A 60,948-nucleotide genomic window follows, 5' to 3' on the forward strand; every position below is an offset into this window, starting at 1 on the left:
CCACCAACTGAAGAATAGATTAAGAAAATGTGTAGCCGGGCGGTGGTGGTGTACACCTTTAATCCCAGCACCCGGGAGGCAGAGCCAGGTGGATCTCTGTGAGTTCGAGGCCAGCCTGGGCTACCAAGTGAGTTCCAGGAAAGGCGCAAAGCTACACAGAGAAACCCTGTCTCGAAAAACCAAAAAAAAAAAAAAAAAAAAAAAAAAAAAAAAAGATAAAGAAAATGTGGTACATATACACAATGGAGTACTACTTAGCAGAGAAAAATGAGAGCATGAAATTTGCAGGCAAATGGATGGAACTAGAAAATATCATCCTGAGTGAGGTAACCCAAACCCAGAAGGACAAACATGGTATGTACTCACTCATAAGTGGATTCTAGATATAAAAAAAAGAACAATTAGACTACAACCCACAGAACCAGGGAGGCTACATAGCAGGGGGGACCCTAGGAAGACTATGGCTTATAATAAGTTTTGGTTTTACTCAATTACTGGGCAAGCCTCAGTGAAACATTTCATTATTAGGATAAGAATTTGTACTATATCAAGCAGATAATAGAAAAACAAATAAATAAAAGTGAGAAAAGAAAAAAAAATTACCTTTTGAAGTTCAATCCCCAGATTCACAATGGATAAAATGAAAATGTACCTTCCTGAACTTTATTCCCAGAGTCCTGGGTGCTGTAGGCATGAATGAACCTCAGACTCTCAGGTGATTCTGGTGCTAACTCGCTCTTTGCCCACTGCTGTAAAAACACCATCGGTGCTGGCTACATTTATGCCCACTTGACACAAGCTATAGTCGTCTGAGAGGGGAAACCTCGAGAGAGGAAATGACTCCGTAAGATCTGACTGTGGGCCAGCCTGTAGAGCATTTGCTCAATTAGTGATTGATGGGGGAGGGCCCAGCTCAGGGTGGGTAAGGCCACCCTTGGGCTGGTGGTCCTGGGTTCTATAAGAAAGCAGGCTGAGCAAGCCTTGCAGAGCAAGCCAGTAAGCAGCACTCCTCCACGGCCTCTGTATCAGCTCCTGTCTCCGGGTTCCTGCCTTGTTTGAGTTCCTGTCCTGACTTCCTTCAATGATGGACTACAATGTGGATGTGTAATCCCAATAAACCCTGTCTTCCCCAAGTTTCTTTTTGGTCATGGTGTTTCATTGCAGCAATAAAAACCCTAAGACACCATTCTTATCCTTGAGGTCCCAGAAAAATCTGAATTGCAATCAAGTGTTTATTTCTGCCACGTTCACCGTGGCAACTGCTTCAGAAATATGCCCTTCTTTCCAAAGGTGAGTAAATTGTCCCAACTAACTTATACTTAAGCATGAATGAGGTTTAAAATGTATTTCAAAGACTTGTGTGTATATCAACGCTTGTGTGTTTAAAAATCTCTTAAGGTAAACGTTTAAATGCCCCATTACACTTTCTTTTGGAGGAATGAATCTGGTTCACTTTCTAGCCAAATCTGATTGCTGGATGACCATTTCCGTCATCTGCTTTATAGAAAGAACTCCTGTAATTTATTCTGGATTCATCCCGGTCTCGGTGAATCATACCCACAGGGAGAATCCTTTATATCATCACTACTCTAAACACACGTTTCAGTGATCATCTACCATCCCGGTCTGGGACTAGCTGCCAGTTTACTTTTGTATCTCATTTTACCCACCACGTCTAGCAAACTGCAGGTGCTCTTGAAAGAGGGGAATGACCTGGTGAATGTCAAGAGCCTAAAAAGGAGTTTTTAAAAATCAGCGCTTCCGAAACAAAACACGCAAATGCGAAGAGCTGACTGGTAGGCGGTCCTGGTGAAGAAGATATGAGGACAACCTGAACCATCACAAAATCCTCCTGAAGGGATTACCTGTCCCATTTTCTCAAGAGGCTCTTCAACCTTCTCAACTTCCCGCCCACTCTCCTCTGCTGGAGACAGGTCATGCAGGTATCCCAACAATGGGGCACTGATTGGCCAGAGATGATTTCATTGTTAGGGAACATCCGGGCCCCTTTCCCTCCCTGCAACACCTCCCCGGTGCCCTACGCGCCAGTTTTCCACTCCCGCGTGCGCCCCACCCGTGGCCGAAACAAAACAACGCCTCTCTCCAGGCCCCCCTTCTCGACCCTCTCCGTGCTCTCTCCCTTCAAGTCTCTACGCCGGAGAGAAGAGTCTATCGCTTCCAATGAGAACCTAGGGGCACTTTTCTAGCCAATCAGGAGCCGGCTCTCTCTACTCCGGGTGGGACCAACCTCCACCTATTAGCGGACTGCCCGTTGGTTCTTTTATGGAGTTCGTTTTCCGCGAGGCTTAGAGGTCACAGAACTGCAGGGTCCGCAGACTTGGGGCTTGGCCGCTTCCGAAGACTAGCCAATCGCTTTTAGGATAGTTTTGCGCGTTCATTTAAAAAAAGCCGGAGTGTCGGACCTGGAAAATTGGCCTCGTGACGGACAAGCAGAGAAAGCCAATGACCGGAGGGTCAGGCCTCCATCCGGACCAATCAGATAAGGGAACCGGTCTCCAAGTGGGCGTAATTTGACAGACGGAGGGCTCTACCTATGGCTGCTAGGGTGGGCAGGCCGGTGACGTCGGGAGGTAGAGCAAGGCGGAGGCGGGGCTGAATAAAGTAAATGGTAATAAAGGGTTGGGCCTCACTGAGGGGCGGTGTTTGATGGATAGTTGACCTTGCCAATTAGAGGTGGGCAATGACGCCCAATGGGAAATTAAAGTCACAGAGGCGGGGCCGCGTGGGCGGGGAAAGCGAAGCTCCGAGGGTCCTGGGGGCCGGACTGGGCGGGAGAACGGAGATTGACATGCCTTTCAGCAAATCGTGAGCCGTAGCGACACGCGCGGAGTCCCAATGGGTGGCTGCGGTGGGCGGAGCCTGCGGAGGGGCGGAGAAAGGCGGCGGTGCGGGGAGGGGGTTGCAGAAGGAGCGGTGCGGCCGCTGCTCAATGGCGGAAAAGCCGCTGGTGCTCTGACCGCCTGGTGTCCCCCCCCCCCGGCAGTTGCGGGGGAGTTTCCTGCCGGCGCGGTTGGAGTCTCTGTTTCTCCGTGTCCGGTGGCTGGAAGATGCTCCAGAGAGACCAGGCTGCGGCGGAGGAGGTGGCGGCGGCCGGGTCGGCAGCGGCGCTGGGGTGGAGAGAAGGCGGCGGCGGCGGCGTGAGGGGCCGAACGGTGTAAACAGCCCGGGCGGCGGCGGTGGCCGAGCCCCCGAGGGCGAAGCGGCGTCGGAGGCAGCAGGGTCGCGTCTTGGGAGGAAGCCGGGGGCCGCGGGCGGCTGTGCGGCGGGCGAGCCCGCGAGACCTCGCCGCCTCCGTGCGCCTCAGGTAAGGCCGCTCGGCGCCCAGCGGAGCGGGGAACGGCCGTCCGTCCGGTTTGCGCTCCCGAGGGCCGGGCTAGGCCCCGGCCCGGGCCGCCGCCTCCGCTCGCACTCGAGGCTCTGGGGGCGGGGGGGAGGGGGCCGCGGCGAGCGAAGAGTTTGCCGGCTCGCACGGAAGTCTGCTGCTTCCCCTAGCGCTGGGGCGTGTAGGCAGCGCCCATGGGCGCGCGGGCCACCCCAGGCCGCGGCTCCACCAGTCCTGCACTCGGGCTTTGAAAACACCACCTTTCCGCTTTGCTCTCCGGGTCGCTTTCTGCCCTCCCCGGCGCTCGGCTTCACTTCCTTGTGAAATCTTTGGTTTTTTTTTTTTTCTGTCTGTGCCTCCTTCCTCCTAAAAAGTGCTTTAAACCGTTTCTTTTGCTGCTCCTAACCAGACTCGGGGGTCGTGCCTGTGTGTGTGGTCCTCTTCCCCACCCCCCCGCCAGCCCCCAACCCTGTCCGAGATGTTAGGGTGTCGTGCTTAACAGTGTGGACTTCTTAAATTGCTACGAACTCTCTCCCAGATCTATTGAAGGTCCATTAAGAATAGACTGACCAGTATTATTTGGCGGATCACTTTTATATACTTTTAACTTTAAAAGTCTTTTTTTGGGTAGGGGGGAGTATCATTAAGCATAGAGTGAAAATAACCCCGAAATAATTTTCCAAATGAAGGGCTTGATGAATGTTGGAACTATTTCTTCATTTTTAAAAAAGTTGCATGACCTCTAGTACCAGTTTTAGCACCCCAGGAAGCTTGCCGATCTTATTTGGCAAAAAAATGGCTCTTAAGCATTTGCTCGCAGCCCAGATTCATCAGTATTCAAGCGCTTCTAAAAACAACTTGGAAACTTAAAAACAACTACGAAACACACTCTTGATAGCACAGTTAGAGAACTTTTAAAATAGGCCCCACATGTATCACATAAAGCTGGCTGGAGCCGTGTAGGGGATTATTAGGGAATTTGAGTTGTCTTCGTGTTTTGTGGCTATTTTGGGAGAAACGTTCTTTTTCTGTTAACAAAGGTTTACAGCTACTGTGATGTGAGAATTACTGAGGCTTATTGTGGGATTAGCACAGGAACTCTTTATATCTGAGTGACTCCATGGATGGAGAAGTGGTAGATTGTGCGGTGCAAGTCACTGTATGAGAGTGTAAGTCACAGTATGTTCTGGTAGAAACATGCCATGGCCACTGAATGTTAATAGATATTATTTCATTTACTTTCTCTGTTGTGCAATCACAGGGTTCCTTTTGTAGGCTGGCTGTGAAATACAGCATCTCTAAATAAGTATGGAGGTTATTCTGATTATTATTAGAATTTTCCAAGAGTATAGACTTAAAAAAACACATACTTGCAATAATTCTTAGGTCATAGTTTTTATTTAAGACCGGGGCCTGGGGGGCTCATTATGTAACCCCAGCTAGCAGGTGTGGAAATTCACTGTGTAGACCAGACTGGCCTTGAACTCAGAGAGATACACCTGCCTCTGTCTCCCAAGTGCTGAGCTTGAAGGCCTGTACCACCACACTCAGCTAGATGGTGATTTGTTTTTCTTTAAAGAAATGCTTTTGTAGGCCTTCCAAGTGGACAGTGAGTGTGCTGTCAGAAGAGATTTAATTTTTTTCTTTCACTGTTTAGAATTTAGCTAGTGTGTCCCTCCCCCCAATTATTAAAGATTTTTTTTTTTTCCTTTGAGACTGGATCTCAAAATGTAACTCGGGCTGGCCTTGGGCTCAGTGTAACCTATGCTGGTCTCAAAGTGATCCTCCTGCTTCAGATTCTTGGAATTGCAGTGTGTCACCATCATTCTTGTCTCTTCATTTTTATATTGTTTGTATTATGAGTGTTTGCTTGCCTGTGTGTAACTGCTCCACACGGTGCACCGCCATGTGTGTGCCTGGTGTTGGTGGAGGGCAAGAGAGTGAATGGGCATGAATGAGGTCTCTTGGAGCAGGAGTCACAGGCTACTGTGACCTCCCATTTCAGTGTTGGGAACCCAACCCAGGCCCCCTGCAGGAGCAGCAAAAACCTCTCATAAAGTTCTAACACAGTTTCTGCCTGGGACCCTGTGTGTTCATGTGTCATTGTATGTTTTCACTTGTGTTTTAATGTTGGTTATCTTGTTTCTGTGAAGATTTCAGTAGTGAGAGAGCCTTTTTAGTTTCTGTGATGGTCACGTCAGTAAACACTGTTTCATGTTAGTAAGTCACATAATTACTAAATCCCCTACGATTATATCATCAAAAGGAATGGGATGGTGTCTAAATAGCTGTGCTTCTAAGAACAGTTGATTCATAAGTTGATATGGTCAGAAAAAGTAGCTCTTGAAAGTTAGAATGTTTTCTCTGGTGGATAGTTTTTAGTGGAAACCTTTGGGTTCAGCTGTAATACTGATCCACAGTCTCTTGGCAGCCTGCCATAGTATCACCTAGATATGGAGATTTACTACAGACTATCAGAGCCAAGAGTGGAAGGTCCGTGTCCCTGTACATGAGTTGGTGAATACTTATTTATAGTATATGATATTGGGAGTGAATGTTCTCTCCCTCCTGCCATTGATGTTGTAACATATGTGATCTATATTTCATGAGTATTTATGTGTTACGTGTAATCATTTTAAAGTATATTGTAACCTTACCTTGCATAGAAAGTAGGAAAATAATCCCACTGGTGGATTTTTATTCTCCTGGCACTCAGGAAGTTGAGGTGAGATGACTGCAAGTTTCAGAGGCTACAGAGCAAGGCTGCCTTAAAAAATATTAGTACCATGAGCCAGGCGGTGGTGGCGTATGACTTTAGTCCCAACACTCGGGAGGCAGAGCAGGCGGATCTCTGTGAGTTCAAGGCTACAGAGTGAGATGCAGGACAGGCACCAAAACTACACAGAGAAACCCTGTCTCGAAAAACAAAATAAAATAAAATAAAAATAAAGAAAAAGATTAGTACAGTGAATAAAATTAACTTCTTAGAAAATGTATTTTGTTTTCCACAAAATGTAATTTTGATGATTTATTGTTTTTTTTTTTCTCTAAAAGAGAAATTAGGAACAAATAATGGTATAAGAATAATAGAAGTCTTTTTGGTTTTGTGTGTGTGGGGGTGTTTTCCCAACTTCAGAATTTAATTGAGTTTATTCATGCAGTAGTTTCAGGTATGATTAATGGACAGACATTTAAAAGAATGTGATAGCTTTAGATTTCCAGTGATTCTTCCTTGTCGCTTTTTTTTTTTTTTTGGTTTTTTCGAGACAGGGTTTCTCTGTGTAGCTTTGCGCCTTTCCTGGAACTCACTCGGTAGCCCAGGCTGGCCTCGAACTCACAGAGATCCGCCTGGCTCAGCCTCCCGAGTGCTGGGATTAAAGGGGTGCGCCACCACCGCCCGGCTCCTTGTCACTATTTTTTTTCTTTTTTTTCATTTTATGAGAGAGAGAGTGCAGTAGCACACATTCTTGAGGGTGTGTGTTGCGGGGTGTGTGTGTGTGTGTGTTGCGGGGTGTGTGTGTGTGTGTGTGTGTGTGTGTGTGTGTGTGTGAGAGAGAGAGAGAGAGAGAGAGAGAGAGAGAGAGAGAGAGAGAGAGAGAGAGAGAGAGACCTCCTACTTGTCGCTTTGCAAGGTACGTGAGTGGACTTCAGACCTAGTTCTCTCCACCATGTGAGTTATAGGATCAAACTTTGTGCCAAGGCACCTTGACTCCCCCAGGCATCTCTGCAGCTCTTGTCTTTTACTTTAGTGAACTCATTTTAGAATTAGAATGACCCAGCCGGGTGGTGGCGGTGGCGGCAGCGGCGGCAGCGGCTGTGGCCGTGGCGGTGCCTGCCATTAATCCTAGCCTCTGCCCAGTAGGCAGAGGCAGGCGGATCTCTGTGAGTTCGAGGCCAGCCTGGGCTACCACGTGAGTTCCAGGAAAGGCGCAAAGCTATGCAGAGAAACCCTGTCTTGAAAAACCAAAAAAAAAAAAATCTTAAATTGACAGAACTGACCAATTTCTAGCAGTTAATTTAATGAGTACACTTGAAAAAGTTAAAGTTCCAAAAGTTCCATAATTTGTACTTTATTACCCCCTACCCCCCCACGCCCCCTTTTAGACAGGGTCTCCTTTATTGCAAGCTGGCCTCAACTCTCAGGTTGGCCTTGAACTTCTGACCCTCTGCCCCCACCTCCTGAGAGCTAGGATTGCTGGAGTGCACAGGCCTGTTCGGTTTGTGTGCATGGCACTAGAGATGGGAAGGGATTTGTGAACTCTAGGCAGGTGATGATCTTCCCAGCTTCTTACCTGTCTGTTTTTGTGGTCGTTGCTTGCTTTCAGTGTTCTCTGCTCACTGTACTAGTCTTTGGGGTAGTTTTTGGGTAATCACCCTGTTCTCGCCCCCTGATCACCCTCCCTGCCTTCCCATTTTCCTCTGCTCATCGTATGGAGCCTAGGACCTCAGAAATACTTGAAAATACTCTATCACTGACTACAACCCCAGCTTGTTTTCAAGTCTTTTTACAGGTAAAACATTGCTTATTTGAGTCAGTTCTCTATGTAGCTTGAGTTGATCAGCCCGATCTTTCCAGCAGCTGTCTCTAGTCCTCCCAGAAAGAACACCCTCTGGGTGAACACTCAGTAGTGTGATCAGGCAACTAGGTTGGTGAGGATAAAAAAAGAACCTTTTACTAACTTCCTGATGGTAACAGTTCCAAATTTGTATGTAATACTATGTTGGAGATTTAATTATTTAAATCTTAGTAACACCTAGTGTCCTAAAAAATGGGAATGTCATGATAGCTCACTTTTTGTTGTTTTGGTCGAGGTGGGATTGAACCCAGGGTCTCATACTTGCTAGACAAGCCATGTGTTACTGAGCTGCATGCCCAGCCCATACCTTTTTTTTTTTCCTTTTTCATATTTTAGAGTGCTCTATTTCCCCAGTTTAATTTTAGTAGAAACATTGTGCTTCTGAAATAAGATCGTGGGCTGGAGAGATGGTGCAGTGGTTAAGAGCACTGGCTGCTCTTCCAGAGGACCTGGGTTCAATTCCCAGCACCCACATGGCAGCACCCACAGCTGTCTGTAATCTACTTGCAGGGATCTGACACCCTCATACAGACAAATGTACACACAAGTAAATGAATAAAATATTTAAAAAATGAAATATGATCATGACATAGAACACTTCTGAAGTGAAGTTACTTTTATTAGGTAATATGTGACCATATCTACAATATGTTGGCATAACATATACCTTTTTTTGTTTGTTTTTTTCGAGACAGGGTTTCTCCATGTAGTTTTGGTGCCTGTCCTGGATCTCATTCTGCAGACCAGGCTGGCCTCCAACTCACAGAGATTCTCCTGGCTCTGCCTCCCGAGTGCTGGGATTAAAGGGGTGCGCCACTGCTGCCCTGCTCATATACCTTTTTTCTGTTTGTTTGTTGTTGGGGATTTTTTCCTTTGAGGAATCTTACTATATAGCTGCCTCCCTGGCTGCCTCTAGAACTCATGTAGACCAGGCTAGCCTCAGACTCAAAGAGAACTTCCTGTCTTTGCATCCACCTCACCTCCTAAAAGCTGGGATTAAAGGATGTGGATCACCAAACCCTGCAACAATAGCTGTTTTAAAATATTACTTTGAATAATTGAACTTCAGAAACTCAATAGTTTGGTCACTTGTAGTTCACACACTAGACTATTAATATTAAGGCTTGTGACATTTAAAGCCGTTTACCAATTTGAAGCTCTTATGACTTGCCAAATAGATTGTATGTGTATGTGTGGTACAGGGGTTGGACACTGTTCTTACACTAGTGTACTCTAAGAGGGAGCCCCGTGCTGGCCCTAAATTACTTAATACTTCAGTGTTAACTTGTTAAGACTGGAATAGATTCAATGTTTCCTTTTGGAGAATTTTGAGATGTCAGGTTTCCAGGCCAGTCTGGCTACATAGTGAGATGCTTACCAAAAAAACAAAAACAAAAGTCAAAAACCAAAAACCAAATGAACAGAAAGGAGGATCATCAAGGTTGTGGTGTTTTGCTTTACAGTAACTTCTTGAAAATTAATAACTTGACTTTAGAAACCTCGCTGCATAGAAAACTTACTTTGTATCTGTGTGCAGGATAGGACCCAGGAGCAGAGGGAGGGTCTGCTTCTTGGAAGCTGTCTACTGTTGAAGGGGCTTCTTCTAGGGATGGAGCCAATTATTAAGAGAGAAAGGGAGGACAACATCTGTCTCTAGGAGTGTTGTGACTTTTGTTTATTTAGAATGACCTTCACTTCAAAATAGATTGTTAGTGAAAAATACATTGTCTCATGGAAACAGGAAACCTTTCTTTTCTAATGAACTGAAAGGGTGCTTAAATTCTCAGATTTATGGAGTAAGATTTATAATATAAATGAAAGTGAAGCATGTGGGTAGTTTGTATTTGGTAGGTGGTGAGTACCTGAGAAGAAGCAGGATTAGCAAAGGATTCGTGGATGAATTTAAAAATCTGAAGGAGCCGTTGGGCGGTGGTGGCACACCCCCAGCACTCGGGGAGGCAGGCAGGTGTGTCTCTAAGTCCAGCCTGGTCTACAGAGCAAGTTCCAGGACAGATAGGACTACACAGAGAAACCCTGTCTCTGTCTCAAAAAAAACAATTTTTTTTCAAAGTAGTTTTAAGCTTGAGGGTACTGTCATTGGTTCTTACGTGGAATTGTATTTTATTTTCTTCATTGGGTGTGATATGCTCCAAATATTGCAAAGGGGTAGATAGTTTACTAGATGTTCCTACGCGTTGGAGAACAGGAGCTAATCTGTTACTTGCGAGTGTCTAACCCTCTGGGCAGTATAGGCCCTCCTACCCCAAATAAAACATCATCTCCGAGGTAAGGGCCTGGTGTTTCTACTCAACGTTTTACTCCTTTGTAGTCTCCTACAGATGAGAAGTAATTGAACTCCAAACGGTCCGTTGAATGTTTGGGATGCTTTCTGTTTTCATTTACTCTAGGCTAAAATCTACAGAGAAGTAAAAAGCTCACAGTGGTAATGTATTTAATATGTGGCTCTCTGTTGTCCTTGGGTTTGCTGAGTGCTTTGTGGGAGCACGGTATCTTTCAGGCTGGCATGAACAAAAGATGAAACCCCTCCCCCAGTAGATCTTATGTTCACGATAGCCGGCGACACTTGGGTTCACTGTACGGCTGAACTTCCTTTCGGGCTGGCCTCAAACACTCAGAGAGCCTTCCAGGACGTGTGTGCTTTCTGTGTGCATTTAAGAACCGCTAGAACTTACCTGCTGGTTCTGTTTGCTGTCACTGTGTTGCCTAGGCTGCCATGGAACTCCAGGGCTCAAGTGACCCCCTGCCTCAGTCTTTCAAGTCGATTGGACCACAGGTTTGTGCTCCCATGTCTTGCTGAGCTTCACTAGTCTTAAAAAAGGAAAGGAAGAGTTTTTGTATAATTGGCTGAAAATTGGAGTGTGTTAAGAAAGAGGAAATTGTACTTATGAGAGACATGAATTTCAGTTTAGAATGGGACTCGGAGAAAATCAGTACTTGACTTGGGTGTTTCCACTTACTGTCCAACTTCAGAGAGGTGAATTTCTAGGAGGGAAAGTGGGGGAAGGGGTAGGGTAGTGGGAAGAACACACTTCCAGGGGGTCTGTTATTGACAACAACGAGAGTTGGGGAGAGTCCTAGACCTAGGTAGGAGGGCCCTGCCTTGGTCTTCAGAACCAGTGGCTTGGGATTATCTGTGAACTGTGTTGTTTGTGTTGGGAAAGGACCTTGTTCTGATTCTGTTCTTAGCTGAACATAGCTGAATGGTTGATGGCTGAGCAGTCGCGTCTGGCAATACTGCCACTGAAATACTTCTACTTCTGTCTGGTTATTGGACAGTTCAGCGGAAGACTGACAGAGCCAGTTTGTCATTTGGCTGTGTGCTCAGATTGTTCTTCACTGCTCCCTGTAGTCCGTGACTCTGCTGTGTCCCGAGGGGCTTTTGCCTCCCCTGCACTGTGAATTTCTGCAGGACGCTGCCCTACTCCTGCTGCAAAGCAGGTGCTGTGTTCTGCCTGCTGTAGCCAGTTGTGTAGCCACAAAAGCTCTGTAGCCTTCCGTGTACGATACTGTTGGGGAAAGATGTTTGTCTTGAGGTTGCACAAGCCTTCCATGTTAATCTCAAAAGAGCCGAGTCTTTCTAAAGTTTGATTCATGGTGATCTTTTCGTTTATGAGCCACTGAGACTTGTGATTCTCCTTGCAGTGAATCAAGATTAGGTTTTTACTTTAATGGGAACTTACTTGTGTTTGTTTGTTTTTTGAGACAGGGTTTTTCTGTGTATCTCTGGCTGTCCTGGAACTCCATTTCTAGCCCAGGCTGGCCTTGAACTCACAGAGAGCCACCTGCCTCTGCCTCCCGAGTGCTGGGATTCAAGGTGTGCGCCACCACCGCCCAGCTATATTTATTTACAATATAAAAATGAACATTAGTTCCATGTATGACCTAAGACACCATGTTAATCCCACCCATGTCAACCTTCACATTCCTTTTTTTGGGATGATGGGGCTCGTACATGGGGTCTTGAGCTTGCACTCTAGTGCTGAGTTGCATACCCATAGCCTCTTAGAGTTTGCTTGGTTAATTTGAAATTGAATGGTTGATGAGCCTAAACTTGGGGAAACTGGCTTTCAATAGTTTAGGAATGTCTTGATCAAATTGTAAAGTGTAAGGGCAAATTTTAGCTTAATGTGTAATTGTTCTCAATTTTTCTTTATAAACAAAATCTAGTTTGTTAGGGTAGTGTAGGTTTGCAAGGGTCAATAATGACTTAGATTACTCCTTTCCAATATAGGTTTGTGTGTACTTAAGGTTATTTGCTCGTCTGCGCTTATGCTATAGTGCAGGTTTATGTGTGTGTGTGTGTGTGTGTTGTTTGTCTGTTTTGCTGATGTCTTTTATTTTTATTTATTAATTTTTTTATTTTAGGTGTGTGGGTGTTTTGCTTGTACGTATGTCTGTGTATTACATGCATGCAGTGCCTGTGGAGACCAGAAGAGAATGTTGGATCATCAGGAACTGAAGTTATGATTGTTAGCCTGTTTGTGGGTGCTGAGATTTGAACCCAGGTCCTCTATGAGAGTAACCAGTGTTCTTAACCACTGAGCCGTCTTTCCTGGTCTGCTTGATTTTTAAATACAGGGTGATCACCAAATTTAGATACACAGATGTCTATACAACAGTTTATTGATGATTTATTACAGGATATTAAAAAAATCTGTGTTCAGACAGTATGATCAATGTATAGAAATAAATTAGTGTATCATTCCAGAATTATATTGTATGGACAAATTATGGGAGTCAAGTATTATATATTTTGAATATAAAGAATTGGAGCTGACCAGAATCATATTGGCCTTGCATTTTAAAATGACTGGGAGGACTTTATAGTAAATCTCAATTTTTAAGCCCGTTTAGATTCTTACTAGACATATATGGCTGATGGCTACTATCCTGGACAGCACAGCTCGGTATTCTTGTCTATATTTGCTATATTGAGTATCTTTTGTCCCTCCCAAAATGGTGGAAATGATTATTTCAGTGTGGCTTTAATTTTGTGTTTTCCTATTAGGGAATTTGCATTTCCCCCCCTCAGGAGTAGTTAGTCAACATTCTCATATGTTTACTGGCCATAATTTCCCTTTTGTATGTTTGCTATTATCATTTGTCTAACTTTCTACATTCTTGTTTTTTTTTTCAGTGATTAAAAATGATGGTAGATATATATGAACATGTTAGTACTTTGCAAAATACAGGTGTTAGTTACTGTTCACTTTTAGAGATTAAAATTTTTAGGGATTGTGTGTCTCCATGAAGTGATGATCCTAAAGATTGTGACCTAAAGATAGTTAAAAATTCCCCAAATAGTTTAAAATACATTGAAATGAGTGCCTAGAGTGATAGTACTTGAATGTTAAAGTAATAGAATGTGGAGGGGTGGGGAGGGCAAGGTGATTTCATTATAACTAAATAGTTACTATATTTCTTTTCACTAAAGAAAGTTTGTAATTTGTTCTTCATCTTGCTTTGTCTTTCCTTGGCCCTAAAAACTTGAGGATCCATAAGAAGGGCCAGGCTGAGTGGATTCTGGTCTAGAGCCAGAACATTCTCAAAAACAGCTGTCATACTGGACTAATAGGGACTAGGAGGGGCTGCTTTATGTACATCGGGGAAAGACAGCAGGTGGTAGGGATTTATTAGTGTGCCTTCTGTGTGCAGTAAGTGGGTGCTTTAAAAGTGAATCACTAAAGGCAAGTGATGAGGGGGTGGGATAAAAAGCTTAGGATGCTTTTTTTTTAGGTACCTTGAAGGATTGGTTAGCTAAATAGAGAATTTAGTAGGACAAGTAGACTGTGAGATGGGCATATGTACAGTGTACCTGAGCTGTGTAGGACTGAGGCATGGCAGTTTATAGGCTAAGGTTCTGATTAAGCTAGACTACTGGGTATTAGTATTTAGTGGGTTTTTTCTTAAATATGAGAAGCCATCACATCTTTCTTGGGACGTTTAGAGTTATTTAAAAAAACAAAAAACTGGTGAGTGGATTAGAGAAAGGGTAGATGATGCCAGTCAGGTTAGTCTAGGGAGGAGACAGGTGTTTTAGATGCTGCTGCTGAAGACTGGAGTGGTAATATTTAACAACACTAATGGAACATGTTGTCTTCAAGAATAGTGGTTGGGTTTGTATTGGAAAAATGTTGATTTCTGCTTTGGAGCACAAGAAGTGTATTTGTCATTAATACTAGTAGGTAGATTGAAATAGCAGGTTGTTTGGGTAAGATTTTTATTTATTACACTGTAATTGAACAAGTAGCATATTCGAACTTGATGCATAAAATTTAAAAGTTCATCTGCGAAGTTAGCAATAGGTAAATCAGCGTGGTTATAGAGGGCAGTTTAGGCTGAAAATTACGTATTGTGTGTGGGCCACCTCAGTTTAACTTAGGAGACTAAATAAGTGAATAAAAATGAATGAGTGCAAGTGTTTCCAGAAGGAAGAGTTAGCAAGAGTGCTGTGCTGTGCTGTGCTGTGCTGTGCTGTGCTGTATAGTACCTGGCTTCAAGCCTCCCTCTGGGATGACACTGATAAATAGGCTAATCTAGCCAACTAGGCCATCAGTGTCTGAGTTACCTTCCTGGTAGATTGGTGATTTGGTGGCTGAAATGGCTGTTTGATTGTTGTTGTTTAGATTTTTTTTCTCATGAGGAACCTTCTTTGTACTTAGACATGTTGGACCTTGTACAGCTGTGTTCCAGGGTGAATATTTCTGTGGTATTAGGGCTGTGACTGTGTGTGCATAGTTCTTATTCTATTCCTCTTCACGCGCTCTACTAAAATGCACAGTCAGATCTATAAGTTACATTTCTCTAAATACTCACGAAACCTTTGCCTGTCTCCTCTAGTTTGCCTTCTATAATTTGGACCTGTTTGTCTGGGAGAGGGAAAATAAATGACAGAGCTAGAAGTCAAGTCCGTGCACCCCGAAGTTGTTCCACTCTCATTCCTAATGGAAGACTGTTGAGATGAGGAGGAAGAGTTATTTATTCCTGGGCTTGGTGACATTAAAAAGGCTATCTCTGTCAGTATTTAAGTCAAGCATGAAATGATGACAAAGTCCAAAGTAGTACTTGCCTTTGTTTTTATCATCCAGGTAGCTGAGGACAATGCAAGCCTGACTTTAGTTCAGCACTGCTAGCTGGAAAACCAAAAACCAACAATTCTCAGCAAGGAGAGGAATTCTTTTACTTTTAAATACTAAGCTTTTAATGTACACATGCAGGTTGCTGATAGGCAACCTTAACTACATTTTGGACTCTGCTTCAGTCTCTTTAAAATTCAAAGCCATGAAGGCAGTTAAAGAGGAAAGAAACAGGCAGCTGATAAACACAGCATACACAGATTTCAGGCATGCGTATGTGAAGTGAAATAAACCAGGCACAAAGGAGTATGTGTCTCATGGGATTTCATTTACATGAAATTCTAGAAGGAGAACTACTCTACTGACGTAGCCAATCGCTGACTGCCCTAAATCTGGGTGGGGCGGACTTGACGGGAGTGCAGGTGCTTTAGAGGGATGGGGATGCTCTCTCCTCTATTGGGTGGGAACACCGCAGGCACATTTGTAAGACCTCATCAAACTATGCATAAAATGGATGCATGTGCATATATGAAATGGATCTTACGTGTCAGAAGTCAAAGCACAACCAGGACCTTCAGCCACAGGAGCAAACTTGGTCAGCAGAGGAGTGGAACTGCACAGATTGGAGTCACGTCCAGTACTCGAGATTTTCATAGTGAGCTCCCCTCCTTAGACAGTAAAGCTGGTGAATGTTAGTAGCTCTGTTAGGCTGAGAGAATGACATGGCAAAGAGGGAAATTCAGATAAATGCAGTTGTACGCGCATTCTCCATAACGTTCTGATCAAGTCCACTCACATGTATGGTTTTCTGTGTTTCTGCCCTCCACCCCACCCCCATGGCTGGTTTCAGAAGTCATTGAAAAGATTTCAAAAATAAAGTAATTTAGAGGAATACTTAAATCCAGTGGAACCTAACTTAACACTTGAGGGTTCAATGAATGATACATGAAAGGATAGTAATTTTAAACATTAATATTTATTCATTTGTCAGTTGTATGAGGATAGTAGATGAATCGATCTGAACTTAAGTCTTGGTTGGTAGTAACAGTAGGTTGTGATTTGTACATTTTACATTAAGTACTGATTTAAGCAGTTATCCTGCAGCATTGTCTTTCAACCTACACTACAAAGTCTTCATATTTTATATTTGAGACGTGCTCCATAGCCCAGACTGGCCTGGACCTCGTAGCAGTCCTCCTGCCTCAGTACCCAAGTGCTGGGATTACATGTGGGAGTCACCATGCTTGTAGTTTTGTTCTGCCCCACCCCATGCCCCCACCCCTGCCTCATCTTTAAGACAATATGTTGTAGAATATTATTTTAAGGTGTGATACTTTTGTTTATGTTACATTTGTTTAACTCTGTGAAGCTGTGTTACTTTGCCTGTCTAAAACACCTGATGGTCTGATAAAGTGCTGATCGGCCAGTAGTGAGGCAGAAGAAAGGACAGGCGGGGCTGGCAGGCAGAAATAATATATAGTAGGAGAAATCTGGAAGGAGAAAGGAGGAGGAGCAAGAAAAGGAGAGACCAGGGGCCAGCCACCCAGTCAGCCACAGAGTAACAGAACAAAGGTACACAGAAATAGAAAAAGGTAAAAGAGGCAAAAGATAGACGGGGATAATTTAAGAAAAGTTGGGCCGGGCGGTGGTGGCGCACGCCTTTAATCCCAGCACTCGGGAGGCAGAGCCAGGCGGATCTCTGTGAGTTCGAGGCCAGCCTGGGCTACCAAGTGAGTTCCAGGAAAGGCGCAAAGCTACACAGAGAAACCCTGTCTCGAAAAACCAAAAAAAAAAAAAAAAAAAAAAAAAGAAAGAAAGAAAAGTTGGCTGTAAACAAGCCAAGCTAAGGCCAGGCATTTATAATTAGAAATAAGCCTCCATGTGTGATTTATTTGAGAGCTGAGTGGCAGGCCCCCAGAAGAGCATAAACAACACCACCACCAAACTTTTGAGGGTTTAAATAATTGGGTCAGAGTTAGAGTCATTAAGTAGTGAGCTGTTAATTGACTTGGTCTGTTTCCTGCTCAAGAGAGGAAAGGGTGGTAATCTGAAAGACAGGAACCTAATTGGGGATTTCTGCAAGTTTTGTGTAAATGAATGTTGGTGCCAAAGAATCTGGCCTTTGTGGCTTTCACAGTGAGTGATAGGGCAGACATGGATTCTTAGCTGATGGCCGCCGCCGCCGCCGCCGCCGCCGCCACCACCACCCGGCTCTTTTCCTGGATTAGTTTTCCCAAGATACATGGCCCCCCCATTCAGTATGTTGTTTTGAGGTTTTATTTCAGGAATGTTTTTTTGACTTGTGATATTTAGCATTTGCTCTGTTCCATTGCACTGGTTTCCTCGTATTTGTGAACTATCACATTCATGTTGAACCAGCCCCTTATCTGGTGTTGGAATTCCAGGAATATCTGGTTCAAACTACTGCTTCATTATCATTTCAGTACAAGATGGCACTTATTCCTAGTCCTAGGAATAAGGGAGATAATTATCCAGAGAGCTTTATATTTGAATTGAGAGGGAGAGGAGCAAGGCTAAGAGGACTTTGATTGCCTGAATTGATATCTTGCTAACTGTGCATGTTTGGCTAATTTCTTTACCTCTCTGTTGTAGGTGTAGGTGTATGCAATGTTGTCAGCATTGAGTAAATGCCTTAAGTTGTTCTGTGGTTCTGTCTGATTGAGTACAGTTCTAGAGAAGTGTTTGACAGTTGATGACTTCTTCATCTGTAAACATTTCCTTGGCCTTCAGGGGTGCCACTCTCTTGAATTCACCCCAACACTCATAGTTGCTGATTCTTAACAATCTTTACTTTCTTCTTTCCGCCTCTTGATTAGTAGATGTTGCCGTACCCTAGAGCAGTGGTTCTCAACCGTGGGTTGTGACCTCAAGGGGACATATGTCAGAGATTTACATTACAATTCATAACAGTAACAGCATTATGGTTAGGAAGTAGCAATGAAATCATTTTATGGTTGAGGGTCACCACATCATGAGGAAGGGTTGCAGCATTAGGAAGGTTGAGAGACACTGCCCCAGAGCTTGTTTCTTCAGGCTACTCGTTTTTTGGTATTACACTCAGTGGGTTTAATTACCTTTTACTTGCTTCCAAACATGTCTTCAAATCCCAGTTCCTCCTGAATATCATATTCTTATATCCGGCTGCCTGGATGAAGACTAGGCACCACCTGACATGTACATCTTTTCTATTTCAAGTTGCTGTTATGTCAAAGACTAAATCAGGATTTTTAAACTAGGGCCTATAGACCCTCACCTGTATCTGTGGATGAAAAAGGGGAAGGGTTTCATTTTCACTAATCTCTAACTGAAATTTAGTATTTTCTAAGTAGAGTGTAGGTCCAAATCTCAGTAGCATAGGACTACTTTTTGACTTGTCATTTTTAGAAAACATAACTCTATGATATTATAGTCGCTGCAACAATCTCAAAATATTGCCAGGCTCATTGCCACCATTTCAGAGTTAAGCCTGCCACTAGGTCCTGTCACTGTCACTAAACAAGACGTGTTAGTTTGGGGTCTATAGTAATCCAGATTATTACCACATGCATCTTAATGTTTCTTGACTTCTGGTCCCATGTATTGTAATACTTTAGCCTGTTTTTTTATCTGTCATTTAAATCATACAGTATATACTAAAAGTTTTAAAAATTAATTTATTTTTATGTGTGTGCATGATTTAGCTGCATGTATGTTTGTGTACCATATGTGTGCATTACTTGTGGAGGCCAAAAGAGGGTGTTGAATCCCCTAGAACTGGAGTTATGTAGCTGAAGTTTTCCTGTGTCCTGCCTGGTCTGCAGCCGCTCAGATCCAAGTAAACACACAGAGGCTTATATTAATTAAAACTGCTCGGCACAAATACACAAAAGAAAAAAATTACGTTGTTTCTGTTGACTTACACAGCTCTAATAGTCTTAAGTATTTTGATCATAGCTTCAGTGCTGTCTTTTATTAATTCTGTAATTACTGTTTATTAGTATTCTTTCTTTATATCTGTTTTGCATTAGTTTTCTTCATTTCTAAATGTTATATTATTACTGTTAGAACTGATACTCTTCTGGAGTGAGAGTTGGGGATCAATTCCCAGAGTCATATATATTATGGTCAGCTCCTGTTTTACCACTGAACTATGCCACCCAGCCTGACGGTCCATTATTCTAAGTAAAAATGTTTATGTAAACTGTTGACTGATTTTTCAGTTAAACATCATTTGATTTTCTGCTGTGAGAACTCTTTCTGTGCAATATGGATTCTGCTTTTTGTTCAGAGGACATTGTAACCCCATTTTTATCCCCAAAAGCATTTGTGAAATTTTTAAATTGTGTTTAGAAACAAAACAAAATTAGACTGGGTGTGCTGGTGCGTGCCTTTAATCCCAGTGCTCAGGAGGCAGAGGTTGTAATATGCCTTTTTTTATGTGATGATTTGCCAACCATACATTTACATATGTTTGAATTTTGAGAAAGTACTAAAATTCCCCATGAAGCCTCCTTCACTCCCCTTGAAGACAGAGTTTCAGTATATACCCCAGGCAGGCCCAGAACACCCTGTCTTTTTGCTTTGGCCTCCTGCTTGCTGAGACTACCATCAGATTGCCTCGTCTCATCTGTCTTGAAAGTAGTTTTAAACAGAAAATTGACTAAGCAGATAAATTTAAACAAGTTGATCTTCTTCTATTTGTAAGTGTTAGACTAGACGTCTGTTAAAACAGAAGTGACATTTGTTTTGGCTAAACAGTTTCTATTCTACATATGTGTTTACATAGCATTTTCATACTGAACACAACAAATACCCTTTTGGGGACGTATTACACATTTGTCAAAGATATGAGTATTAATGACCATTAAATTGCGTGCTAAAATGATGCTTTGCCAAGAGGAGAGTCTTATGTTGGTTTATGCCAGCTCGGGTGGTGGAGGCTCATGCCTGTAATCCCAGTTACTTGAAAGGCAGAGGCAGGCAGATCTTTTTGAGTTCAAGGCTATCCTAGTCTACAGAGTGAGTTTCAGGACTTCCAGGGCTACACAGAGAAACCCTGTCTCGAAAAAGAAAAAAAAAAAATCACGTTGGGGATTGAACACAGGCTCTTGCATGCTACGCATGTTCTCTCTCAACAGACTAAACACCTCTACACCTGTACATTTTTCATCTCCTTTAACAAGTGGGATTTGCCTCCCTTCCTCTTGAATCTGATTGGGCCTTAGTGACTTGCTTGTAACTAGCGGAATGAATGCAGTCCAAACAACACTGTATGTAACCTCCCAAGAACTGAGAAAAGGCTTCTTAGGCAAGATGTCTCCTGAGAAAATCTCATGATGCTGAGGTTCTCACAAAGGGGAGCACACATGTAGGTACTCTTTGGGGCAGTCCCTTGGGGATTCCTAGCTAACATTCCTTGTCTATTCCCAATAGTCATGTAAATGAGCGTCAGATGATGGCAGTAGCTGTTCCCAATAATATGGCAAAATTCATGAGAACTATTTAGCTGCATTTATTAACGAGCAAATGTTGATACATTATTTTTTGAGATTTACTTTTTAATTTTTTATGTATATGTGTGCCTATGGGAGTTAATGTACCTTATGTGTGCAGGTGCCTGTGGAGGCCAGAGGGTCAAATCCACTGGAATTGGAGTTAGCCGGCGGCTGTGAGCTGACTGCCGGATACGGTGCTGAGGACTGAACCCAGATACTGTGCAGGAGTAATAGTGCTCTTAACTGCTGAGCTGTCTCTTCAGCCCCGTGACACATTATTAACTGAAGCCTGTAATTTATTCATATTTTATTATTTTTACCTAACTCCCTTTTCTGTTCCAGGATCCTATTACATGTACTACATTATGTAAATATACCACATTATGTAAATGTGCCAAATTATATAAACGTTCCACATTATATTTCAGTCATCATTCTTTAAGCCCCTTTTGCCTGTAACAGTTTCTCAGACTTTTCCTCCTTTTTATGACCTTGACAGTTTTGAGGTTGGATATTGTAAAGTGTCCCTATACTGTGGTTTATCTACTGCTTTTCTTATGATTAGAGGCTTTAGGTTTATTTGAGAGAGAAAGACCACAGACGCAATGTGCTATTTTCATCGTGTCAAGCGATGAACTTGATATGGATGTGATTTATGACTATTGGTGCTGACCTTGATCACTTGGCTGATGGTAATACTTGTCTAAATGGTGAAATTACTCCCCTCTTCCACCAATTTATTGTCTGTCTGTCTGTCTATCTATCTGTTGGTTTTTCGAGACGGGGTTTCTCTGTGTAACAGCCCTGGCGTCCTGGAACTCACTCTGTAGACCAGGCTGGCCCCGATTTGCCTGCCTCTGCCTCCTAAGTGCTGGGTTTAAAGGCGTATGTCACCAAGCCCAACTCAATTGTTTATTTTTACCACTATAGATTTGTGGGTACTTGTTTTATTTTTAGGGATATAATCCAAGTACTGTTTCTTAGATTATCCATTTTAAAAAGAAAGTCGTATTTAATAAACCCTAGGAATAGAATCAAATCAGAGTTTGAAATTATTATATAATATTGGCATTTTTTTTTCTTTTTTGTTTTTTTTTTTTTTTCGAGACAGGGTTTCTCTGTATAGCTTTGCGCCTTTCCTGGGACTCACTTGGTAGCCCAGGCTGGCCTCGAACTCACAGAGATCCGCCTGCCTCTGCCTCCTGAGTGCTGGGATTAAAGGCGTGCGCCACCACCGCCCGGCGGCATTTTTTTTTTTTTTTTAAGGGTACATTTCTAAGCTACTGTAGTAAGACCAGCAGAACCAGAAGTGGAAGGTTATCCTAACCTTATCAGGCATGTTAGTAGAAAAGACTTAACTGTGGCATGCCTTAACTTGACAGTTTGTGTGTATGTGGGTGGGGGTGAGGGTGCAAACTGACCTTGAACTTCTGATCTTCCTGCCAAGTGCTGAGCGTACAGATGTGGACCACCGTGTCCAGTTTATGTCCCACTGGAAATCCAGCCCTGGCATTTTGTCAGCTGAACTATATACCCCAGCCCATTACTTTTCATTTTAAAAAAGTAAACTTGCAGTGTAGAAGTAATTTTAGACATATAGGAAGCATATGAAGATAATGCAGAGAATTCCCTCAGACCTCTTAACTTGTTTGTATAATGTGAACTCTTTATATTGTGGTACAGCTGTCAAAACTAAAAATCCCGTTGTTATGATTCTGTTAGCTTTTCATTTGATCAGTTTTCAAAGCTCCTTTGAATTTTACTTTCTCAGTTGTAAAATAACTGTTAAGAGTGCTGAAGATAAGGCTCTGCAGGTAAGAATGCTTAGCTGTTCTTTCACAGGACCTGAGTTTGAGTCTCAGGATCCACATTGGGTAACTTAAAACTGTAACTCCATCTCCTGGGGGATCTGAGGGCACTGGCCTTGGAGGGCACTGGCACTCATGGACACATACCTATGCAGAGACACAAAATTAAAAATAGTAAAATAAATGCTAACCTTACTGGGTTGTTTCTAGGGTTAAATGATAGAGTGTGTGGCATGTAGAATTAATAGAAAAAGGCATCACTATTGTTACTTATTTTTCAAGTTAAAAAGAACAGGACCCTTGGAAGAAGTCTTTCCCATGAGCCAGAGGGGATCTCTGACACCGCTTCATCCTTTTGATGGGATGGGATTGGACAGATTGTGCTGCTTTTATGCACAGCCTGCCAGCCTCCACATGCTCCTCTACCAAAGTGTGCCAACTGTAGCCAAGGGGAGTTTGCAGTATCTCAGTACCTACCCTTGGTTGAAGCTTTTTTATTTGTTAGTGAAATTTAATTAAACCCTCTGATTGTTGGTTTATTTTTGATATGCTTAAAGAGTAGACTTGAGAATAGATAGGTGTCAGGCATTTCAAGTAATGCCTGTTATACAGTGAGGACGGCAGCAGTATTTGCTTCCAATAACTACATGGTATTATGAGCATCTGGCACAAAATTAAGATATGGGAGGACCATAGATGCCTTCTTAGGTGACTGTCATGGTTGTTCCTGCAGAGAATTTCAGACCAGATCCTCTACAGTATGCCCCATCATGCTGTAAAGAGCTGACAGTTCTTTAGGTATACATTGGGAAAAATGGGAATGATGTAGGAGAATGGAATTGTTAAGGAACACCCCCCATCCCTCCCCTACCCCCGATTTAGACTTGCAGTTTAAATTGCTTTGTGATGAGTAGTGTCTAAGTATGGTTATTCAGGAAGAGGGGCTTTAGGTACACCTAGGGAAAAGGAGGTTTATTCACTGTGGCTGCATTGGGAAGATGGACAAATACAGGTCCAGGGACCATTGAGTCCAGTCTCGGGGTCCTGACATGCGATTTAGTTACAGTTCTGGCCAAGGTATACTGACTGACCAGCCATGGGCATATGATTGTCTTCAGTCTCCTTCAAGGTAACCTAATGAGTTGTCAGAACTGTGTGAAATCTCTTTCCTGGAGACTAGCTGTCTCTCTGGTCGGCTCTAATACCCCGGCCTTTTCCTTCCCTGGTCTTTTTCTACCCCAGCATGAAACTCCTGGGGATTCTGAGTCCTTAGAGCCCGTTGACTCCATCCGTATCTGACAGCTAAAGGGAAAGGCACAAGTGTCTCTCTAGTATAAACCAGAAGACAGCATTAACTGTAACAGGTTCTTTTTATAGAAAATCTCGGACATCAAGTTCAAATAGAATACATTGGACTAGAGATGGTTCAGTGGCTAAGAACTCAAACTGCTTTTGCAGAGGGTACCAGTTTGGTTTTCAGCACCTACATAGGGAGGCTTACAATGACCTTTAGCTCCAGCTCCATGGGATCCAGTGCCCTCCTTTGGCTCCTGAGGACACTTTCACACATGTGCACACAGACATACAAAATATATTGAAATGGACCAGGTGCCCAGCTCTTGGAATTATGGATAGACCCATTTGAAGAAAGTGGTTTTGAGTCTCAAAATTCCTATAGCCTCTTCACTAGTCATATAAGAACCTTATTGTTATTTTGCATTTTTATATGTGCAAATATTACAATATTAAATAAGAATACAAGCTTTCGTTTTCATTTGTGTTACCATTTTTTTTAAAGTAGTGTTTATAATCCATTATTAGTGGAGGAATAAATTTCTATTTTATGCTCTTTAACGCCCCTCTTTATTTATTCTTTACATGTTCTGTTTTGATTTGAGCTTGAAAGGGTTAATCATTTTTTGTTGTTGCAGACAACAAAGTGATGCTTATTGGTTTTCATGTACTTATAAACAATAGATGTATTCTTCCCTTTTTTCTTTTCCTCTGGGTAGCTTTGGAGCCTTTCCTGGAACTCACTCTATAGCCCAGGCTGGCCTCGAACTCACAGAGATCTGCCTGCCTCTGCCTCCCGAGTGCTGGGATTAAAGGTGTGCACTACCACCACCCATCTGATCTTCCTGCCTTTTATCCTGATCCTGGATCTGCTTTCTGGAGCAAATGAATAAGCCCAAGAGTTAAGTGTTCCCTGTCAGTGCTGTTAGATGGGCTTATTCACTTCTTACTCATCTTCTCTAGTCCAAGACACCACCCCCACCCCAACCCCCACCCCAGCCTACTCCCCTAAGATGTGCTTTTTTATTTTCCTATTTCCTACAGGGCCTCTCCTGGCTGTCCTGAAACTCACTATGTAGACCAGGTGGGCTTCAAAATTGCAGAAATTCACGTCTCGGCCTCCCTAGTGCTGAGATTAAAGATGTGTGCCACTATGCCTGGCCCAACCATTTCCTAAAGTCAGTCTGTCCTCTTTGTTTCCAGGAGGGCACATCGTGAGGGGGTGCGTACTCTGTAGTGTGTTCCAGGATGTCCTGGAACTTACTGTGTATCCCAGTCTGCTCTCAAACTTTGCAGTTCTTTCCTGCCCCAACTTCCTTGGTGCTGGGAATTCTGCCACATTTGACTTGTGCTTCCTCTTTGGAGTTTCACCTCTACTTTGAGAGCTGCCACTAATGCCAGATCTTTCAGTGTGGCCTTGAGCTTGAATGTCATTGCTTTTTGCTGTCTTCATAGCTCACTGAGGATAGTAACCTCCAAGTAGCAAAGTCAGTTGGTCCTAAGTCTGTTGTCCCAGGCTTCAGAATGCACACCTCCTCCTGCTACTGTCCTGTGGATCTAGAATGCCTGTGGATTCCGTTTGGGACATTTCAGAACAGTGGGATATGTGCTTATGTTCAGTCCTTTGAAAGTCCACTCATTACATGAGGCTTTACAGATAATAGAGGGAGGTAAGCCTGGGTCAGGTAAAACAACTTTTGGCCTTGAGGGCTATGTACTTTTTACTTAGTTTTGCTGTCAAAAAGTTCTTTAAGCCAGGTATGGTGGCTCATGCCTTTATTCTCAGCACTCAGAAGGTAGGGTAGGAGGGTCAGGAGTCTGAGGCCATTAAGCTACGTGGCAAAATCCTGCCTCAAAAACCTAAAAAACAAACTTAAAAATTCTCCTCAAATTAAACATGCAAATTGGTGGCTCCTTCCCTAAAAAAAAATATAAAATTTAAATCTGATATAATAATCAAGTTTAATTTTGATTAAAGTTTCATATGACTGATTTGTTTGAATAAAGTTGAAATTAGTTTCCATATATATGTGTGTGTGTGTGTATAATATATATATATATATATATTATACACAGAGAGAGAGAGAGAGAGAGAACATAAACATTACCACTCAGTAAAGCAGTATATAGTTATTTGTCTGTGGTAGAGCAACCATTTCCTAGAGTGCAGGATGATGGTTAGTATATGTTGTTGGAAAGGCCTCTTAGAGTTTATACAATAGGGCATATTTGGCTGGAACATGAGGTATTTGTCTCCAGGTTTCTGTTGGTGTTGTTTCTGTTGCTATTCAATGCTGTGATAAATGACATCACCAAAAGCAGTTTGGGGAGGAAAGGGTTATTTCAGTGTAACAGTCCCCTATCACAGTCAGAGGAAGCTAGGGAGGAAAGGGTTATTTCAGTGTAACAGTCCCCTATCACAGTCAGAGGAAGCTAGGGAGGAAAGGGTTATTTCAGTGTAACAGTCCCCTATCACAGTCAAAGGAAGCTAGGGAGGAGCTGATGCAGAGGCCATGGAGGAGTGCTGCTCACTGGCTTGCTCCTCATGGCTTGCTCAGCCTGCTTTCTTATACTATCCAAAAGCTGTGTGCTCAGGGGCGGCACAGTTCACAGTTCATCAGTCAAGAAAATCTTTAATCACAGCACCCAGGAGGCAGAGTCAGGCAGATCTGTGTGAATGTGAGGCCCATCTGTCCTACATAGTGAGTTCCAGGATAGTCAGGGCTCCATAGAGAGACTCTGTCTCAAAAGAAGGAAAGAAAGAAAAGTCTCATAGGCCAGTCTTATGGAGGCATTTTCTCTGGTGTGATTCCCTCTTCTCAGATAATTCTAGCTTGTGTCAAGTTAACAAACACAATCCAACCAGAACTGTTGCCATCATTGTAGGAACTTGTTGGATTTTCCTCCAGATCTGGGCATAGTTGCTCGCACTTAGAATCCCAGCACTGGGGAGATGAAACAGGAGGGTTGCTGCAAGGTTATGACTACCTTGGGTTGTAGAATGAGATCCTATCTCGAAACAACACAAAGCAGGCAATAGAGACATCAGGGTAAAATCCTTAATGGTTTATTTAAAAGAAGTACTTTACTTAGGAAGTACATCTCAGTTGAACTGTGTCTGTTTCTTATGAGAAGTACCCCTATTGTGTACTGTCATAACTGTTTGAAGCAGTTGGCAGTTCACTTATCATTCAGACTCTAACCCCAAAATTTCACAACAGGAAGAGATAGATGTTCTTTTCTAGGAAAACAGATACGTGGTAGAGCTAGGAATCAAACTTAGTGTACTTAGCATGCAGGCATTCTTCTCCTTATTTCTCAGAGTTCATTGCTATAACATTGTGTGCTTGCCACATGTGTTTGTACTGTGGGCACAGGTAAGTGCACTTCTATTAGTTTTTTAAAGCACTAGAAGTCTCTTAGGACTTTTGAAACTATTTTGTTCAATTCTTTGAACTTTAAATGTGTGTATATACTTTTGTTTTCTGGGGTTCCTGTAATATGAATTATAGAGTCATTTCAATAAAATCTGGCACTAATGAGCTTTGTAAAAAGTCTTATACATAAATTTTCATAGCCAAAACTTACAGATGATACTATGAAACGAAACTTCAGTGGTTAAAATGACTTTATGACTCTTAATACATGACGAGACCTTATTATATACCTAAAAAACAAACCAGTATCCTAACACATGCTTGCATCAGTCCTGGCTACTCAGGAGGCTAAGCCATGAAGATTAGAAGTTTGAAGCCAGTGCGAACACAGGGAGACTTGTCACAAAACAAACAAACAAACAATAAAAAATAGAGATGCAGGTAGGCAGAAGTCCAGAGTTGTCTTTTCCAGCTCTCTGGATTAAGCCAATTTGATTTACCATGTGGAGGCCCTACTGCTTAACTGTTTCCCTCTTCACGGAGGCAGTGGTATAAGACCCCTTTAATTTGACTCAGGTAATTGAGATAGAATAATGTCTTCAAAACTTTAATGAAAGGTAGAAGATCCCTAAAAGGAAATAACTACAGAACATAGTCAAATACATAATGTAGTTTGTGCTTGTCTTCAGGTGATATACAACTTCCTTTGTGTACTATGATTCTTGATTGCCGTCTTGAGGTAGATCTCTGTTATTATCCATTCTCCTGGTCCCATTCTGGATGCACTGCTCCAGATTGTTTACCTGAGAGTGTGAGATTCTTGGTCTGCACAAGTTATTCCTCCCCTCCTGAGGCGTTTTCTTTGCAAGAGAATAGTAGGAATTGTGTTGACTTCAGCTCAAGGGAGAATGTGCCCATAGAAAACGTATTGGATTTATTAAGGATGGAGGATTTGTTGCTTAAACATTATTTTATGTTTTTGTTTTTCAAGACAGGGCTTCTCTGTGTAACGGTTCTTTTTGTTCTGGAACTCACAATCACAGAGATCCTCCTGCTCCTGCCTCCCAGTGCTGGGGTAACAGGCATGTGCCATCACTTCAAACTACTTCATTTAAACACACACACACACACACACACACACACACACACACACACACACACACACACACGTCTTTTGGGAGGTGAGAGTGATAGACCATGAGATAATTATGTAAAGTGGTATGTTTTAACTGTTGGTAGAGTCTTGGATTTTTTTTTTTAAAGATTTATTTATTTATTATGTATACAGAAGAGGCTGCCAGATCTCGTTATAGATGGTTGTGAGCCACCATGTGGGTGCTGGGAATTGAACTCAGGACCTCTGGAAGAACAGTCGGTGCTCTTAACCTCTGAGCAATCTCTCCAGCCCGAGTCTTGGATTTTTTATTTTTGTTGTTTGTTTGTTTGAAACAGGGTATTACAGTGTAAGCCTGGATTGCTTGCAGCTTTGTAGACCAGGATGCCTTGAACTCACAGAGATCCACCTGCCTTTGCTTCCCTTGATGGTAAAGTCCTAATGGAATTTAGTAACGTGGTTTGGGAGAAGGTGTTCTAGAAGCTCCAAGCCTGGCTTTTCAGGAACCATGGCTTTGCAAAGCTGGAGAGAAAGAAAAAAGACAGGAGTTTAAAAAATGAAGTCTGGAGCTGGATGGTGGCTGTGAACTCCTTTAATCCTAGAGACAGGGGCAGGTGGATCTCTGTGAGTTCAAGGCCAGCCTAGTCTACAGAGTGAATTCCAGGACAGCCAGGGGTACACAGAGAAACCCTGTCTCGAAAAACCACAACAAAACATATAGAGGTCCAATTTGTAGTAGATAAAAATATCCACTCTTGATTTTGAGTCTATAAGACTCAATTACATAAATGTTTAGTATACCATTGTTTTTGTCTTTATGTTTTAAGTCACTTACTCTTTGAAAAAAAAAACCTATTTTTGATAGCTTGTTTCGTACATTGTAAGTTTTATATGAATGTTTATAAATATGAACCATAATTAAGTGTGACTGTAAACTGAAGGTGTGCCCCACTTACAGCATGACTGATAAGATCAGCCAAAATCTGTCAACAAGGCAAGAGGCTTAAACTTTATATTCTCTATCCACCCTTTCTCCCTCCACTTCTCCCCCATGTCCCCTCTCAACCTCTTTATGCAGTCCTGGCTGGTTGGAACTCTAAAAATCTACCTGCCTCTGCCTCCCAGGTCCAGCTTATATCATATATATATATATATATATATATATATATATATATATATATTTTATCTTATGTGGAAGAGTGTCTTGCTTGCATTTATGTAAGTGATAGAAGTGTGTTGTTTGGGTGCCTGATGCTGACGGGGGCCAGAAAAGGGCATTGGATCCCTTGGAACTGGAATTATGTGGTTACTGGAAACACAATTCTGCTGAGCCATCTCTCCACTCATTATATTCATTTTATTTTTAAAAACAACATTTACAAAAGTCATTGTTCTTAAAACAAGTCTGTAATTCTTAATGTGTCCTAATAATTGTATTGAAGCCTGATACACATTTCAAAAGTGCATCTTAACTTTTTATAATACATTCAAGTATTGGTTTGGTTAGTAGTATTACAGCCTGAAAAGTAAAAGTGTTTCCCTAGAGGTAAAGCATACTGTTCTGTTGAACTGGATTCAGAAATAGTACAGTGTAACTTACTAAGTGTGTAAAACTAAGTTGTACAGGAATATGGTTGAACTATAATATAAGGAACACTAATTGCAAATTCGAGGTCTTGTCTATTCTGGATAGAAGAGTCTAGGGATGAGAAAGGAAGCTTTCCTGGTCTGGATAAACTTTGTGGTGGGTACATGGATGGTATAGTTTATTATTAGCCACATGTGTGCACATTATGTAGAAAGTGACCGTGGAACTTTATAATGCTTTAAAAAAGCAAATCTTTATAGTGGCACCCAGCTTTAAAGTAAGATCAGTTTGGAACTTGACAGAAAAGTAATTTGTGAAAGAAGAAATACACTCCAAAGGTATATGGGTGGTTTAAACTCAGTCAGGCTCATTCAGAACTTCAAATTAGAGCAGTGACTGAAGCGAGGAAACAGGTAGTAAGTCGCTGCAGCCAGAAGCAGTGGCTGCTTGTTCAGGGGCTGCTTGCCTGGGGCTGCTTGCCCAGGGCCTGCTTGCCTGGGGCTGCTTGGTTGGTTTTAACAACTCTTCATCTTCCTGCCTCAGCCTCATAAGTATCTGGGATTTCAGGAGTATACTACCATGCCCAGCTATAGATGTAACCAACCATCTTATTAAATAAGAAACACAGAACCAATGTAAAAGAGAAAGCCAAGAGGTCAGAGCTCAGAGCTAAAATCTCACCCTTCCTCCTGTGGTGGTCCTAGCTTCCCGAAAGAGAGCTATATCCTGTCTGTCTTTTTCATAGTATTTTGTTCTGCCTTCTCATTGGTTGTAAACCCAAACACATGACTGCCTTGTCACTGTCTGTATGTACAGCCCCTCAGGTCTTAAAGGCATATGTCTCCAATGCTGGCTGTATCCCTGAACACACAGAGATCTATGGGATTAAAGGCGTGCACCACCACCGCCACACTCTGTCTATGGCTCTAATAGTTCTGACCCCCGGGCAACTTTATTTATTAACATACAATCAAAATCACATTTCAGTACAATTAGAATACCACCACACCCAGCTGAATTGGGGGGGGGGGGACCTTAACCAAGTTGTACTTCTCCATTTTTCTCTAGAAAATTCTGAGCGTGGCTGCTGCACATTCTTTAGTGTTTTGAGACTTGTAGCCCAAGCTGGCCTTGAACCTCTTTGCTTGTTTGGTAGTTTTTTTCCAGGTGTGGTTTTTCTGTGTAACAGCCCTGGTTGTTCTGGAACTCCTTTGTGGCCTTGATCTCTTAATCCTCTTGCTTCCATTTACCAGTGCAGGGATTATAGGCTGTATGTGGTAGTGCACTTTTAATTCCAGTACTTGGAGGGCAGGGGCAAGTGGATTTTTCTCTGAATTCTATGCCAGCCTGGTCTACACAGTGAGTTCCAGGACAGCAGTTGACAGACAAGACAAGCAACAAAAATCTACTGATATCTAGGTCCGCCTGCAGAGGTTCGGATTTAATTGATTGGATTCTGTCTTACATGCTGGTTTAAAAATCAGTATATTAGCCAGGCCAGTGGTGGCACACACCTTTAGTCCCAGCACTCGGAAGGCAGAGGCAGGTGGATCTCTGTGAGTTCAAGATCAGCCTGGTCTACAGAGTGAGTTCCAGGACAGACAGAGCTGTTACACAGAAATCCTGTCTTGAGAAAACAAAACAAGAAAAAAAATCAATGTCTTAGGAGCTGGAGAGATGGCTTAGAGGTTAAGAACATTGGCTGCTCTTCCAGAGGACTCAGATTCAATTCCCAGCAACCACATGGCAGCTTTCAACTGTCTGTAACTCCAGTTCCACAGAATCTGACACCCTCAACACAGACCTTCATGAAGACAAAACACCAATCAATGCACATAAAATAAAAATAAATAAGTCATTCAAAAAGAAATCAGTGTCTTAAGAGCGTCAGGGGAGCCAGGCGGTGGTGGTCACGCCTTTAATCCCAGCGCTCCGGAGGCAGAGGCTGGTGGATCTCTGAGTTTGAGGCCAGCCTGGGCTACAGAGTGAGTTCCAGGACAGGCTCCAAAGCTACACAGAGAAACCCTGTCTCTAAAAACCAACAACAACAACAACAACAAAAAAGAGCATCAGGGGACTTCTCTTGTCACCCCAGTAAGTCAGGGCCTGTAGAAAATACATAGGGAATGAGTTGGTCCAGAATAAATGGAGCACTGTAGATGGACTATGTCCAGTTTAAACATAACACCATTTCTTTTTTTCTCTTTCAGATTTATTACTCAACATGGGTGCATTTTTGGATAAACCCAAAACTGAAAAACATAATGCTCATGGTGCTGGGAATGGTTTGCGTTATGGCCTGAGCAGTATGCAAGGATGGAGAGTGGAAATGGAAGACGCACACACAGCTGTTGTGGGTATTCCTCACGGCTTGGAAAACTGGTCATTTTTTGCAGTTTATGATGGTCATGCTGGATCCCGAGTGGCAAATTACTGCTCAGCACATTTATTGGAACACATCACTACTAATGAAGACTTCAGGGCAGCTGGCATATCAGACTCTGCTCCTGAGCCTTCAGTGGAAAATGTTAAGACTGGTATCAGAACTGGCTTTTTGAAAATTGATGAATATATGCGTAACTTTTCTGACCTCAGAAATGGGATGGACAGGAGCGGTTCAACAGCAGTGGGCGTTTTGATTTCACCTACACACATCTACTTTATCAACTGTGGTGACTCACGAGCTGTTCTGTGTAGGAATGGAGAAGTCTGCTTTTCTACCAAGGATCACAAACCTTGTAATCCAATGGAAAAGGAGCGAATCCAAAATGCGGGAGGCAGTGTGATGATCCAGCGTGTGAATGGTTCATTAGCAGTGTCTCGTGCTCTGGGGGACTATGATTACAAGTGTGTTGACGGCAAGGGCCCGACAGAACAGCTAGTTTCTCCAGAGCCTGAGGTCTTTGAGATTTTAAGAGCAGAAGAGGATGAGTTTGTCGTCTTGGCTTGTGATGGGATCTGGGATGTGATGAGTAATGAGGAGCTCTGTGAATATGTTCATTCTAGGCTTAAGGTCTCTGATGACCTGGAAAATGTGTGCAATTGGGTAGTGGACACTTGTTTACATAAGGTATGTAAGCTTTTTTGTTTGAACCAACACACTGTTGATTTTGAAAAGACATGGTAAGTAAATTAAGCAAACTTAAAATTTTATAACTTTTGCTATTTTCTTTAGAGAACTGTGTATTTTCAGATACTTTCTTCAAGAAAATTAAGCCCTTTTGCCAACTTTATCTGCCCAAACCTTCTAATTTGAAAATTAAGTGTCAACAAATATCTCAAATTAATTAAGTTTGAGTGTTTTATGGCTTGTTGGTATTTCAGAAGTGGCTGTGTAGAATGATGAGTTCTGATCTAAATTCTTGATGTTGGCAGTAGCCATCTTACTCATGATTTGACACAACTTAAAACATGTATGTAGTAGAATTCTGTTCTACTTACATTAAGATCAAGAGCTATAGAAAATACTGACAGACTTATCAAAAGCCAAGCTAGTCAGATTGTGTTCTGGTCCTCAGCAGCTAAGACGAGCTGAAACGAATGAGGTATCTCCTCCTTTTTGTCCGTTTACATCTAACTGTAAACAGTAAAGGTTAGTACATTACCCACATAGGTGGTCATCGAAATTCTTTTCATATAGATGCTATTATCTCTGATTAAAGTCTAAAGGCTTATGGAAAATGTGATTCTAAGGAAAAATTTTTGTGAAATTCTTATAATGTCTGAATTGTAATTTGGTGCAGTAATAGCAAAAATGAAAAAGAAAAGGAAAGAAAGAAATCTAGATTTACAGATATTTGGCTGTTCCATTAAATGCCTTTATATTATTCAGTTCTTTGGGCCAGGTGTATACACAGGTACCTATGGAGACAGGTGTATTTCTGTGAGTTTGAGGCCAACCAGGTCTATATAGTCTCAAAAAAAAAAAAAAAAGAAAAAGTAAAAAAATCAGTTCATTCTTGTAGATCTTTCAACAGTATGTATATAGAAATTTTTTAAGGTTGAGTTAACTGGCAAGTATCTAGATGTGCCTGAAGATGCTGAGGCAAAACTGTCAAGCGTGTGATGTTTGATTCTGTCTGTTAGGTTAGAGCTTTCTGTTTCCTCCCACATGTAGACAGTACAGCATAGTCAGCAAGCCTGTAAGGATGCTGTAGACAGTGGGTAAATCCCCAGAAGACAACTCCCACAATTTGTCCGTCCTCAGATCCCAGTGTGCTCCCCCACCCCCAGTAAATATATTTTTTTTAAATGCATCTTGGTCAAGAAATGGAGAAAGAATTGAAGAGGATCCTTAGAAATACCTGGTATTGGTGAAATACCTTTTTACCATAAAAAATGAAGAGCCAGCTTCCAAAGAGACTTGTTAACACATCATGCAGCTTAAAGGATTTGAATGGCAATACTTCAGCTTCTTGACTTTTTCTTTTCTAACCTACTGTGTCTTTTTATTTCTCAGGGTGAATTTAGTATAAAAGCCATCAATGAATGTTTGTCAGTGACCAAATAGGCAGCAACTCTTAAAACATCTCCTTAGGCTCCCAAGTAGAGAGCTCTCTTGGAGCCTTTTGAGAGTAAAGCAGACATGTTTTGCTTGACTAGTCAGTAAAAGTAGCATTTCCCCAAATTATAAAACCTTACGTGCATGTTAATGGAAAACAAATTAGATAAAAACTGAAAATTCAAAGAAAACACTAAAAAATTTTCTCCTCACCCAAAATCAGGTACTTCCCATTGTTGTGTGACTCTTTCTAGTTTGTTTTTATATATATTCACAAGCCAGCTCCAAAAGCTTCCCGTTCTCTTCTTGCCCCTCAATGGTATTAGAGATGTGTACCGTCCACCACACAGCCACTTCACAGTGTATCTTTTAAATTTTAGTATGTATCTCTTTATTTCATCCTGTGTGTCCCTGGGTGCAAATTTACCTCCCCCCTTCCCCCGCAAATCCACAAGGGGCAGTCAGAGGATGACTTGATGGAGTTGGTGCTCATTCCACCGTGTGGTCCTGGGAATCAATCCCAGTGACTTTATTTGCTGAGCTATCTGGATGGCCAGTTTTACAGGTTTGTTTTTTAACCTGCCTGAAGATGTGTGTTTTTATTAAAGTGAGGTTCATTGTATGTGCTTTTTCAGCCTGCTTTCTCCAGCAGTGTGGTCTAGAGAGATCTCTGTTTTTAGCGATGCAAACTTTGTCATGACTGCATAAGCATTCTAGTATGTAAGAAGGTGGTCGGTCATGAGAGAGTAGCCAGAACTTTATCTGGATGGTAGCTTGGACTACAGTGCAGTTGTAGTGTATTCTATCCCTAAAGTATGTAGTTTTTAGGGTCTGTGCTCACCCTTGGAAGGAGATTGAATTGATGCTGCTGGAACATCTTTACAAGATAGCTCTTAGCAGTCGCCAGTAATTGAGTATCTGTGGCAGTGGTTAAAAGATGACAGGCTGCCCTAGATCTCAGAGGAGGAACAGGAACACACAGGAGCTTGGAGCAGGTAGTTCATCCCACTTTAGTGGATTGATCATCATAGCTCCCTTGAAGGACTCTGCATTCAGGTTGAAGTCAATTTTGAACAACTTAGTTGCTTGGGGAAAATGGAGGTTTGCTTATTTTTTTTCCTAACAACTGGATGTTATTTATGGAATTAAGCCTCTGTTTGCATTTTTAAGTTCATAAATTTCGTCTTCTACTTGTTTGTATTATAAAAGCAAGGGTTAGCTGTACTGTAAAACAGAGCATGATTACTTGAAATTTAGAGGGGGAAATTGTGTACATATGTTTAATTCCATGGAAAACAGATATTTAGTGGGTGTTGCCTGCTTTAAGAGGAGAGCCAAAGAAGATCCAGTTAAGTAGAGTTTTCCCCCAAGAGATTGAGATGAAGTCAGTGTTTTCTATGTTAATAATATGCCTTTAAATAGCACACACACTTGTGTATGTTACCTCCTAAACCCTGAGAAGGTTTTGCTAATCATCTTTGTCAGAATCACAGCATTACAGAATTTCTGCTTTCTGGGAGCCCGTGCTGTTCTTAGCACTTAGCAGATATTTTAGCCCCATTAATTTTGACAACAGCCATATGATAGTAGTTAGCATTCGAGCTGTTAATGAGAAATCGTTTTTCAGATTGCCATTTAGCAATGTTAAGTTACAGGTGTTAGACGATGACTCTGGTCAGATGTTAATCCTACTTACATTAGTCCCTAAGGAAACAAGCTTCAGCCGGGCAGTGGTAGAGGCAGGCGAATCTCTGAGTTTGAGGCCAGCCTGGTCTACAGAGAAAGTTCTAGGACGTCCAGGCCACATAGAGAAACCCTGTCTAGAAAAACAAGGGCTTGCTATTTTATTGTTCTTCATGGTGCTTTTCACCAACTAATTCAGATTTCATAAAGTATATAGCTGCTATTTGTGACCTTTTATGATTTATAGGTCAGATGCATTTTATCTTTTACAGTAATCAGGCAAAGAACATTTATTTCTAGTTTACAAGAAAAAAAATGGAAGTTGACATTAAAAAGATAGTTGTTAGTCATACAATTTATGGCTAACAGTTAAGAGCAGAGCTTAAGTTTTCTGACTCTTTAGTTATCTTTAGAAGTGATTAGCAGAAAGGCTTGGTCATTCTGCATTAGTACTTTGTGTCTGAAAAATTGTTCCCCCCTTCCCAGTTGTTATTATTATAAAATTAGTAAATTTTTTTGTAAATACAGAGGTGTTTGGAAATTAGGTTACTCGACTTTACATCTCTTTCTAATCTCATTGCATTTAGTGCTTAACCACTGCTGACAGCTAGCTGTATATGTCTGTGTAGTAATGTTTACTAATACACATGTACAAGCATAAACACATGGTTTTTTGTTTTGTTTTGTTTTTTACTATATTTTACAGAAATGGGTCATGATGTGCTTGTTGCTTTTTCTTACATTTTAAAAGGCAATATTCTTAGCCAGGCAGTGGTGGTGCACGCTTTTAATGCCAGCACTCAGGAGGTAGAGGAAAGCGGATCTCTGTGAGTTTGGTGCCAGCCCGGTCTACAGAGTGAGTTCCAAGATAGGGTCCAAAGTTATAGAGAAACCCTGTCTCAGAAAAAAAAATTTTTTTGATATTCTTTTAAGATACTTGATTTCCTTAAATTCAGTTATATACTGAAGCTCATATAATCAGGAACTTGCTTAATTTAAAACATGAACTAGATCTAGTCATTGGATAAAATTTAGGAAGGTATTTTTGAAAGGTAGTGCCATCCTGATTTATTCCTACTAAATGACAAATGTACTTTATCCCAAAAATTATTTTAGTTCTAAACTCAGTTTAACTCTAAACTTCTTCCAGTGTAATTTGTGAAAAATATATTCATTTAAAAAGGCAAAAGTAAACGTGTGTGTGTGTGTGTGTGTGTGTGTGTGTGTGTGTGTGTGTGTGTGCCCCTGCAGGTGGAGGTTTATGGGAAACTTGTACTAATTAGCAGCCAGCACCGTTATCTGCCGAGTTGTCTCACTGGCCCTGGCTGGTCTTTGAAGTAGAGGAGAGGATTGATGATTAAAGTACAGTATCCATAAATCCAGTGTAGCTCAGTGGAGAGATCCAGTACTTTGTTGGTCATGTGGCTCTAGGGTCTGAGTATTGTTCACAGTGTACCTTAGCCCAATTCTTTGTTACCAGTTTCAAGTATTACGTGATTACATTCAAACTTAATGGATCTACACGTACCAGTAAGATATTCCATATTATAATGTATTTTTCATTCTTTTGAAAATGTACTTACTACTGAGATGTGTTTTTGTCGTATACTACACAACCTCTCAAACCTTGGGAACATTGAATGTAGCTACCTCATCTCTTAAATTACACTGGTTATTATTATCATGGGGACTTTGTTTTATTGTAACAACCTCCCACCCTACAACATAGGCTGTGTGGAGACATACCTCTGGACTCTCTGTTGTAATCATGCAACATTCAGCTTTAGAACCAACTGCGTCAAAATCTTTATACCTAAATTTAGATACCCTTATTTACGGAAGGCCATTTATGCCTTCTTTGACTTAATTTGTTATTAAATACTCAAATTCTTCAGTGTATTATAGCTATCTACTGAAGAAGTATAAAAGAAAGAGTATTGAAATAAAGTTTTTAAATAGCTAATCTTTTTTGTTGTTCCCGATAGATTTTTATGAAAACCAATTTCAACCTTGGGCTTAATGAAAACTATATTGATTATAGAACCATGTGACTATGGTTTGTCTCTTAATAAACAGGAGAATGGGAAGGTTCTTTTTCAGCTGCTGTGAAACACCTGTGCTTTGTGTTGGAAATAGAAGCAGCATTGAAATCACACATGACTGGGAACTAAGTGTAAATTCATTTTTATAAATGATAGAGATGAAGTGAAGCTTTTATAGATAGCATATTGATTAGGAACTGTTTAATAATGTTTTGCTGTTATAAAATAGGAAATGGTTAGAAGACACTATTCCTAAGTGTCTGCCAACACTTCTGTCTGTCCATAACATTGTCTTAAAAATCATAGCGATGGTTGATGTTTTCAATGTCTACTGTATAGTTTAATTTTCTTCACATTAAACAATGTTTGCTTTAACTATATTGATGTGATACACTTGTATGTGTAGTCGTATAACCAGATGCAGTGTTTCTAATAGTAAGTCAAAAAAGCTGCTAGGTTTTGTTGAGGAATGAAAGAAATTACTTTGGCCAGGGTTAGAGTCCTGGTTTCTAGACACTTTACATCTGTGTGTATATTTCTACCAAAGCTCAGGAGTCTGTAGAAAGACTGTGGAGTCTAGAGAAGGCCTTTCACCCCTTCAGACTTGCTCCCATTATACTGGAAGCTGGAAGCAGTTATTCTTTAAGGCTGCCTGTCTTGTTTGGTCATACGTGGATTCTTAAAAGGTGGCAGGTCGGAGTCAGGGAATGCTGGTGTAAATTTTGGCCAGAATGACGGAGACAACTAGAGTGGATGTAACCTTGACTTCTTTCAGTTCGATGGGCAAGCCTCATTATCAAATGAAACTGATTACCACCTCCACTGATTGAGTCTTTTAGAATACTGAGGGGGGGTGTGTGCATAAAAGAGAGTGTTTGCTAGGCTTAGTAGCACATTCCTGGGACCTCAGCAGAAGTAGATGCAAGAGAAGCATGAGACTGTATAACATAGTGACACTATCTCAAAAACAAAGAATTCTAACAGTTTTGTATGTTAAGATACTCAGTTATATACCTAAAGAAAGGGTAGAAAGAAGATTTTTAATTTATTGTTCAGTCATGACACTTTAAGAATGTATTCTTTTTTTTAAATAAGTTTTATTTTATTTATTTATTTATTTATTTATTTAGCTATTACATATACAGTGGTCTGTCTGCATGTATGCCTGCAGGCCAGAAGAGGGCAACAGATCTCATTATAGATGGCTGTGAGCCACCATGTGGTTGCTGGGAATTGAACTCAAGACCTCTGGTAGAACAGCCAGTGCTCTTAACCTCTGAGCCATCTCTCCAGCTCCTAAAAATGTATTCTATTCTTCCTTCTAAATATAATTTGTAAGGTCATAAATAAAAGGAGGAGTAAAATTTATCCTTATGTAAAACAAACTGTTTTAACTGCTCTCTAAACACCCTGTAATTAAAAAGTTGCCCATATTGACTCAGGTAGCATGTGCCTGCAATCTCAGCTAGGCTGAGTTGAGGCAGGAGGATTGCAAATTCAAGGCAAACTTTGAGACCCTGTCATTAAAACAGAATAAAAGCAAAAAACTCTGTTGCCCAGGTGTTTATAACTTGGTAATCCAAGCATATCACATTGTTTAATGTAACTTCAGAATCATTTGAAAAATGATTTTCTTTCTCGAATGCGATGCCCATCAGATGTTTATGTTTTCATTTATTTATAATGCGCGCTCGTGTGTGTGTGTGTGTGTGTGTGTGTGTGTGTGTGTGTGTGTGTGTGTGTGGTGTGCATGTGTGGAAGTCAAAGGATAACTTTTGGGAGTTGATTCCTTCTTCCATATAGCTTCTTGAGTTTCATGATAATCAGATTTTCAGCAAAGTTGAGTTAGAGTTGTGTTATATTGACAGCATGAGATTTTCGAGATGTTTAAAAGGGTGTTTTAGGCTTAAGTGGCCTTTAGGATTATGCAATTTTGAATGAAAAAGACATTCAAATGTGTAGGTGTAAAGTTGTCTTCATTTCTCAGGCCGTAAGCTGGTGGGTAAAAATAGTTACACAGAATAAAATCCAAGAATAGCTACATTTATAGTCATTCCTAGACACCTTGTTCCTTCTGATTGTATTTTAAATAATTCTTTGAAATAAGATTCTCTAAGGTATACATTCTGGGTGGCTGGAACTAAATATAAATAGCCAATTGTTGAAACATAGAAACAATTTCCCCTTTCTTTCTTTAATATACAGGGAAGTCGAGATAACATGAGTATTGTATTAGTTTGCTTTTCAAATGCCCCCAAGGTCTCAGATGAAGCAGTGAGGAAAGATTCAGAGTTGGATAAGCACTTGGAATCACGGGTTGAAGGTAAGGAGTCTTTATTTTCCTTTTTTCCAGTTCACGAAGGAAAGAAAAAAAATATTCTTCCTTATCAGATGATTCTTTTAAAATGTTCTCAGTGGAAGCAATTATATGAAAACAGGGCCTCCAACAATAAATGCCCATCTGCCTAAGATACGCTATCTTAGGTCAGTATCAATGTGAGGAGAATGAGTTTCCCTCCTTTAAAGGTGTTTTGGGGTGGAGACCAGTGTGCAGTTCTTAGTGCAGTTGCCAGATGGTAGTGGTGACTTGGGCTGAAATGTCCCTGGTGAAAGGTATGAAGACTGACTGATAATGCACCAGACTGCAGTGGGTTTAGTTTGGGGAGATTTGTCTCCATGATACTGCATATGATGACTTAAGAGATCAGAGACACCACTTTACATTTTAGTGCCCAGGACTGTCGCACTACAAAAATGGCCTGGTCCAAATCTGTCTGTCTGTCTGTCTGTCTGTCTATATCACTAAAAATGCCTGAGATATAAACAATTGAAAGAAGAAAAGATATATATTAGTTTGGTTTCAGGAGTTTTGGCCCGTCGTTACTGCTGTATCGGACCTGAATGAAGCAAGGCAGAATATCAAGGAAGCAGGAACATGCTTCATGGACTATAAAGCAAGGGGGCAGGGGTGCTGGTATTGCACGGGAAAGACTTATCCTTCAAAAGCATGCCCTCAAGTGACCTTCTTCCTCCAGCTAGGCATCACTTTGTGGTAACCCACTCACCTATGAGCTGATTGGATTCTCACAGTTCATTCAGCTTTTAATAGTGTCACTACCTAGGGACCAAGGCTTCAACACAGTCTGCCCCAGTAAACATCCTGTAGATAGGAGTATAAAGCAGTGTATCTGTCTATTCTGGGTATGGGTCAATGAAGGATTTTAAAAGTAACATGGATGTTGCAACCAAAGGATGAACAGGATTGGCAGGGAAAGTATTTGAAATTCCAGGAGAGTGCATGTCAAGACCTGGCTGCAGAGAATGTTTGGATTGAAACTTAGAAGGAAACTTAGAATCATGGTAGAGTTAATAAAAGGGAAGTGGTCGATTCTAAGGCCAAGGCCAGAATCATGTGAGGCATGATAAAGGTTGGTATTTTGTATCTTGAGAGGCTTAGGACACTGTGTGTGTGTGTGTGTGTGTGTGTGTGTGTGTGTGTGTGTGTGTGTGTGTGTTAAAAGTAGTACCCACATGCAGACACACATAATAAAATGGGCGGGTGTGGCTCAGTGCTCCAGTGTATCCCTCGTACATACATGGGTAGACTGGTTAGATCACTGATGGAAAAGGAAAGGTTCTTACACTGGGAGCCCACCCTGGAGCAGAGGCAGGAGGAGTTACTTGGAGTTGGAGGACAACCTGGGCTGTAAGCGGGACTGTCTTAGAGAGGTGGGCTTGAGAGAGTGGGCTCAGCATTAAAGCACGTGTGCTGTGCTAGCTACATGAGGATGGGGTTCAGCTGAAGCCGAGGGGCTGGGTGGCTGTGACAGCCCACAAGTGATACAGCAACCAGGAGGACAGGGATCTCCCCTGCAGGCCAGCTAGCGGAACTGGCACTATCAGCTGACAGTCCTGCTCTCCCCTCTCCACCTCCCTCCCTCCCTTCCAAAACCACAGCAGTCTTCATTCTCGATATATGCCTCCACACGTAGAAGCATGCACATGTATGCATACACACATGCTTTACATTTTTTCTTTTCTGTAAGTTACATGTAAAAATGGAAAATGTAAAGTTTTTATAAGTACCATGATTCATTTTCTTTAAATTGCTATAGAACATAAGTATTTAAGTGTCAGTGTATAAAAATGACTTAAATTTCTTTTTTTTATGATTGTTATGCAACCATTGGTTTTGTTTTCCCATAAAGACTTTAGACAATCTCACTAACTGGCTGGCCTTGACATTATTTTGTAGCCCAGGCCATTCTGATTCTCTTGCCTCTGCCTCCAGACTGCTGGGATTTCAGGCATATACCACAGTCTTCAGCTTACATTATTGCGTTACAGTATTTTTACATAAAATTAAAATTTTTCTCAGCTGGAAAAATTGCTAATTTGGTTAAGTGCCTATCACAAAAGCGTAAGGCTGTGAGTTCAGATCCCCAGCACCATGTCAAAGCCAGGCAAGGTGGTGCGTCCCCAGCAGAAGAGGGACAGGGCAAAGAAAGGCAGATAAACTGTAGGTCCAGCCAGAGAGCCTGGCTTAAGAAGGGAGGTGGAGAGCAGTCAAGGAGGGAACTGAACACTGACACTGAGCTGCCCTGTGTGTTCATGTGCATACGCCATGCACATGTGCTGTAGTGTTCGCCCATGAGTTAGGTGCTTTGTGTGTGTGAGGAGCCTTCTGATTGGCTAGGAACCATGTCACTCACTGACTAGATCACTGACATTTTTCTTTGCTTTGCTGTTTTCTTTCGAGACAGGCTTTCTCTCTGTAACAGCCCTGGCTATCCTGGAACTCACTCTGTAGACCAGGCTGGCCCCTAACTCACAGAGATCCACCTGCCTCTGCCTCCTCAGTGCTGGGATTAAAGGTGTGCACCACCACCACCACCACTGCCCAGCTGTTTTTCTTTACTGTTTTTTTTCCTTTACTTTTTTTTCTCTACTGTTTTCTTATCGCTGGACATTGAATTCTAGTTTATATTTTATGAAACTATGTTTGATTGAGTAACCGTGTTTGTGTCGATGACTTCTTATGTCCTGTTCCTAAACTTACAGAAATTATGGAGAAGTCTGGGGAGGAAGGAATGCCTGATCTTGCCCATGTCATGCGCATTTTGTCTGCAGAAAATATCCCAAATTTACCTCCTGGGGGAGGGCTCGCTGGCAAGTAAGTACAACAAAAGAGCTAATTTTGAATTCATTTTAAGTCAGTAATTAATCATTTCGATTAAAATAACAAAGCAGAAGTAGATCATTTATCTAAAGGTGAAACACTTCATCTAAAAAGATTGGATGCAGGGGTGGGGTGTGGGCGACCATGCATGTATCGGTACAGGCTTGGCAGAATTGGTTTTCTCCTGATATCATGTGAGTTCTAGGTTTTGAACCCACACCATCAGGTTTGGTAGAGAACACTTTTGCCCATTGAGCCATCCCATCAGCCCAGGATTTATTTTTTTCTTTTTAAGAAATATATCCAGATAGTAGATAAGTTTTTTGCTTAATAAGAACTAGTAGATTTTATAAGATCAAGAAATTATGAGTGGCTGGGTGGTGGCGGCACACGCCTTTAATCCCAGAGGCAGAGGCAGGCAGATCTCTGAGTTCAAGGCCAGCCTGATATACAGAGAGTTCCAGGACAGTCAAGGCTACACAGAGAAGCCCTGTCTCTGGGGTGGAGGGCAGTATATTTACAGTTCTCCGCAAATATTTAGTATGACAGTTCTTTCTGTAGTCAGGGCAACATATTTGGAATATGAGCTTAAAATTGTACATAATCAAAACGTATCTTTTTAGGCGCAATGTTATTGAAGCTGTTTATAATAGACTGAATCCACACAGAGACAGTGATGGGGTAAGTTGTAGTTCATTTTCTTACTGATTTACAGTAGTTTTATAATATAAATACTAGATATGAGTAACTCACATAGTGATGTCTGTGTAATAACTGACTACTGTTTGCCATTTTAAGGAGTTACTTGAAGTTTTAGAAAATGTATTGCAGACATCAAATGCTGATTTATGGATAGCTTTGTGTTGTCACTTTTAACTTTTCAGATAACCTATTTTGTTTGGGCTATCTCTGTTTTCTCCCTCTGTCTCTGCCTTTCTTCCTCTTCCTCATACCTTGATTTTGAGGCAGGGTTGTGCTTTGAATAAATAATTTACCAGCACCAGAGGTTAGTAAGTAACCATACCTTATTCTTAGATTTTTTTTTTTACGTTTTATGTTTAAAGTAAAAAAATTAAGGTAGTAAGTGTATGAAAATTGAGGCAATAAGTGTATGTCTGAAAGTCCAGTTGGCTATCAGCCAGAGATTTAATAATTTAAAGATATTCATAAAGCTTAAGGAAGGCATAAAAGGCTCTTAGGTTGTTTTCCTAGCAGTGTTGTTTTTAGTTAACGTTTTAGGTATGTTCAGTCTTACTAGTGCAAACAATAATGGTAAGTTCCTTACTGAAGAACAAAAATCTGTGAAAGTCTTAGGGACTGTTGATCCAGGGTTCACAATACCCAGACAGTTTTCACAGTCCATATGTATACCTTCTTTATTAACAAATATCTCAGGTGGTTTTCATCAGTTCCTTAAAGGAGCCGCTGTTCCCACTCCCAAGAATAATTGCTAAAGGATTCTGCCATATACCATAATATCTGGAAGTAAACCTACATTTTAGCATAAGATGTTCTTAAAGTAGCCAGGGCCTGTGATGACACCCTTTCCCTTTTTCTAAAATGTTGATTGTGAGTCCTGGGGCTTAGTCTGGTTTATTTTGACTAACCTCAGCACCCGCAGCAATCAGTAAAGAAAGCTCAGTACAAGCTTGTTGGGAGGGATGGATGTAGCTCCATGGTAGATGCAAACCCCTAAGGTCAGTCTCCAGTGTAATTAATAAATAACAGCAAAACCCCTTTTTGTCTAGGGCAGAGTCTTGTGCATTTCAAATAGTTGATCTAGTGTTCTTTAAAATAACCTTAAAAGGGGAGTCTGAGTGGAGGTGGAGACCTGAGGATCCCTGGAGCTTGCTAGCCAGTCAGCTTCATGTTCACTGAGACATGAAAAGGCATGCATATGCAGGTGGAGGTCAGTGTCTAGTGTCCTCCTCAGTCACATGCATGCACAGATAAAAACAAACACAAAACCTATAAAATAGTGAGAGAGTAGGTGCAGGGTGGGTAGCTTAGTTGGTAAAGTGCTTGTCACAGAAGCATGAGGACCTGAGTTCAACCCCTAGCTCCCATGTAAAAATCCCGGCATGTGGTACTCGCTTGTATTCCCAGTGCCAGGGAGCTGGAGATAAGATGACTGGGGCTCACTGGCCAACCAGCCTAGTATAATCGGTGAGCCTTGGGTCCAAGTAGCAGACACTTTCTCCAATCAAGTGATGGCATCTGAGGAGTGACACACGCCTACAACAGAAAAGATTGCTGGACTGGAGAGATAGTTCAGCTCGTTCTTATAGGTGAGGCTCACACTCAAAAGGTCAAAGAGATTGCTAATTACGTGATAGTCTGTATTTCCTGTGCATTGGTGTATGCTGTGTGTGCTGTTACTGTGGGGGTGTGCAGTTAGGCGTGCATGTGTGCATGCTGCAGGATAGGTAACTTTCCTCTGTTGCTCTCCACCTTTAGTTTTTGAGGGTACAAATCAGTGAGAATGTAGGCATGTAGAAGTCAGGACAACCTCAGATGCCCATTCTTGCCTTCCGTGTTGGAGACAAGGTCTCTTTGTTTCCCCGCTGTGTCTGTCAGGCTAGGCGGCCTGTAAGCTTCCAGTCGTCGTCGTCATCGTCGTCCTGTCTTGCCTTCTATCTCCCTAGGTACACTGGTGTTGCTGTAGGCTTGTGCTTTCTGGGGATCATGATTCAGGATGGCAGGCTCTGCAGCAAGAGCCTTCACCTAACACTGAGCCATCTCAGCAGCCTGCTAGTTAATCTTTTCAGTGTGCTTAGCTTTCATTGCCCCATTTGCTCTTTACCTGACTTACTTAGGGTCTTATGTTTTATTTGGTATGAAAGGGTGTTGGTGTGGGGGCTTGTGTTTGAACGTGTTGTGTGTGTGTGTGGAATTCTAGAGGAGGCTGTCATGTGGTCTGCTCTGTCACTTCCCACTTTATTCCTTTGAAACAGGGTGTCTCAATGAATTCAGCACTAGGTTGGCAGGCAGCAAGTCCCAGCTATCCTCCTGTCTCACAGCAGTGGGGTTCCAGGCATGCACATTGCCACACCCGGCTCCTCTGTGGATACTGGGCTCCGAATTCAGGTCCTCAGGCTTGAGCTGCTAGGCCCTCTCCAGTGCCAAGGGTGTGTTTCTGTATAAGTTATTTGGTTGTTAAACTATGTTGTCTAGATGACACAGCAATTATAGAGATTTATTTACTCTTATGTATGTAAGTGTCTTGTCTGTATGTATATTAAGTGCACCATGGAAATGCAGTGTCTGAGGACAGAAGAGAGGGTCAGAGCCTCTGAAACTGGAGTACAGAACTTATTCCAGCCCTTTTTGGGAGCAGCATCACTTCAGATTCCTGTAAACAATTTTTCTTTTTTAAATCATGGGTGTTTCACCTGCATGTATGTCTTTGCCCATGTGCATGCCTGGTACCTGAGGAGACCAAAGAAGACATTGGATCTCCTGGGACTGCATACACATGGTTGTGAGCCACCATGTGGATGCTAAGAATTGAACCCAGTCCTTTGGAAGAGCAGCCACTTCTCTTTAACTGCTGAGCTGTCTCTTCAGCCTCTTAAACATCCGTTCTAAATAAGTGTCTAGATGCTTGGAACATTTCTCATGTAAAACTGATAATTCACAATAATGCATTTGCTGGAGTGTTCAGATTGATGTTGGCTATACTTGTCACAGATCTGAACTCTGCCTTTCATTAACACAGAGGACAAATCTCTTCATTTATAGAATGACAGAGTATTACTTCAGAGAGTGCCTGTGAAGATTGAATGACCTTGTAAAGTTCTTAGCACAGATGTTAGTTTTCCCTCCTGAGTGGTGTGAAGAATGTAGAAAAGAGTATGAAAAAAAGTGTGCATTCTAATTAGGAAGACTGGAAAGCCTGCAAGGTGGGGTTAATTATTATAATTATAATAGGTACGTTATAGGTGTACTGTATGAACTTTTTAAAGTTGAAGTAAAGAAAGCACAACCTAGATAATAGCTTCTTGTGACATGAGCAGAAGCAATGAGAGAGTTATATAATAGTATTTTGAGAGCTGTACTTGCTGGGGAAGATGTAGTAGTTGCTCATCATCTATTCAGAACAGTGGAAAAATGCAATTTTCTATAAAGCTAAATGATTTTTCTTGGTTAGGTTTTTAAATTTGGTCATCATTTTAGTGTAGTGGCTTTGTGATGCCAGACATTATAAAATAGCCCCCCCCCTTTTAAATTTACTGGTTTGATTTAGTGAATTATTAAAAAGATGAATACTACTTCCCCAGACAGGGTTGGTGTAGGCCTTTAATTCCAACACTTGGAAGGCAGAGGCAGGTGGATCTCTGAGTTTGAGGCCACCCTGGTGTACAGAGTGAGTTCCAAGACAGTTAGGGCTACACAGAGAAACTCTGTCTGGAAAAACTAAAGGAAAAAAAGAAACATATTCTTACAAAGCTGCCACTCCTGTAGCAGCAGACAGAGTATTTTCAGTATAAAGGACTTCCTATAACCCACCACAGTGGACTGTAATAGAACAAACAGCCTTACCCCAGTCCAGCTTGAAGTAGGGTTGAAAGCCATGACTGTATATCAGAGTTACAAAATAAATTATAAAATACCTAGAGCCTCTGAGCTTGCTGTCTTCAAATACAGCTTTGCGTCAATGTAATTTCAAAGCTTGGTGAGTGTACGGTGAAACCAGGGTAGCTATTCTGCATGTATGTCAGTTGCCCATTCGAAACAGGGATTGTCCTACAATTTATTTAGAAAAATAATAGGGAAGCCTTTTGTTTATTAGGGGTTCGCAGGGGCCTTTCACGAGGTCTTTGTGAGGCACCATTAAGTGGAACATTTCCTTTTTGAAGATTTGATTGAAGACTGACAGTGATTGAAAATGCAGTTACCTCGTTCAGTCATAGCCCTTCCTGAACATGGTCAGATGGGAAACCTGAGGGGAAAGGGAAAGGGGAAAAGTATATAAGAAAACTTTAGCAGAGAACTCATTCTGCAGAAATAGTTAATTTGACAGTTAATAATATGCTCATAGAAAATAGGAGAATTGAAAGAAAGCATAACCCACCACCCATTATCCTGTATCATTGTATCATCATATTTCTTTATCTTTCCAAGCACTGTGGGAACATCTTATTTTTATTTCATGTGAATGGGTGCTTTGCCTGCAGATACGTCTCTGCATCACTTATGTTCCTAGTGCCCAAAGGAGCCGAGGAGGGTTTTGGATCTCTTGCGACTGGAGTCCAGACAGTTGTGAGCGCCACATGGGTGCTGGGAATTGACCTGGGGCCTCTGGTCAAGCAGCTGGTGCTCTTAACCACTGAGCCATCTCTCTCCCCTCTTTGCACTTTAAATATATAAAAATAAGCAATTTAAAACACATAAGGAATACACACATTCTTTGCTTTTTGCCATGGGGACAATTTTTTAAGCACTCAGGTCCTTTCTCTCACTTTTCCCATGAACACTACAATTTGTATTATGTGGATTTATTAATGTTACATCTCCCAAGATAAGACTATATCTTAAAGCCTCTATCAGTAACCTATTTTTTTTTAATTTGGTGGTGAAAACTTCCAAATAGGTTAAAAATTGAAATGACAGTGACTGTTAGAGATTCCAGTTGTTCACATTTTGCTCTGTGTGCTTTGTGTGTCTTAATGTCTATGCATATGTACACTATATATCCATCTTTTTGTGACTAGCCCTTTGCAAACAGTTAAAGATTACCATAGCTGGGGAAATTCGTCATGCCATGAAATGCCAAATCTAAGATTTCTTATTTGTTCCTGAAATAACTATTACTGTTGTTTTCAAACAATCAAGTCATTACCACAATCAAGGTGCATTTTTTTGTAATTGACAACTTTGTCAAGCCTTAGCTAGCTTTCCTGTAGCCCAGCCTATTTTCTGAATTTGCACGACTGTTTTCTCGTGGTTCCACTAGCTTATTTTTCCATCCCTGTTTTCTGGTACATAGGGAGCCAGCGCTATTAGGTTCCTATTGCACATTTGGAAAGAATGCATGATATGACTCACTCATGATGGTATACATAAAGGGGGCATGTGTGTAAGGCTCTCATGATGGTGCACATGAGGGGGGATGTGTCTCATGATGGTGCACATGAGGGTGTGTATGTGTGTGTGTGTGTGTGTGTGTGTGATGGAGCACACGAGGGGCATGTGTGTGGCTGTCGAGTTCACGTGATCAGCTTTACTCATCAGCACAGATAATGAGATCCTCTCTGCTAAGAAGCTTAAGTAGACATAATTTAAAAAACCCATTGGAATTTCAGTGTTTAGTGTTTAAAATCATGTATTTTATCTAGAGGTGGCTTTATTAAAATACTGTATTTTAAGATGAAAATAAAAAAATTATTTTCAAAAGTTGTTAAATCTCTGAAAGAATCCAGTTTAGATTTTGTAGTGTTCCATTGTGTCTTCTCCTACTCACCACTTAGCAGAAATGAAGAGACTAACATTCTGATGGCTGCTCTTCTGTCCTGTGCCTCACTTTAAAATGCTGTTTTCCCTTTGAACTAAATCACTGTAGCCAGCTTTTTTAAAAAGTAAGTTATTTTAGGAAATGTTTGTGTAGGAATTCTAAAAGCAAAGTCCTTTTCAGATTAATCTTCAAATGGTAATTGGAATAAGACATAAACTAGTTCATGGTAATTGGCTAAAAATAACTTGATGTTAAAGTTTTTATTAGTCTGCACAGGTAAGAACTGATACTTAATGAAAATGTTCGTTTAACTATGTTGCTTATGGTAGAAAAAATAGTGCTTTGTGTGATGTGTTATGAAATACATGTGATATCCTAGTTTGTCTACTGACACTGGGGTCTTAAATCTTAAAACAAGGCCTCCGATGAAGCAGAGGAAAGTGGATCACAGGGGAAATTGGTGGAAGCTCTCAGGCAAATGAGAATTAATCATAGGGGAAACTACCGACAACTTCTGGAGGAGATGCTGACTAGTTACAGGCTAGCTAAAGTAGAGGGAGAAGAAAGCCCGGCTGACCCAGCTGCTGCAGCTACTTCTTCGAACAGTGATGCTGGCCACCCAGTGCCAATGCAGGAGAGACCCACTGAATCAGAAAGTGGTCTTGCTGAATTAGACAGCCATAATGAAGATGCAGGGACAAAGATGAGTGGTGAAAAAATATGACCTGTTGTGGGTAATATTTTTGTGATCTTGATTTGACAGTTTTTACTTAGGAAGTATAATGTGTGCATTTATATAACCATTTTGTTATTTGAAACTTGGAAAACTAGTTTTCTTATATTCCTATAGCCTTGTTTTTTTAAAGGCCTTTGCATACACCTTTATGATAGTTTAAAATTGACTATTTATAGTATTTTGAATTTAATGAAGTTATATGTCATTTTACATTGTATGCCAGAAATTAGGTTGCCGTTATTAAAGTCAGTAGTTAATTCTTAATAGCTAGGATTAGAGATAACTGATTGGAAAGACAATTGTACATTGTGAAAAACCTTGTTACTGTAGAATTACACTGCTTATTTTATATATTCATACATGCATAATTAGCTTTGGAATACATTTGTGTTTAGTTACTATTTTAGTTCAAGGAACGGCTGCTGCTGGCCTATAACTTCTTTCAGAGTTGATAATCTGTGTGTTGTTCAATTTGTTTATATTTACATCTCTGTAGTTTGATTTTCTTAGAAGTTGTTGAGATACTGGATATGTGGTATTTTTCCTTTCTCTGTATTCTTTATGAAACATTTTAAAAAGAACTATGTATTACTCATATAGTTTTCATTTGTATATTCTGTATAGCTTATTATACATATAAAAATGTATGTCAACCAAGTGTTTAGAATGAAATTATCAGTGTTTGAGTCCAAATAAAGCATGTGATGTGGAATAATCTATGCATGTTGTACTTTTTTTAGTTTTTCTTTATTTAACAATCAAGTTCGGGATACTGGAAAACTCATTTAAGTTCATTTATAACTATTAAATTCGGCACACTTTGGCTTAGCTGTTTTTTTATAAACAAAAGAGAAAAACATTTTAATTAAAAAAAATATGTGTCTTGCTTACTCAAGAGTAACTCAGTTCTGCTGCTTTCTTTACCGCTCCTCTTTAAATAGTTTGGCACGTGTAGCTGTTTAAGAAACTTGTCATCCCATGAGCATTTCAAAGGTTGCAACATTTACCAGTTTGATTATAAGTATTCATTGGGCATTAATTAACATAAGAATCCTAAGCTGTCTTAAACATAGATTTGAATTTTACCTTGGTTAAAATAGATATTTTAAATAAAGGGTGCTATAAGTACTCAATGTTTTAAACAATTTTTTTTCGGCTATATATTAACTTATTTTATATTCTACATTCTGTGTTTAAAGTTACTTAATGTACCATAATTTAAACGTTTGGAATCTTCAGATGTTGTAGCTGATAGTTTGACACATTTTTTTTTTCCAAGCCAGAATATTTTTTTAAAGTGTTTTGAGAAAGGAAGGCCATCAGGTAGAGAGGGAGGGGGGAAATCCAACTGTTGTCTATATTAGATACACATGTATGCACACATCATACATTACACACACCTCTCTGTTCAAATGACCTTTTCAAACAAAGAAAGGAAGGTAATTTGTTCACCTAATTTGTTTTCTTTTGAAAGTCAATCCACCCTGAGTGGTACAGGTACATAATAACAATATTCTTCCTTTTCTCTTCTTGTAGGGCGCTGGAGATCTAGAAGACTCATGATAGCCTTATAAACCTTCTAAAATACTTTTCTGAAAATTGGGGGAAAAACTTTTAATCACATTTTCTTCAATACAAGGGGAAATATTCTTGTGGATTCCCACTGTTTTGTGATATGAGCAGAAAACCATTAGCATTTCCCATCATTGGTTCACACCTGTATTTCCCGGTAATCGCCTCTCGTAGCATTGCCTGGACTCTACAGTATTTTTACCAACCTCAGGCATCTGCCTACAACTGTATGAATTTTTGGCCCTAGAAAAAAATGGAATTATTTACCACAAACCAACAAATGTGCCTGAGGTGCATGGGAATATAGTTAGCGATACTCTGAAGATACATTATGGGTTTTTTTTTTAAAACAAGCAAAACAAAACACAACATATAAGCATGTAAGAGTAAAGAATTGTAAGAAAAGTTCCAGTTTTTCAGTTCACCAAGTTGGAAGCATTTTGTAGTTCTGTGGCTTGGAATTTCATTTGAGCAATTTACTATAGGATATGTATTTATTATTAATTGTTATTTAAATTTTTCCAATTTCCTTGTATTACCAAACTGGGTTCTCCAATAATGTTCACTTTGTAATGTTGCCTTGCTTCAAGATACAGTGTTTGGCAATAATATAAACCCTTACAATTTTATGCATGTGTCTATTACATCCTTCAACTCTTACTAGAAGATCTTTTGAAACCAAATGAATTAATTTATGGCTATTTATAATTTGCTTTGTCATCTGCTTCGAATTCTTTTAATTGATGAGATTTGCCTTTATAATGTAAATTGTGATTTTTTTTTTGTTTTATATGTGGGTTTCTATAGTTTTAATTTTTCAGCTTTTAAGATACAAGTTTTATGTAATTTGGTATAATTTTTAACTGTATGTTATTTTAAAAGCTCAGAATATCACATTGAAATACTATAAATACATTTAAAAGTATCTATTTTAGATCTAAGGAAATCTACAGAGATATTTTCATGGGTTCAGTAACCTTTCCTTTTATAACATTGGGCACGGTACAGAGTGGCTGTCACATAAGGTACTTAAATTAATTAGTTATATTTTTACAATAACGTTGAATTCTTGGGATTTTTTCCTTAGTTTTGCATGTATGAAATTCAATGCTGAACGTGAAGAGTAAAATATTTATGAAAAGAAGTTGCTGGAGTTGGGAGAAGTACTGAATGTATCCATTTGTACATGGTTTCCATGTTGTGGATGCTTTGTAAACATTTTCCTCTTTGTTTTAATTATGTTTCAGCAGGTTGTAGTTGCCCTTGTGTGTAGTTAAAAGTGAGTCATCATCTGGTCCTGTGTGAAATGGAATTCATGTTATTTCTGTATTGTTTTCCTGAAGCTGTTTCTGGGAGCCACACATTTGAATACAGACAGCTTTCCTGGTCACTTGATGTACTGTGCACCTGAGTTTTGCTCTAAAAGGAATTACTGCCACAATATATTTTATTTATTCTTTAGATTTTAGCCTTGTAAGTTAAAGTGCTTTACATGATGGTGTTAAAAACTACTTGTCCCTTTACTGGGGCTTGGGGGTTTGTTAAAAGATGGGGAATGAAGAATGCAAAATGGTTTATTGTTTACCTGACCACTCTGATCGACCCTGTACTGATAGTATTTTCCAGTATGGTATTGTGATGTTTCATACGATGCAGTGAACGTAACCAACTTGTTACCTAAATAAAGACTTGATTTCAAAACAATGTGACATACTACTCCTTGGTGTGATTTTCAAAATAAAAGTGCAACTTTGGTTGTGGTTTTTAATATGTATCATTGGCATATTTGTGAAAATATTCATATGAACGTAGATGAATGACATCGGCCAGACCAGGCAGGGCAGTACTAGTTAACTTCTGTGCTCCAAACCACCTGTTAATGCTACTTGAGGAAAACAACTCTTGAGAGGTTAGTGGTCCTCGTGGTAGAAATACTGTGAATGTATAACCCAGTGAGGGGAATCCATGTTTAATGTTTACCTTGTGAACTTTGTAGTCCAGTTGTTTGCAAAATTGGACCCATTTGTAATCTTAAATTTTAAATGTCAGAAAAAACTTTTTGCTTTATGGATTCTATTGGGTTTTTTTTTGGATTGGAATTTTAAGCAGACATTTTTGTATGTAACTGTAAAGCCCCATGTTAGTAGAAATAACATTGGTTTATGAAAAATAAGTGTAAACAAAGAAAGTGACATAAATGTGGTACCAGTTTTCACTTTTCAGCATCAGACTAGGTTCTTCCCTCTGCCTTTTGATGCCTTTTTCTTTTGTGCGCAGTCTGACACATTGTGGTGCTTGTTGAAATCCGGCCTTATGCAGATACCTAGCTAGGACAGAGATTGTGAAGTTCGAAGCCTTCCTTTGAGAAGACTCTGTGTGCTGTTAATGTGAAGTCCTTCGAGTCTGTCTTCCATTTTGGTCAGATTTCTACCTGTGCATGTTTGCCATTTTGGAAAATGCTAGTTCACTGATTGAATGCTGATATTTGTGTTATGCAATAGTTAAATTTTATTTCCTAATCTAATTGATTTTTAAAAATAACATTTTAAGTATTGAGAAGCTATGGAGCTGATGGTGTTGGAAAGAGTTTTCAGAATTTTAATTTTCTTTTGAAAGGTGAAGTTTTATCATTGGCAACAAATCCTGTCAGTTGTTTTCCTAGAGTGACATGCTTGATTCCTTTATTGTGGAGGAAACGTCTCCTGAATAATCATAGCCTGTCAGTCACTCTTTGACATTCACAGTGCTGTTTTCATGAAAAGTGGCTAGTTCAGTGTACAGCTCAGATACTAGTCCCTGAGCACCAGTACTAACCGTTCATCACAAGGGGTTCTTAAAAAGATGTGCACTGAAGGGTGGAAATTACTTCCTTTTGAGGGGGTCTTGATAAATATAGCCTAGGGTGGCCTCAAATTTAGGATCCCCTAAGTTTGCTAGAGGCAGCTAAACAATGTTCAGTGAAAATTACATTGTGATTTATACACAAGCTGAAGAATCCCTGGTGTGCATTGTATGTAAAAGGTGGTCAGATGTGGTGATCATTAGGACCATCTAAGTAATTTTATTTCATTGTTTCTGGTCCGCCCCCCCCCCCCAAAAAAAAAACTCTGGGAGTATTTATTTGAGGCCAAAAGAAAAGACTAGGTAAGTGGTTTGGTTTGGTTTGGTTTGTATTTATTTGCTTTTGTTCTGCTGGGAATTGAACCCTTTGTCTTCAGTGTAACAGGAAAGAGTTGTGCTGCTTAGTTGCAGTCTGTCTTTGTTCCCCCCCTCCTTTTTGGGTGATTTATGTCTATGTGATCTAGATGTAAAGCTTAAACTCTCGTTAATATGTGCCCACTTGTTCTCAACTCCAGAGTGCTTCTGTTTTCTCATGTTTGGGTCTCGCTACATAGCCCTGGCTGCCCTCAGACTCAGAGGTCCACCTTTTTCTGTCTCTTGAAAGGTGACTTAAAGGTGAATAAAGACATTAACTTTGAGAAGACGGAAATTAGGAAGCCGGTTGTCGTAAGTAGTTGAGGCAGATGAAACTAAATGGTTCCTCTTATGAGAAAGGACTCTTGGAAAAAGCCCTTGCCTGAGTTGTGAGTGGTGGTGGCCACCTCTGTCTGGGGATCCATGGAAGCCGGGGAAAGAAAAGTGTTCTTTGGTTGGTTGGTTTTTCTAGACAGGGTTTCTCTGGGTAGCCCTGGCTGTCTTGGAACTCACTCTGTAGACTTCAAACTCAGAGAGATCCACCTGCCTCTGACTCCTGAGTGCTGGGATTAAAGAAGTGACCACCACTGCCCGGCAAAAGTGGGGTTCTTAAAAGATCATCATTACTGTCACTGCTTGGCTTGGCAGCACTCAGAACTCATGTTCAAGAGTCAGGCAAAAGGATCACAAGTTTGAAGCCAGCTGGAGCTATATAGTTGAGAACCTGTCTCAAACACAAAACCATCTCCCCTTCCCCACAGATTCACCCACCATGTTTCGTTTTGGGTGTATTATGGAGAGGAAATTGTGATTCCTACCTTCAAGTTTAAACCTAACCTGTTAACATTTCTTCTACATCCCCTCTTCAAGAAAGAGTTGTTAAGTAGTAATAAAAACAGGCAGAGTATTCAGTTTTGTGACTGTACCATTCAAGTATTGGTTATTTGCAACATGTCAAAATGTACTACGGCAGGGATCTTGCACACTGCTCTAGACTGGTGCTTCTGGAGTAAGGTAGCTGGGTCATGGAGCATTATATCTCTGAGTTGGTGCTGCCAAGCATATTTATGCTAAAGCTGCACGGGTAGTACCAGTCCCAAGTGTCTCCATCCCACCCCGTCCTCATCAGTACTCCACATTTCTACCTTGGGTTTTGTCAGTGAGGCCGGCAGTTCTCCAGTACCTCTCACGAACCAGAGTTCTCATTACATGTGAAAATGTCTAATGGCTGCCTGAGTTTCTTCTCTGAATTCAGTTCTCACATCCTTGGTACCATGTTCTTTGGAGTCGGTCTCTTTCCCATTTGTCTTTTTAACATAGTTTCTGGTCTTTGTTCTGTGAGCTCAAACTCTCCCTGTCTTTGTAATTTTCATCTCCTGTTGGTACATAGAGCCTCTTATTTAATTTTCCTTGATGGTTTCTATGAAATCCCATATTATTATTTTTTTTTTTGCTTGGGTTTTTGTTGTTGAGACATACTTGACTGTGGTGTCCAGGCTGGCCTCAGGCTCATGGCCCTTCTTCCTCAGCCTCCTGAGTGCCGGCGTACATGTTGTCCAGCTCTTGAGTTTTTCTGTTTTGTTTTTCCTTTTGCTGTGTTTTAACATGCAAGCTCTTAGGGATACCATCTGTGATGAGAGTAGGAGGGTAGGCAGCAGTCCTTCTGAAGTCAGCAGACTACTCACTGTTGACAAGGTTATTTATTCACCACTGCTTCGATCTTCCCATGTTTCCCCCACTCACTGCATTCAGTCAGTCTCAGATGCCACAAGGAGAAAGTGAGGGGCCCTCTTGGAGCTATAGAGGAAACCTTAACAGCAGACAGGAAGAGGCCCTCTTCCTGCAGTTTGAAGTGTTTTCTTTCTGCGTGTGCATCTCTAGATTTTTTAACCCATGGTTTTCACATCACATAGCTGTGTGTCGACACCATGCCTCTTGTCAAGTACTGGGGACACAACCATGCATGGTCCATTCCTACCACCTAGACCTTGTTGCCTTTTGTCTAAACTCACACAATTAACAATTCCTGGTGGGCATGTATTGTCTTCATTTTACTTGAATTTAGTTCTCTTTAGTAAAAATGGAATTAATTTATATTCTCTCTTAATAGGTCCATTTTGGAATTCAAAATTTGGTACCTTCTCATGATAATTACTTTATCTATTTCTGTTGTATATTGTAGTGGGTAGCCATTGGCGGGTGAGAGAGATTTGTCCTGACTGTGGGCCAGCCAGGAAAACTCTAGCTACAGTATATATGTTATTTGTGTGTCTATGTGTGTAGGCATGCATGCCACAAAGTACACATGGAAATCTGGACAACGTGGGACTGAATTACCTCCTTTTACCATGCGGGTCCCAGGGATCACACTCATGTCGGTCTTGACGGCGGGCTTCTTCACCTGCTGACCATCGTGCCAGCCCCCCTGTTGTGTTTTTCAATTTCCTCTGCCTCATGGATCCCTTTATCTGCTATGATGGAGGCCCAGTAATCATGCCATGCCAGGCTGTGTTGCAACCTGGGGCAAAAGGAAAATTCAATCGTAATCGTTATTCAAAGTTGGGATATTTATATGGTTTTGTATTTTGACCTTTTTTTTAAAATTACTTATTGTTTATACAGTGTTCTGTCTGCATGTATGCCGGCATGCCAGAGGAGGGCATCTGATCCTATTATAGATGGTTGTGAGCCACCATGTGGGTTCTGGGAATTGAACTCAGGATCTTTGGAAGATCCAGTGCTCTTAACCTCTGAGCCATCTCTCTAGCCCGTGTTTTGACCTTTTATTTTTATATTTTAAAAGCTATCCCATTTAAAATACTGAATTCCCACTCCATAATTATCTTCAGGTCAAGTGTTCCCATCCTAATCCCAACTGATACATGTCAGTTCTTTGAAATGACTGTCTCTCCTAATTTAAGGCAGATATTACCAAGAAAGAAGGACCCCGTGAGGGAAATGTGCTGTTAAACGGTGTTGTTTTTGAAGCTTAAATTGATTGCAAGCTGTTTTCTTCTATAATGTCTATTCTGAGGCCTCCTCTGTCATAGCATCTTAACTGTTATTGGCAAAGCCATCATAGCTTAGTGGCGCCGCGCCCACTTGGTCAGACTTGTTACTAGTTTAGTTCTTGACTGAGTGCTGTGTACTGCTGGACTACCTTTGTTTGAAATTATTTCCAGAAGAGCATTCTGACTTAGCAGATAGTGAAAGTCTTAGACACTACTTAGAGTAGTGTGTAACGAGTATTAGTAAAGCTTTGTTCCGCAGCTGGATTGTCATTTCTCTTGAGGACATACAGCACAAGAGTGCATGCAGTCTTAGTGCTGATGTGTGTTGTGTGCAGCCTGTGGGTGTGGCGTGTGGACTAAGTACAAAAGCAGTATGTGTGTACTTGAGAAGACTGGCTGCTTTTGTAGAGAGCGGGACTTGCTGTAGATCTTCAAGCCGTGCATGGCTCAGCCTCCAGTGTTTTGGGATTGCAGGCATATGCCAGCTGGCCCAGCTAGAAGAATGATTACTCCTTGAGAGGCATTGGGGAAAGTGAGGTTTGAATTTTTCCCTTAAAGAAAAAGACATCAGAACATACCTGTGAAATTTGTGTAGCAGTTATAAAGTGAGTGAATGTTGCTTTCTGTAATTTTTTTTTCAACCTCATTTTTATTAAAGTCCAAGTTGCTGTCCCATGGTTTTATACTCCAGGGACAGTATATTCAATTCAGATGTTGTCAGATGTCTGTTTTATAGTCAAGTACCAATAAATCCTTAGGAAGTTCATCAATAGGAGTTGTATTTGGTGCTAAGTTCCTATAGGGTAGAGATTCCCCATTCATTTAAAGTTACTCTAATTCTCTAGCCATGGACTGGGTGTAAATGAAAACAAAATATATAAACAAAGTCAACTAAATGGTTCTGAATTATCTTCCAATGATGGTATCAATTTATAGACCTGTAGTATACAAGAATGATCTTTTTTTTTTTCCTTTTCCTACTTTCTCATCTTGCACATTTCCAGTTTGAAAGGTGAATATCGTATGGTATTTTTCTGGTTTAATTCCCAATTCTATTATATAGCATGTGAACTTTTAGTCTTCGTATTTAAGTATATCTTTTATTAAAGTTTGCTCGTATATAATGTCATCTTTCTTTACCTTTAGCAAATTAACCATTAGTTTTACATATTCATGAATTATTTGCTCCACCTCACTGTACTGCTGTTTATGGCTTGTTGTTTCTCAGTGCAGGATATGGAGGGGCCGGACTAAGAGCAAAGGTTACCTGTCCATTCAGGAATAACTGAATTCCTAAAATAAGCATAGTGTCTTCTCAGCAGCCCCTAAATCTGCGATCATGATGTCGTTTTTCTCCTACTGGGATAGTTTTCCCTCAAGCAGAGTAAGGGTTTTCAGCTGTGATGGGAGATGCACTATAGAGGGCTGAGATGCTCAGGGCTGAACAGTACTGTAGAGTTCTTACAGATCAGAACACCTTTACCCTTGAGGTACCAGTTTTAACTCAAAATTTGGTGAGGTTTTTTTTTGGGGGGGGGTCACTCTAAAGTTTTTGAAGTAGTTTACATAAACTGCAAAGATCTTGCATGTTAAATCTGATGAACTTTACAGAGTCATGTACATTCAAAAGTTTTAGAATATTATCATTTTCTCAACAGTTTTACCAACCTTCAATTGCATACACTGACAATGTTTTCATATTATGAGTAAGTAAATGCAATTTTTCCTTTATGACTTTGTTCTTTTTAGTAGATACAGGTACAGACATTTAATACAACTGGAACTTAAGGATCAAAATCTAATACAGCATCTTCCCATAACTCTCCCATTACCCCATGGTTCCAGCTGTTGCATTTGGTTGTATTTTATGGACATCCCATGTCACTACTCTAGCAGTATCATGTCATCTTGAATGTCAGCTTTAATATATACTTGATTATCTCTGCCCCTCATTCTACTTTTACAAAAACAAAAGTTGAATGTGTTTACTCCTCAGGATGAGCTTTGGATAATGTGGGCAATATTTCCCTGTTGGCTGTGTTTTTAAATGCATAGATTAAATTGCTGGCGGGTGATATTTTGAGTGGGGATTAGGTCCATTTCAGGAAGATGCTACGTCTTTCTAATTACAGAAGTGTTTATCACGCCCCCACTACAGTTTCAATTTCCTTAATATGGGCTGCTTTTTAAAGTTTATTTCTTATTTCATATTCCTTAGTGCTGTTATGAATGAACTATCTCTTTACCCCCAAAATAGGGCTTAGCCATTAGTCACCTAAAAGCAAATGGTCTCAATGTCTATCATTTCCACCAGATGGCAGTCTTGGGCACGTCCTTTTGTAAAACCAGCTGAGAACTCTGTGACAAAGCAGTGGCTGATCGACCTACCAAGAGCCCAGAAGTACAAAGAAGAACAAAAAGTTTTGTTTTGTTTTTGTAAACTTGAAAGAAAAAGTGAGTCCAGCAGTACATCGTTACAGTATCTATTCTGCCAAGAGCTTTAATCTTCTGGCCCATCAGAGAGGGTGGAGAAGAGCTTCCACCTCGACTTTTAAAACCTTGCTTTTCCATGTTCATGCAATAAACATTTTGGCTTCTTGGTAGCACTTGTGGTTTTATTCCAAGGATTGTTGTGGTTAAAGCTCTAATCTGTCATTCCCATTGCTTCCCTCATCTCCCCACTCCATGTACCATTCAAACCAGGAGTTAGTGGATTTCTGTGTGCTGTGGAAACATCCTGCGGCTAGTTTTTGTCATTCCTAGATCTCTCTTGAAAGGAGATAGTGTTTGTATTTAGTGTTTGTACATGGATACAGATTTTCGCTTCAGACCCTTTTTGGTTTAATACAGGTCACTTCCAAGACCTGTGTTGAGGAATGCAAG

General features: G+C 40.8%; 1 protein-coding gene across 11 annotated transcripts; it reads left to right on the top strand.

The window, feature by feature from the left end:
* Positions 1-2,019: 2,019 nt before the first annotated feature.
* Ppm1b (protein phosphatase, Mg2+/Mn2+ dependent 1B) lies at positions 2,020-60,668 on the top strand. 11 transcript variants are annotated; one of them, XM_076558916.1, is made up of 7 exons: positions 2,020-2,629; positions 31,903-32,762; positions 40,124-40,241; positions 42,980-43,091; positions 43,721-43,778; positions 59,724-59,771; positions 60,380-60,668. In XM_076558916.1, the coding sequence occupies exons 2-6, from the start codon at positions 31,917-31,919 to the stop codon at positions 59,769-59,771; spliced, it is 1,182 nt and encodes a 393-aa protein (XP_076415031.1). In that variant the 5' UTR covers positions 2,020-2,629; positions 31,903-31,916; the 3' UTR covers positions 60,380-60,668. The 11 variants fall into 11 exon arrangements, with proteins under 11 accessions (XP_076415031.1, XP_076415028.1, XP_076415029.1 ...); XM_076558914.1 differs by lacking the exon at positions 2,020-2,629 and adding an exon at positions 3,192-3,325; XM_076558915.1 differs by lacking the exon at positions 2,020-2,629 and adding an exon at positions 10,663-10,714.
* The last annotated feature ends 280 nt before the right edge of the window (positions 60,669-60,948 follow it).

The sequence above is a fragment of the Peromyscus maniculatus genome, chromosome 22 (genome assembly GCF_049852395.1).
Source record: "Peromyscus maniculatus bairdii isolate BWxNUB_F1_BW_parent chromosome 22, HU_Pman_BW_mat_3.1, whole genome shotgun sequence".
NCBI lineage: Eukaryota > Metazoa > Chordata > Mammalia > Rodentia > Cricetidae > Peromyscus > Peromyscus maniculatus.

Bases quoted from the DNA above. Each gene is read 5' to 3' on its own strand.
- Ppm1b (XM_076558913.1), top strand. From the start codon at position 31,917: ATGGGTGCATTTTTGGATAAACCCAAAACTGAAAAACATAATGCTCAT. The intron at 40,242-42,979 runs GTAAGGAGTCTT...CTAAACTTACAG, and splicing joins CTTGGAATCACGGGTTGAAG to AAATTATGGAGAAGTCTGGG. The intron at 43,779-49,969 runs GTAAGTTGTAGT...TCTTAAAACAAG, and splicing joins CACACAGAGACAGTGATGGG to GCCTCCGATGAAGCAGAGGA.